General features: G+C 38.4%; 1 protein-coding gene and 2 non-coding genes across 7 annotated transcripts; 2 read left to right on the top strand and 1 right to left on the bottom strand.

Moving 5' to 3' along the window:
• Window positions 1–3,191: 3,191 nt before the first annotated feature.
• LOC132510534 (U5 spliceosomal RNA) lies at window positions 3,192–3,305 on the bottom strand. The gene has a single exon (XR_009537340.1). It is a non-coding gene; the product is annotated as a U5 spliceosomal RNA (small nuclear RNA).
• Window positions 3,306–15,768: 12,463 nt separating this feature from the next.
• Window positions 15,769–71,774, top strand: LSM14A (LSM14A mRNA processing body assembly factor). Of its 5 annotated transcripts, none has more exons than XM_060129703.1 (11): window positions 15,769–16,113; window positions 41,310–41,473; window positions 44,175–44,304; window positions 54,162–54,284; window positions 59,341–59,520; window positions 59,802–59,867; window positions 63,234–63,416; window positions 63,524–63,695; window positions 64,798–65,029; window positions 67,113–67,189; window positions 70,405–71,774. In XM_060129703.1, exons 1-11 carry the CDS (start codon window positions 15,993–15,995, stop codon window positions 70,445–70,447), a joined length of 1,491 nt encoding a protein of 496 aa, XP_059985686.1. In that variant the 5' UTR covers window positions 15,769–15,992; the 3' UTR covers window positions 70,448–71,774. The 5 variants fall into 5 exon arrangements, with proteins under 5 accessions (XP_059985686.1, XP_059985688.1, XP_059985689.1 ...); XM_060129705.1 differs by lacking the exon at window positions 67,113–67,189 and adding an exon at window positions 69,389–69,445 and having other exon boundaries at window positions 15,770–16,113; XM_060129706.1 differs by lacking the exon at window positions 59,341–59,520 and having other exon boundaries at window positions 15,770–16,113.
• LOC132510564 (U6 spliceosomal RNA) lies at window positions 61,549–61,655 on the top strand. Its single transcript, XR_009537366.1, has one exon. It is a non-coding gene; the product is annotated as a U6 spliceosomal RNA (small nuclear RNA).
• Window positions 71,775–72,089: the final 315 nt, after the last annotated feature.

Below are 72,089 nucleotides of genomic sequence, written 5' to 3'. Positions count from 1 at the left end.
GATAATCCTTAATCCTGGGCTTACTTGTAAGACATGGCTCTTTTGGATTTCAGTAAAAAGCTTTAGGAGTTCAGTGAGCCCCTCTTATTTGTCAAGACTTGAACTTCAAACTAGTACAGAAATTTCTGCCTGAAATTCTAGCTAAAACTTTCAGCTGGGTTCGCTGAGGTCTTGCCCTGCACATGTTCCTGTTAGAAGTCAGCCAGGGATTTGAGGGGAATTTACATGCAGATTTTGTAGTTTCTCTCTATGACTCTCTCCTTTCTGGGATGTCCTCTATCAATTTCCAGCTATTTTGGCAGCCCTAAAATCTAACCTCAGTCTCTTCAGCTAGTAAGACCACCACTTAAAAAAAAATTATTGAAATATAGTTGATTTACAATGTTGTGTTCGTTTCAGGTGTACAACAAAGTGATTCAGTTATTCTTTTTTTAGATTCTTTTCCATTATAGGTTATTACAAGATATTGAGTATAGTTCCCCACCACTTTCTATTTTAGCTCTATTCTACCATGTGTCATGTGTTGCTGAAAAATGGAAGTGCCCTTGGAGGAAAAGTCTGATAAACTGGAAGTAACCAGTTTCCTTCCCTTCTTACAAGACTCATGTTCTCTTCAATTCCTGCCTGATTTAGATTGCTCACTGGTGCCTTCAAGTAATAGCACTTAAAAGAATTTTTTGATCCAGGGTTAATAATTATTATCAACAGATAAGTCAGTTCAATACAAGATACTATCATTTCCAAAATTAAAACCTCACCTTCCATAGCATTTGTGTGTGTGTGTGTGTGGCCATGTTGTGTCTTCGTTGCTGCACGTGGGTTTTCTCTAGTTGCGGCGAGCAGGCGCTATTCTTGGTTGTGGTGTGCAGGCTTCTCATTGTGGTGGCTTCTCTTGTTGTGGAGCACAGGCTCTAGGCGTGCGTGCTTCAGTAGTTGTGGCACCTGGGCTCAGTAGTTGTGGTTTGTGGGCTCTAGAGTGCAGGCTCAGTAGCTGTGGTGCACAGGCTTACTTGTTCTGCAGCATGTGGGATCTTCCCAGACCAGGGCTTGAACCCGTGTCCCCTGCATTGGCAGGCAGATTCTTAAACACTGTGCCACCAGGGAAGCCCCTCCATAGCATTTTCGGCATGGAGCGTCACAAAAGGTGAGATGCTGGGAAGCTTGCCCTGGCATGCCGCCTGAGAGCCCTTAAAAACTCCTTAGGGAGGCCCCTTGGAAAAGATGGGAAGCAGGCTGAATACCAGTGTCCAATCAAGACAGGGTAAGAAAGAAAGCTGAATCCTCATTCTCCATAGTGGAGAGACAATGGACAACACTAAAACTGAAAATTCGCGAACAACATGTCACTTAAAATCATGGGGTAATTGTGGGGAAATAAAAAAAAGAAAGAAAGAAAAGAGAAGAAGGCTAAAAGGAGTGCCTCTGAGTATGATGTCCATTTAGGTTTTTTGTTTTGTAGAATTCTTGGTAGAAACTTTGTAGAATTATTTGCTTCTTAAATCTATGTTCTTCTATAATTTTAATAAAGATTTTAAAAATAAATAAATAAAGGAGCTACTTTTACTTAGACACTTAATTGTAACAAAATCATATACAGTGAAGATAAACCCTTTCTAGTTTTTCTTCTGGTAAAATAGACATAACTGAAAATGTACCATTTTCACCATTTTTAAGTGGCATTAAGTATATTCACATTGAGTTTCTTTGTTTTTTATTTATTTATTTTTGGCTGCGTTGGGTCTTCGTTGCTGTATGCAGGCTTTCTCTAGTTGCAGCGAGCAAGGGCTACTCTTCATTGCAGTGCACAGGCTTCTCATTGCGGTGGCTTCTCTTGTTGCAGAGCTCGGGCTCTAGGTGCACGGGCTTGGGTAGTTGTGGCGCACGGGTTTAGTTGCTCTGCGGCACGTGGGATCTTCCCAGACCAGGGCTCGAACCCATGTCCCCTGCATTGGTAGGTGAATTCTTAACCACTGTGCCACCAGGGAAGCCCGAAGTATATTCACATTGTTGTATCATCCACCTCCAGCACTTTTTCATTATCCCAAACTGAAATTCCATACCCATGAAACAAAACTCCCCACTACTCCTTGCCTGCCCCCACCCCTGGTAACCACCATTCAACTTTCTGTCTCTATGAATTTGAGTATGCTAGGTACCTCATGTAAATGGAATCCTACAGTATTTGTCCTTTTGTTAGAACACTCCCTTTTCAAAATGAGTGAACTACTGGTTAAAGATGGCTGTTTAACCCACATTTTTATCTCCATGCCTTCCCAATACCCCACTAAGATAATAGTAAAGGAGGTAGAAGGTGCAGCAAGAGATGGGAAACAACCAAGAGATAAGACATTTCAACAGATTTATTAAGGATGTAAAGTAAAGGGTGAACACGAAGAACAGATATTGTATGATTCCACTCATGTGAGATATCTAGAGTAGTCAAATTCATAGAGATAGAAAGTAGAATGGTAGTTGCCAGGGGCTGTGGGGAGAGGGCAATGAGAAGGTATTGTTTAATAGGTACAGAGTTTCAGTTTAAAGAACTGAAAAAGTTCTGCAGGTAGATAATAGTGATGGTTACAAACAATGTGAACGTAGTTAATGCCACTGAATTGTACTTAAAAATGGTGAAAATGGAAGTAAGTCAGACAGAGAAAGACAAATATGATATCACATATGTAAACTCTAAAAAAATGATACAAATGAACTTATTACAAAACAGAAATAGACTCACAGACAGAAAACAAACTTATGGTTACCAAAGGAGAAAGGTAGGGGGAGGAATAAATTAGGAATTTGGGATTAACATATACACACTACTATACATAAAATAGGTAAACAACAAGGACCTACTGTATAGCTCAGGGAACTATATTCAATATATTGTAATAACCCATAATGGAAAAGAATCTGAAAAAGCATACATATATATATATATATATATATATATATATATATATATATATATAGACTTCCCTGGCGGTCCAGTGGTTAAGACTCCGTGCTCCCAATTCAGGGAGCACAGGTTTGATCCGTGGTGGGGGAACTAAGATCCCGCATGCCGCACAGTGCGGGATAAATATATAGAGATAGGTAGATAGATAGCGATATATAGATAGATATAGATATATAAAACTGAATCACTTTGTTGTACACCTAAAACACTGTAAATCAACTATACTTCAATTTTTTTTTTATTTCCACAAGCCTTCAAATAATTGAAGCAACAGTCGTGCTTTTCCCTCCCCACGTGAATCCTTAGTAAAAGGCAAAAGATTCACTCGATTATGAAGGGAAGCATGAGTATAGATTATACTTCAATTTTTTTTTTTTTTTGCGGTACGCGGGCCTCTCACCGTTGTAGCCTCTCCCATCACGGAGTGCAGGCTCAGTGGCCATGGCTCACGCGCCCAGCCGCTCCGCGTCATGCGGGATCCTCCCGGACTGGGGCACGAACCTGCGTCCCCTGCATCGGCAGGCGGACTCTCAATCACTGCGCCACCAGGGAAGCCCTATACTTCAATTTTTTTAAAAAAGTAAATCAAAAAGCAAACACACCAATAAAAGGGAAAAAATGGTGGAAATGGTAAATTTTATGTATATTTCACCACAGATACACAAAAATAGAGAGTAGAGGTCACTGATGAAGCCAAGTACAGGAGGCCAAGGACTGAACGCATGTGGTGGACAGTAGGAAGGAGAACAGCAGCCCAGTGGGAGCAAATCATCCCTCAGACGCCCAAGTGGCTTGTGTGTTGTGCGCAGTACAGCAAAGGGCAGGAGCAAGACATGGGGCTGAATGCCACTCCTCTCCCCACCACTCTCACCTAGCTGCCTCGTGATGGCCTGACATGCATCCCCCAGAAAAACTACAGGAGTTCTCTAAAAAGGAATTGAATGCCTCAAAACTTCCATAACCTGTCATTTAGAGGTGTACCCATTAAACATCTAAACAGTGGCTTCTGAGACAAATAATGTATGATATCACTTACATGTGGACTCTAAAAAATACAACAAACTAACAAACAAAACCAAAAACAAGGGCTTCCCTGGTGGCGCAGTGGTTGAGAGTCCGCCTGCCGATGCAGGGACACGGGTTCATGCCCCGGTCCGGGAAGATCCCACATGCCGCGGAGCGGCTGGACCCGTGAGCCATGGCCGCTGAGCCTGCGCGTCCGGAGCCTGTGCTCCGCAACGGGAGAGGCCACAACAGTGAGAGGCCCGCGTACCACAAAAAAAAAAAAGATATAGAGGACAAACTAGTTTGTGGTTGCCAATGGGGGTGGGGAGGGGCAGTACAGGGATGCGGAATGGGAGGCAGAAACTATTGGGTGTAAGGTAGGCTCGAGGATACACTGTACCACGTGGGGAATATAGCCAGTATTTTATAATAACTGTAAATGGAAAGTAAGCTTTAAAAATTGTAGAAAAAAATAAAAATGTTTTAAATAAATAAATGAGTGGCTTCCCACCCAATCACCATAAGGGAAGTCCTTCAGTCAGCGAGTCCACTATAAACACAAAAGCCCCATCACAGAGATGATTTATGATCTCGTTCTTACATATGTTCCAGTGGTCACCATACTCTGATGAAAGCCTCCAACATGAAAGACTCACTCTAAGATAAGCAAACAAAATCATAGCCAAGAGGCAAGGGGCATCTTCATACTATAGAACTGACAGTACAGCAAGGGCTATACACAGTCAAACTAGGCACCACCAGGACATAGCAGGCCTACCTTACAATGGTAGGCCTGTAAAAGTCACAACAGGGACCTCCCTGGAGGTCCCATGCTGGACCTCCATCCTGCATGGAGGAAATAAAAGCAACTCAGGAAAAGAACTTTAAAATATCTCTAAGTACTTGCCCTGTGAGATAAATCTTCATTTATCATAGCTGGAAATTAATAGATAATGTCTACAACGGATGAATCAAGATTGATGATGTAAGCATATTATTTAGAGACAAAGATAACCACCAGGAGAAACAGCTAAAAAGAGTTACAAGTGGAGGCCTCCATAGGTCCATGGCTGGGGAGAGGTAGGCTAGGAATAACTGTTATGCATCATAAGCCCTTCTGCATGATTTGATGGTTTAAACTTATGCACGTATTAGTGGTACTTTGATTCTAAAAACACGGTTGTTTTTCAAAGAAAATGACTGGAAGGTTTTTTCTCACGTAGCATTGTTTCATTCTGGAATTTTCCGATTAAGCTTTTGGCTAAACACATATACATGATAATGATAATTATTCAGGAAATTGGGAGATTTGTAAAAACATTGTGTGCCATTAGAGTAACCAAGCTCAGCTCTAACACATCTTGGCTCTTCAGGATAATTAGACCACACTGGAGGCCCAGATGGGGTGAATGAGAAAGCCATGGGTGTCTGCCATATAGAACTACTCAACTGGCAACTGAAATTTGCATGTTAACTTAGTACACAAGCTTTCTCACTGCTGTCCTGAGATAGTTGCTCCTCCTAAACGATCCTATTCAACCTGTACTAAGTCCTTTGTGCTGTCACATTGTGGTGAAATTGCCTATTTACATATGCACATTTTACCCTAGTCTGTAAGTTGTGCTGAGAGCAGGGACTATATGTGCCTTTCCACCACTGCATTCTTAGCACCAACTCAGGACCTTGCACAGTGTAGACATACAAAACCTCTCTGTCAGATGAACTAATAGATTTTTTCTTTTTTTTGTATTTTGTGAATTTACAACAAAGATACAGTAGGAGGTGACTTTTTAAAAAACAGAAGCTATAGAAGGAACTACTTGTAGTTTTGAAGATTCTATTTTAATACATGAAGGCTTAAAATGAGTTGTGTAGGACATCAATTAACTGCACCTATGTTCTATGTTTGTTTTTATAAATTTATTTATTTAATTTATTTATTATTTTTGGTTGCGTTGGGTCTTTGTTGCTGCACGCAGGCTTTCTCTAGTTGCAGCAAGCAGGAGCTACTCTTTGTTGTGGTGCGCAGGCTTCTCATTGCAGTGGCTTCTCTTGTTGTGGATCATGGGCTCTAGGCCGGAGGGCTTCAGTAGTTGTGGCGCGCGGGCTTCAGTAGTTATGGCACGCGGGCTTCAGAAGTTGTGGCGCGCGGGCTTCAGAAGTGTGGCTCACGGGCTCTAGAGCACAGGCTCAGTAGTTGTGGCACACGGGCTTAGTTGCTCCATGGCATGTGAGATCTTCCCAGACCAGGGTTTGAACCCGTGTCCCCTGCATTGGCAGGCGGATTCCTAAGCACTGAGCCACCAGGGAAGCCCCTATGTTTGGCTTTTTTTTTTTTTTTTACATCTTTATTAGAGTATAATTGCTTTACAATGGTGTGTTAGTTTCTGCTTTATAACAAAGTGAATGAGTTATACATATACATATGTTCCCATATCTCTTCCCTCTTGCATCTCCGACATGCCACAGAGCAACTAAACCCATGTGCCCCAACTACTGAGCCTGTGCTCTAGAGCCCGCGAGCCATAACTACTGAGCCCACATGCCACAACTACTGAAGCCCACGTGCCTAGAGTCCGTGCCTAGAGTCCCAAATGTAATGTAAGGAGTAGCCACCACTTTCTGCAACTAGAGAAAGCCTGCACGCAGCAACGAAGACCCAACGCAGCCAAAAATAAATAAATAAAATGAACAAATTTATTTTTTAAAAAATTATGAGATGCAAAGAAGCAGAGAAATGTGATCCATAGTCAAGAGAAAGAAAAATCAATACATACAGATCCTCATATGACCCAGATGCTGGAATAAGCAGGAAAGAACTTTCAAATAACTATCACAATTATGTTAAAGAAATCAGAGCATAAGTTGGACAGAGTGGCTAAGAAGATGCAAATTTTCAACAGAAAAATACACTTTCGTTTTTTTTAATTTTTTTTTTTTGGCTGCGTTGGTTCTTCATTGCTGCATGTGGGCTTCCTCTAGTTGTGGTGAGAAGGGGGTACTCTTTGTTGCAGTGCGCAGGCTTCTCACTGCGGTGGCTTTTCTTTTTTTTTTTTTTTTTTTTTTTTGCGGTATGCGGGCCTCTGACTGTCGTGGCCCCTCCCGTTGCGGAGCACAGGCTCCGGACGCGCAGGCCCAGCGGCCATGGCTCACGGGCCCAGCCGCTCCGCAGCATGTGGGATCTTCCCAGACCGGGGCACGAACCCGTGTCCCCTGCATCGGCAGGCGGACTCTCAACCACTGCGCCACCAGGGAAGCCCGCGGTGGCTTTTCTTGTTGCAGAGCATGGGCTCTAGGCACGTGGGCTTCAGTAGTTGCAGCATGTGGTGTTCAGTAGTTGTGGCTCATGGGCTCTAGAGCACAGGCTCAGTAGTTGTGGTGCATGGGCTTAGTTGCTCCACAGCATGTGGGATCTTCCCAGACCAGGGCTTGAACCCATGTTCCCTGCGTTGGCAGGTGGATTCTTAACCACTGCAACACCAGGGAAGCCCAGAAAAATACACTTTCTTAAGAAGATCCAAATGGACATTCTAGAACTGAAGAAATATAATACTGGATGGGATGAATAATTGATTGGGACCAGCAGAAGAAAGGATCTGTGAGCCAAAAAACAGGCCAATAGAAATTACCCAAAATGAAACAAAGAGGAAAAAAAAAAAGGAAATAGAACAGACCATGAGAGACATGTAGTAAAAAGCTAATTCAGTCTAGACTACAGTAAGTTTTGGATGTATTTTATAATTTCTAGGGCAACCACTAGTATAAATGCAAAAAGGTAGAACTAAATTTCCAATAGAGGAGGAAAAAATGGAATAATAAAAATTATTTGATTAATACAAAAGAAAGCGGAAAAGAAAAAACAAACAAAAAGTAGAACAAAGGAAAACACATAGCAAAATGGTAAACTTAAACATAATCATATCAATAATTATATTAATTATAAACGGACTGAATGTTCCAAGTAAAAGTTAGGACTTGTCAAACTGAATGTAAACAGAACATTGTTATATGCTATTACAAAGTACACATTATAAATAAAAGGATACAGATAGGTGAAAGTAAAAGGACTAAAAATATATGCCAAGCAACACTAGTCATGAGAAAGCAGTTATAGCTTTATTAGTATCAGGTAAAGCACCTTACAGAAAGACATTTCATAGTGATAAAAGGGTTGCTTCATCAGGAGAGAGTAACAGTCCAAAGTACATGCACTTCATAACATAAATGAAGCAAAAACTGATAGATATAAAAAGAAAAATAGATCTCTATGATTAATCTATAATCATAGAGACTTTTAACATACTCCTCTCAGTAACTGACAGATCAAACAGACCAAAAAAATCAAAATATTTGAAGAACATTATCAACCAACTTGACTTAGCATTTATAGAATACTAAACCCAGTAACTGCAGAATACACATTCTTTTCAATTGCATATGGAACATTCATGAAGATGTCGGGCTGTAAAACAAGTCTCAGGAAATTCAAAGCATTGCATGCAGAGCATAATCTCTGACCATGATGGAAATAAATGAAAAATTATTAACGAAAGACATCTAGAATATTCTCCAAAGTCTGGAATTATGCCACATACTTGGAAATAATTTATGGGTCAAAGAAGAAGTCACAGCAGGAAATTAGAAAATGTTTCTAACAGAATAATAATAAAAACAATACATATTAAATTGTGTGGGATGCAGCTAAAGTAGTTGTTAGAAGGAAATTTACAGGTTTAAATGCTTATACAAAAAAGAATAGTTTAACATCTATAATTTAAGCTTCTACCTTAAGAAGCTGAGAAAAGAAGAGCAAATTAAACCCAAAATAAGTGGAAGAAATAGTGAAGATAACAGCAGAAGTCAATGAAATGGAAAACAAACAATAGATAAAATTAACGAAACCAAATCTAGTTCTTTGAAAAGATTAATAAAACTGATAAACCCTAGCAAGATTGATCAAGGGAAAACAGAAAGAAGACTCAAATTATAGGGGAAATATCACTACAGAGCCTACAAACATTAAATGCATATTAACAGGGTATTATGAATAAGTTTATGCCAATACAATTTCACAACTCAGATCAAATTCCTTAAAAAAATAACTTAGTGAAGTTGACATAAGAAGAAATAGGAAATCTCAAAGGTTCTACTCTAGTCTATGAATGTAAAGTTTTATAGAAGAGAAACTTATTAAATCGGGGATCAAATTCACTAACACTTGCTAAAGTGAGATGTGATCACATAAAAAGACTTTAGGGAATTGTTGACTCTACCTAATTTTTACTTGACTCACCTAATTTTTACTTGCAATCTACTGCAAGGAGTGAAGTTAGTGGACAGCTTTCAATCCAAGTCCTTGCTCTTCCTGGGTAGCCCAGGCCAATGACAGAGCACAGCAAGGGTCCTAGGGCCTGATAGTTTCTGCCTGATGTGGGTCTATTCTAAAGAGCAATCTTTGCTCAAGGACCCCCTGTTAGGTTGCCTGAGACTTTGTCAGATCTGCAAACTCTACCTGCTGAATCCTGCTTCCTCTCCCTTTTATCTTTCACAGGCATTACCTCCAATAAACCTCTTTCACTTACGTCTCAGAATCTACTTCTAAGGAGAACCAGCTGACACACATGCTGAGTTTAGAACTCAACCCTGTTTAAGATGTGGCTCCTCCAATGTATATAAAATGACTGACCCAATCATTTGCCTTTCTTTTTGCATCACTTAGGAAATGTATTTGACTGCTAGTTAAGAGAGACAAAATAACACGGACATGGGACTTCCCAGGTGGTCCAGTGGTTAAGACTCTGCTTCCACTGCAGGGGGCATGGGTTCAACCCCTGCTGGGAACTAAAATGCCGCATGCTGTGCGGCATATATATATATATATATATATATATATATATATATATAAAACACTGACACAAGTAAGATAGTTGACAGTCCAAGCTGGTAAGGTAACTTCACAGTGTCATAAAAGTCCCAGCCTTCTATCCTGCCAGACATGTGAATGAAGCCATCTTGGACCCGCTAGACCAGGCAAGTGGCCACCCAATGATCCTAGATGATGCTACATGAAATAGAATTACTTAGTCATGCCTTGCTCTAAATATTATGAAATATAACAAAATGGTAATTGTTTTAAATTATTGAATTTTAGGGGCTTCCCTGGTAGCGCAGTAATTGAGAGTCCACCTTCCAATGCAGGGGACGCAGGTTCGATCCCTTGTCAGGGAACTAGATCCCACATGCACACCACAACTAAGAGTTCACATGCCACAACTAAGGAGCACACATGCTGCAACTAAAAGAGCCAGCGAGCCGCAACTAAGGAGCCTGCCTGCTGCAACTAAGACAGGGCACAACCAAAATAAATAAATAAAATAAATAAATAAAGATATTAATAATAAATAAATAAATAATTGAATTTTAGGGTGGTTTGTTATACAGCAATAGATAACCAGAGCACGTCTCCTAACTAATACAGAAAGAAAAAATTAACATAAAATCTTATATCTAATACCTTGATACAATAGCATTTTGAAGTTATTACTTTCCTGCTTTATTTTCATATGCTGCCTGTTTTTTTCTTTTAAAAAAGTCTTTATACTCATACAATTTTGTATTTAGCTTTTTAACTTAAATATTCTCTTATGTATAACTGATTCACTTTACTGTACACCTAAAACTAACACAATATTGTAAATCAACTATACTGCAATAAAAAAAATTATTCTCTTTTAAGCATGTGTCCATTCCGCTATGTAACCTTAGTGTAATAGAATCATAATATGAGGAGACTTTTTTTTTTTTTTTTTTTTGCGGTATGTGGGCCTCTTACTGTTGTGGCCTCTCCCGTTGCAGAGCACAGGCTCCGGACGCGCAGGCTCAACGGCCATGGCTCACGGGCCTAGCCCCTCCGCGGCATGTGGCATCTTCCCGGACTGGGTCACGAACCTGTGTCTCCTGCATTGGCAGGCGGACTCTCAACCACTGCGCCACCAGGGAAGCCCTTGTTTTTCTTTTTCAATAAATTTGTTTATTTATTTATTTTGGCTGCGTTGGGTCTTTGTTTCTGCGCGAGGGCTTTCTCTGGTTGCGCGAGCGGGGGCTACTCTTTGTTGTGGTGCGAAGGCTCTAGGCGTGCAGCCTTCAGTAGCTGTGGCGCACGGGCTTAGTCGCTCCGCGGCATGTGGGATCTTCCCAGACCAGGGCTCGAACCCGTGTCTCCTGCACTGGCAGGCAGATTCTTAACCACTGCGCCGCTAGGGAAGCCCAATTTACTGGTTTTTAGAATCTTCATAATGTAGTGTAACAATCACCACTATCTAATTCCAGACATTTTCATCACCTGAAAGAGAAATCCTGCACCCATTAGCAGTCACTCCCCATTCCTAACTCCCCAGCCATACCCCTCACCCCTGGTAACCACTAATCTACTAATCTATTCTGAACATTTCATATCAATGGAATCATACAGTATGTGTCTTTCCTGCTGATTTCTTTCACTTAGCGTAACATTTTTAAGGTTCATCCATGTTGTAGCATGTACCAGTACTTCATTTCTTTTTATGGCTAAATAATATCCCATTCCATAGATATACTATATTTTGTTTATCCATTCATCAGTTAATGGATATTTGGGTTGTTTCCACTATATTATAAATAATGCTGCTATAAACATCTATGCACAAGTTTTTTGTGGGGACATTATTTTCAATTATTGTGGGTATATACCTAGGAATGGAACAGTTGTGTAACATGGTAACTCTATGTTTGACTTTTTGAGGAACTGTCAAACTATTTTCCAAACAGCCTGCACTATTTTACACTTTACATTCCCATCAGCAATGTATGAGTGTTCCAATTTTTCCACATCCTTACTAACACGTGTTCTTGACCATCTTTTTCATCACTAGCCATCCTAGTAGGTATGAAATGGCATCTCATTGTGGTTTTGATTTGCATTTCCCTAATGATTAATGATGTTAAGCATCTTTTTTGGTGCTTCTTTGGCCATTTGTATATCTTCTTTGGAGAAAAGTCTATACAAATCCCTCACACATTTTTTTAAATTTATTTTTTTAATTGAAGTATAGCAGATTTACAATGTTGTGTTAATTTCTGCTGTACAGCAAAGTGGTTCAGCTATACATATATATATACATTCTTTTTTATATTCTTTTCCATTATGGTTTATACATTTTTTAATTGGGCAACTTAATTTGTGTTTTTTAATTTAATGTTTTAATTTCTTTTAGTTTTAAGAATTCTTTATATCAATATATTCTTTATATATTCTGAATCTCTTATCAGATCTATGATTTGCAAATAGTCTCTCCCATTCTGTGAGTTGTCTCTTCACTTTCTTGATAATGTCCTTTGAAGCACAGAAGTTTTTAATTTTTACGAAATCTAAGTTAACTATTTTTTCTTTGGTTGTTTGAGCTTTTTGTGGCATAGCCAAGAAACTACTGCCTAATCCAGGTCAAGAAGATTTACCCCAATGTTTTCTTCTAAGAGCTTTATAATTTTAGCTCTCACATTTAGGTCTTTGATCTATTCTGAGCTAATTTTTATCTATACCGTGAGGGTGACTTTGAATCTTGCCTGTCAAGAGGAGATGGAATAGTCTTTCATATCAAACAGGAGATGAAAGAATGGTTAGAAGTGGGAGAGTGATACATATGTTCTGATAAGCAATGAATTCAGTGTGGCCAGAGCCTAAGGCATGCAGAGAGTATGTTGGGAGTTACAGTGAATAACTGTGGCCACACCGAAAGACGGTGAGTGGCAGGAGTCTATTTCCCCCATATTCTCCATCAGCCACTCCCCAGCCTCACCAAGCAAAAACAGTGTACCAGCTAGAAACATAGCTTTGGACAAGCCTCCCATCCTTTTCATTTCCTCTTCCAACTTGATTGCCTCTCCTTAAGCCCTCCAATGTATAAATTCTAGAGTTTCTATTGCTGAAAACATTCAATGGAGAAGGAGTTTTGTTTGTTTGTTTCTGTAGGCTACCAGAAATCACTGATGGTCTTAAGCAGGGGAGCAACATGAGATTTCGGTTTTCAGAAGCAATGGTAGTGAAAGTTGTCACCTTCTCAACCTTTTTCTAGCACCTAAGTTAGAGATTCACATGCATAATACACTATGGACTACCACACTGATCAGCTGCATTTATGCACAGTTCCTGGTGCCCTAGGGTGCAGGAAACTATGAATTGAAAAACATAAACTGGAATCACCAAGATTGGTGATTGATTACATGTAGCCAGATAAGGACTCTGGTTTCAAGACTGGACACCTGAGTGAGTCCTGGGGCCAGTGATAGGGCCAGGGAGCATGGATAAAGGGCAGGTTTATTTTTGGGATGGAGGGGAGTAGATGCAGATAATTTTGAACATGTTGAATTGGAAGTGCCTGAGGGACACCCAAGCAACTGCATCTAGTAAGTACGTAGTTAGTGCGACCCTGGAAATCAGGAGATCTGGCGTGAAGATGTAAATTTGGGAATCAGCTTATATATGGAACAGCATGAGCTCACTGAAGAAGCATGAGAAGATAAGCTGGGTTCCAGGCCTGGAAGGGGGAGGAAAGAACAGAAATAAGAGTTCAACTCCCTGGCAGGGACTTTGTACTGAAGCAGGTATTTCACAGCCTTCCTTTGAAGCTATTGTGCACCAGACCCAACACAGCCTCTAGTCTTCTCTCCTGCTTCCCTCTCTTTATTGCCAGGCTTCTCACCATTTGTTCGCTCAGCTCACCAGACATCCTGCCTGTGCTCTGCCTTTATCCAACTTCATCCAATTTACTGAAAAGCTCCTCTGTTCCAGGCTCTGTACTAGGTTCTGATCATATAGCAGTGACCAAAGTCACATCCCTGTCTCAAAACGTTTACATTCTAGTGAAGGAGAAAGACACAAATAATTAGAGATATTGGAGGGAGATATGAAGAAAAAGCAAGCAGAGTAAGGGTATGTAAAGTGATGACGGTGGTATTATTTTATCTTTTTTTTTTTTTTTTTGGCCACACCATGCGGCATATGGGATCATGCAGGATCTTAGTTCCACAGCCAGGGATCAAACCCGTGCCCCCTGCAGTGGAAGTGCAGAGTCTTAACCACTGGACCGCCACGGAAGTCCTAGGTGGTATTATTTTAAACAAAACAGTAGGGAAAGTCATCTCTAGAGGTGACACTTGAGTAGAGATCTGAATAAAGTGGGAAAGTTCTGGGTGAAAAAGGAGTGGCTAGAACAGAATGGTGAAGTGAGGTAACAAGGGACTAAATCATGTACGTCCTTATAGGCCAAAGTAAGGAGTCTGGCTTTCATTTTGTGTGATATGAGATCACTGGGGAGAGGAGTATTGAATAGAGGAGGGATATGATCTGACTTAGATTTTTTAACAAGATCCCTCTGGCTGCTGTGTTGAGAATAAACTATTGGGGACACGGGCAAAGGTAGAAGGACCTTTTAGGAGGCTACTGCAATAATTCTGGCCAGAGTAAGGGTGGCTTATTGTAGGGTAGGGGTGAAGATGGTGAGAAGTGCTCAGATTCAGGATATATTCTGTATGTGAAATGAACATGATTTTGCAGTCAGAACAGATGTGGGCGTGAACAGTTGAGTGGAAAGGTTGGGTTTACAGGGGAAATCGGGATTATGGCTTCGGACACACAAAGTTGCCAATTAGCGACATTCAACTGGAGATGCTGATGCTGAAGAGGCTGTGGACGTCCCCTGCCGTATAAGTAAACATAAGGATTTTACAGCTATCAAGCCGTCAGTCACAGTAGCCACCCCCAACTGTGCACCCTGAGGGGGTTCAGGACGGAGAAAAAACAGTTTACTAACCCTAGATAGTTAAGGTGCATATCAAAAGAATGATTTCAATGAGCCCAGACTCTTACATCTTCCCGTACATAGAAAAGTGGTAAATTCATTAACTTGAGATGTCTGGTTTTTCTTCAGTTAAGAGTAATCTTTTGATGTTAGGCTACCTGGGTTGTTATTTTGTTTTCGTTTTTTCAAAAACTCCTATATATCCTGGCTCCTCCCTTACCTCTTCCCAGTAGGCCCTCAGAGCTATCTCAGAGGCTGTCTCCAGGCTTAAATCCTCAGCAAAATCCCGAAATAAAACACAATTCTCAACCTTTAGGTTGTGCTTTTTTTTTTTTTTAGTTAACAAGGCTATGGCTTATATGAATCCAGAGTTCACAGGACTGAACAAAACTGCAGACAAACACTTGGGATTGGTCTGTGTGCAATGGCATTGAAAGGAATGAGCCTGGATGAGGCAATCTGAAAGTGCTGGACAGAATCCCACCTCCAGGAGCAGCGAAGGGGAGAAGAGGGGAGACTCGCTGGGTCACATGCTGTAATGGGGCCATGAGGGTTCCATGAGGGGCGCAGCTGCCTCAAAGACGAAGTGCCTGGGTCTTAAAGAGGCTCACCAGGAGCTTAGGGGCGGGTTGGAAAATTTCCAGGTAGAGGGATCCTCTTTTGCAATGACACCGGCCTCAGGACAAGATACAATGGGTCTGGAAATGGCGGAGGCCGCAGCTGAGGTCAAAAGGATCGCGCGCGCCGCCACCCCAGCCTACAGTGTCCTCGCGTCCCGAGGAACTTGGCCTCTCCGTGAATCTCCTCTCAGGCCGCGCGGGCACGGTAGCGACAGATCAGATCAAGCGGCGAAGCTAGAATTACTGAGGCTGCCAAGGCGTCCGAAGCCGCCTACAGCCGGCCGATTCTCGCGAGAGCGCGGCCTCCCCGGCCCAGCATGCCTCGCGCCGCCGCCACTGGTGCTGCCGCCGCAGCCGCCGCCGCCGCAGCCGCCGCTGCAGCCGCCGCGCCGCGGCTTGAGGGCGGGAGGCTGGGGGAGGGTAGCGGAGCCGGCGCTGCCGCCATGTTGGGTCTGAGGCGGCTGCTGTAGGCGGCTGCTGTAGGCGCCTACGGAGCAAGCGGGCGTGCTGAGCGGCCACAGCGGCGCGGGATCTGCCTCTCTGCGAGCGGCCGGGAGCGGCGGCGGCGGCGGCGCCATGAGCGGGGGCACCCCTTACATCGGCAGCAAGATTAGCCTTATCTCCAAGGCGGAGATCCGCTACGAGGGCATCCTCTACACTATCGACACCGAGAACTCTACCGTAGCTCTCGCCAAAGGTACGCCGGGGCGGGCCTCTGGGTGTGGAGCCGGGCCGGGCGCTCGGGGTTGCGCCCGGCTCTCGGCCCGCTACCTCCTCGCTCCCTCCCTACTCCCTCCGCCGTCCTCCCGAGCGGGGCCGCCCCCTTCCCTCCTTCCGGGCCCAGGCGTCGCGGGCTGGGCCGGGCCGCGGCCTTCCCCGGGCTCCCAGGCTTCTGCCCCAAGGTCCGCGCCTTCAATCCGGGGACTAAGGACCGGGAGCTGGGCGGGCACGGCGGCCCTGAAGTCCGAGAACGGGCCGAAGAACACGGAGATACGCGTCTTCCAACTCCGAAATTCGGTCTTAGCATCAAACAAAGCCTGAGTAGTCAAAGAATTTTTCCTCCTAGTCTTAGTTTAAAGTGCTGATTTGTTGATTCTCCGGCACCCATTTTCTCGCGTTCTTAATTTCAATTCGCTGCATATCCCTCAGGTGAACTGTAAGTGATGTGCCCAAACTTTGGATTTCCTCTGCGACGCAGACGGTCTCGAAATGCCATTGGTACCATGGAGCAGATCACATCCCACTTGTCTCCTGTGTGGTATTTACCTGTTAGACTGGAATCCTTCTCCAAACCTGTTGTGCAACCATCTCTTTAAAAATGTTTGCCGCTCTCGTTTCGGCCTTGTTTCTGGAAGCTCGGGGGGAAGAACTGTTCAAGCTTTTTCCGGGACCCTTGTTCACAAGGCAGATCTGAGTGGTCAGTGGGCGCTGACCGACCCCCGTGCAGGCTCCCTGGGACAGAGTTCTGGGGTCGGGGAGGAAGCTGTTCTCCCGCAAATATTTAGCATCGCCACAGTCTTCTGGGTTTTGTTTCCGTTTACACGTCTGGGCTTTAGCTCCGCCGGGAAACCAGGAAGAAAATAAACTTTAGCTCCTGATCTTGAAAGAAACCTCACAAGTTTTTAGAACACTTAGGAGACGGAAGCAAGATAACTAAGGTATTGATAATTTTCGCAGCACATGGTAGAGTTATAGAATGAATAGCATGGTAAGGAGAGAGGTACGGCGATAGGAAAAAAATTTTCTAAATCTATTTTTTTTAAAAAAGATTAATTTTTGACCAAGGAGAGTCATTTCGCGGTATCACGCAAGTATTTAGTGACATTTTTTTTGGATTCTCTGGTACATCCTTTTTAATAGCACTCGTGTTGGGACAAATCTTATATCTGGGTAGGGAGCCTTAAATTATTTTATCTTAATTTTCTTTCCTCTCCCCTCCCACCGACCCCCCCGCGTGCATATTTAGCTGTATAATGTTTTAATTTTTATGATTCTGTGAAATTGTGGAAGAGGTCCTCTACAGTTCTTGGTGAGAGCCACATACAAGCTGAAAACAGTATTTCTCTTTAAAGTGGTTTAATAGCTTTTTAAAAAGGCATTGTTTTACCTAATCTGAATTTTAAGGTGTCTTGCCAGTTCCTTCACTCCTCACAAAGAAAAAAATCTGTACATTGTAAAGATTGCTAATGTATTCATTTCAGTCTTTAAAAAAAATCTGTATACTCTTTTATGCAAGAACCTAAAAAGTCTATTTTAATAACGATCCACATTTTTACAAATTATCCTTTCAACAGCTTCTAGGGTCAGTGAACATTTTGTTAGTCTGTAATAGTTAAAATCATATGCAAAACATAATTTGTCTTTTTTATCATGACTTGATAAATATGTTATATAAGTACAGCAATGAAAATATTTTTTTAATCATTGAATTTATGTCTCTACTTATGGCTTTGATATTTAACCCCACATACATAATATATTCTTTTTTCTTAAGAAATATGAGTTATTTAATGTGTAACAGAGGTTTGGGAATTTGTGTTTGCAAAAAATTGGAGTTATCAAATCTTGATATTATTCTACCTAGCGGTATCTAATCTAAAACTACTTTATAACTGTCCAGTCAACAACCGGGCACTTATTTCAAATTTCAAAATTAGAAGTGGGGTGTTTGGTCTTAAAATTTTAGAATTCACATGACTTATTGAGTAATTTGATATCTGAAATTCCACCTTTTTCAAAATTTGGATGAAGAGTGGCAGTATAACAGATTGAAGCCAGAAGTTTATTCATGGATTTTAGAATACTGTATGTTTAGAATACAGTGTGTATTTGGATTTAGAGATCCTTGTTAACTCTTTTTAAGCTATGGAGTGAGTTAATCTCTTTAACATTCTTAGAATTCTTTTTAGGATGTTAATTTTTTTCCTCTCTAGGGAGCTGTTTTTGTTTTTTTTTTTAATTGTGAAATATAACCACACATGTTGAAAAGATAAGTAGATAAACAAAGATCTTTAAACAAAGATCCTTGTAACTACCATCCAGGGTAAGACAGGCATTGTCAACATCCCACAAGCCTTCCACCCCCTGCATCTTCCCATCAAACTACTGCCCTCTTAAGCTAGATATAAATGTTATTCTGACATTCATAGTTTTATCACTTAAGTTTACATCTCTGAATGATAGAGTTTTGTCCGTGTTTGAACTTTATATAAATGGAATCATCTTGTATATATTTATTTTGGCTTTTGTTGGGAGATAGTATTCCATCATGCATATGATATGTTTATTTCTGCAGTTGTTTTGGATATTCTGCAGTTGTTTAAATTGTTTACAGTTTTTGGCAATTATGAACAATGCCTTTGTGAACATTTGTGTTTGAGTTTACTGATGCATGTTTACGTAATTTTCTTTATGGTGTATACTTTGAATTGCAGGATCATGGGGATTGTGTGTCTTTATTAGATAATGACAAACAGTTTTCCAAAGTAGTTGTTTACTAGTTTTTATTTCAATTATTAGTACAGTATATGAAAGTTATAGTTGTTCCACATCCTTCAACAATAATATTTAGTATAAGGTATTTTATGTTTTAGTTCTATCCAATCTGGTGGGTATGTATTTGTACCTGGTTTTAATCTCCCTGATTACTAATGAGGTGAACACCTTTTCATATCTTGGTCACTTGGATTTCATCTTTTCGTGAAGTGCCTTTGAAATCTTTTGCCCATTTTCCTATTGAATTGCATGTTTTTTTCTAGAGTTCAATATTTAGAATATGAATCCTTTGCTGGATGTATCTGTTACAAGTATCTTTTCCCATTTAATGGTTTCTTTTGGTGAATAGAAGTTCTTTTAATGTAGACATGTTTATCACTCTTTTCCATTATGGCTAGTGTTTCTTTTCCTTTTTTTTTAAGGAGTTTTTCCCTATCCCAAGTCGTGGAGTTACTTTGATTATCTTTTCAAAACTTTTTTATTTTGCCTTTTCGCATTTAGGTCTATAATACGCCTGTAATTAATTTTGTATATGTTGTGAGGTATTTAAATCTTTAAATTTAGTAAGGGCATCACTTGGCTTATGTGATCCAGATTATAATTTAGATTCTTTACTTGGATGTTACTTACAATTTAAATCCATCTGGAACTATAAAATAGTCCTGAAATTTTGGACTATTTCTGCTTGATGTAGTATGTAATTAGGGTGACCATATGGCCTGGTTTGCCCTCGTGGAAAGTCCTTGTTTGTGCCTGTTATTCTGGCATAATGGTTAAAACATCCCTTTTCTCTCTTGAAAATGTTGCAGTTTGGATAATAAATTGTATGGTCACACTGTATATAATCAAAAGTCCAATCCCAGAGGTACTGCTGAATGGGTGATGTCTTTTATTTTCTGCTAGAGATTTCACAGACTAGCTCTAGTTCTATAAAGTGAAATTGAGGTAAATTTGATGAACTTTAATACTCAGTCTTCTAAATCAATGTCAGGAAGTTTTAAAGGCAACCTAGAAAGACTTTAATGTAGGTCTAAGTATGTTAGTAGATAACCTGGGCTGTAGTTTGTTTCTTATAGTCTTTGTCATAGCTCTGCGTTTTTCTTCTTCCTAATACTGATCATGACCTACACGTAATCATCTTTGTTTATTTGCATGTGTTTATTGTCTCCACCTTCGCTCCCCACGTAGAGTCTGAGCTCCTGGGATGAACGAATATTTATTAAATGAATGAATAAATGGAAGTTAATTAGCATTTTAGTTTATTAATCTTATAGAAGTCCCTTGGGGATATCTCCAAATTCCATGTTCACAATTGTATCTCTCTTTAAAATTAAAATACATAGGTATGTTCCCTCCCCCAACAGTAAGAAATTTTGGAGAATAGGGATATAAGAGGAAAAAATCTTATGACATGATTCAAATGACATTGTTGGGGAGACAGAGTTTCACCTTATGACTCAAGCTCAATTATTTTCATTTAAAATTTAAGAGAAGAATCAGTTCAGGACATTTGAGGGAATTGCAAAGTGATGACATGCATCAATAGTTTGTGGGATACTTCCAATTGTATTTGCACCTGTGTTTGTGAATATGACGCCCAGACACATACTAGATCCTGGATACTAAGAGATTTCGCACAGCATGGAAGCTTCGTGAAGGCAGAGAGTTTTGTCTCATTCATTGCTCTATCCTCAGTACCTGGAATAGTGCCTGGCACATAGCAGACCCTTGGTAAATATTTGAATAAATGAAAAGGATACTTGTAGTTATTGAAGGTTTCTAATTATGGGAATCTCAAAGTTGGAGGAAGTTTACATTTCCTATAAGCATTATATACGTAGATTTTTAAAGTATTTAAATAAAATTAAATGAAATTCTTATGTAACATATATTTAGTTAGCTGTACCTGGATAATATACCCCTCAAGTGAAAACCAGGTTGCCACTGAATTAGGAAAAGAGACTTTGTGAAGAAGAATGATTATATAAGCCAGCTGCTTTTAAAATGATTTGTTTTTAAAATCAAGTGACTGGTGGAGGAATATAAAAGTGGGTAAATTGGCAATGGATTATTTCCTTACTCATCTGCTAAGTCTTGCCCATTGGCATAGCTTACCTACTTCTTGACTGTTGATTAGCCACATAGTCATAAACTTCAGAGAGTGGGAGAGTTTTGTATGATGGATGAAATGCCTGTGAAGTGCTTTATTGATTTCTTGCATTCTCGCATGAGTTGGAGATCCAAATCTAGCAATTCACAAAATCACTACCTAGAACAGCAAAGATCCAGTGAAACTTAATGCTGCGATTTCTTTTGGTCGCCCTATTTAGTGAGGTTGCCAGAACTTGGAGCCTGGGAAACAGTTTGTTGTTGTTGCATACATAGTCCGCAGAATTTCTTGGTAATTCTGGGAGTCTCGTGTCAAGTGCCAAAAACTAACTGTACATTTTCCAGTGGAGTAAAATAAGCCATGACTTTCTGAATCAGAAGTAAAGAAAACAGCGTAAAGCCTGAAGAAAATAATAGTAGAAGGAAGGAAATATTAAGAGTAAAGAGATCTTACCTGTGCATGACACATAGCAAGAATTTTATATTTAACTCAGTGCCAAAGTAATAATAGCAGTAACTGTAGATAGTTTAACTTGAATTTATTACTCCATGATAGAAGGTGTTTTCTGTAGAAACAATTTACCTTTTATTTTCTCTATGATGCTTTAAAGTAATACTTCAGTTAGCCATTTTAAAAACTGGATATCCTTGAAGTACGTTTTTTTAATGGATAAAGTGTGAGTTAGTCTGTAAAATATTTTATTCACAAGGATTTTATTCTAGTTTTGTGAGGTGTTCGTTTCTGAAAGAAAATGTGACCCAAAAGGCCAGTTGGAATACTTAGTAGCTCTTTGACCTTGGACAAGTAATTTAACATTAGCTTTAACTTCATCTTTTAAATAAGGATAATAACGCCCATCTTTCAGAGTCATTCTCAGAATTAAATGAGATAATATCAAAAGTTAACTGTTGGGTTTCCCTGGTGGCGCAGTGGTTGAGAGTCCGCCTGCTGATGCAGGGGACACGGGTTCGTGCCCCGGTCCGGGAAGATCCCACATGCCGCGGAGCAGCTGGGCCCGTGAGCCATGGCCGCTGAGCCTGCGCGTCCGGAGCCTGTGAGGCCACAGCAGTGAGAGGCCCGCATACGGCAAAAAAAAAAAAAAAAAAGTTAACTGTTTTATTGTAGGTGCTTAACAGAGAGTAGCTATCTCAGTGTTATTTCCAACCACTGTCTCCATCTTTGTCTAGGTACCCCAACTCCATCAGTCATTCAGATCTATTGTAGTCTATAGTCTGTTGATCTTACTACCTTTCACTGCCCCACACTCCCCTCATAACTTTACTTCCTGCTTTAATTCCACGAGGAGTTGTTACAGTCAGTACAGAGCATATACTGTCAATCCCCCTTTCCCTCTCCCACTTTCTTGTACAAGTGTCAACACAGACATGCTGGCCAATTTCACTGTACGTTTATGTTCACTAAGCCCAGCGGTCATGGCTACTTCCCATATATATATACTGTATTTCCATAGTCCATTCGTCCCATTTTTCTGCATGACTATTCCATTCCTTGTTTTCCTCAGACTTCCACCACCTCTTCCCCCATCTTCACTTTCAGCCTGTGAACCTTGCTTCCTATTTAATTGAGAAGAGAACAGCAAACAGAAGAGAATTTTTATCAACTCATCCCACATGTACCTAGTTACCTGCATCTGCCCCAAACCTCTCCTTTTCTCTGGTCAATATAGATAAACTGTTCTCTCTAAGGCCACCCTTCCACTTGTGCAAGATTTCATCCCTTCTTGATGATTCAAGGACATTGCTCTAGCAGTTCTCTACTCTCTCTCTCCTATGTATTCAGTTTTTCTTTCTCTACCAGATCCTTCCTGTCTACTCACAGATATGCTGTTATTTCACCCATCTTAAAAACAGCAACAACAAAAAAGCACTACTCTTAATGCAGTTCTTCTTTGTTATCTACTGCCCCATTTCTCCCCTTCCCTTTGCACCAGAACTCCTTGAAGGAGTTGTCTACATTAAGGTTACCAAAGACTTCCATGTTGCTAAATTCAGTGGTTGGTTCCTATTCTCAGTCTACTTGACTGATCAGCAATATATGGCACAATTGATCTCTTCTTGTAACAGATTTTTCACTTGATGTTATCCTAGTTTTCTCTAATACCTCACTGGTTGCATCTCAGTCTCCTTTGCTGATTCTTCAACTCCTAAACCTCCAAATGTTGGAGCATGCCAGGGCTTAGTTCGTAACTTCACTCTCTCGTTCTCTCTCTCCTCTCTCTTTTTTCTTTTCTGTTGTTTACAAGTTATTTCCTTATTTTATCATCTGCACTCTTCTCTTGATGACTCTTCTCTTCATGACTTCAAATACTATCTATAGATTGCTGTTATTTCCAACCTGTACCCCTCCTCTGAACTCCTGACTTGTGTATCCATCTGCCTCCTTAACATCTCCACCTGGAAGGATGTCTACTAGGCATCTCCCATTCAGCATGTCCCAAACCTGTTTCTCCATCTAATCGAATGACAACTTATTCTTTTAGTTGGTAAGATCAGAAACCTTTGAGTCATCCTTAATTTCTCTGCCTCTCACAGCTCATACGTGTTTCTGATCCTGTCAGCTCTAATTTCAAAATATATGCAGAATTTTACTTCTTACGACCTCTACTGCTTTACTCTGTTCCATTATCTCTCACCAGTCTATTCAGAGACATTCAGGGATTCCTGTTTCTTGTTTACAAGTTGACCTCTTAGTTGACTCTCTTTTTCCCCTAGTATTGCAGGGCAGGGGTGGGGGGATGTGTGGGTGGAAAATTTTCTTAGTGAACCTATCTTTTTGTTGATTACTTGACTGGCTGGCTATATTGTTACAAATTCAGAATTTTTTTTCTATGGAACTTTGAAGTTATTGGAATGTTGAGTTCTCACATGCTGGTGTTGCTGATGCCAGTCTGATTCTCAGTCACTTTTCTCTCTGGAAGCTTTATTCTTGAGTTAAGAAATGTTGCCACACTGGCATGTTTTTTTCCTGAGTAGTTCTCTGTGGATCTTGTAAATCTTGAAAAAACAATCTTTTTTTTTTTTAATTGGGGTGTAGTTGTTTTACAATGCTGTGTTAGTTTCTACTGTACAGTGAAGTGGAGTTCCCTGTGCTATACAGCAGGTTCTTATTAGTTATCTGTTTTATACATATTAGTGTATGTATGTCAATCCCAATCTCCCAATTCATCCCACCCCTCCAACTGCCGCTTTTCCCCCTTGGTGTCCATACATTTGTTCTCTACATCTGTGTCTCTATTTCTGCCTTGCAAACCGGTTCATCTGTACCATAATAAATTTACTGTAACCTAATAAATTTACTCTCTCTGTCTGACTCTCAGATTAGTTTCTCTTCCACCCTGGTGTTTTTTGTTTTGTTTTTTAGTTCCTATTGGATACATTTAATTAATTAATTTGCTCTTAGAAATATTTTTATATCTCTGTCTGTGGGTTATATGTTTGGAAGATTAAAATAGAAAAACCAAACACAAGGAAGAATGCCCAACAAAGCAAGCTTAGAGAGTCAAGATTAAATTTAGACTGCAGATTGGACATGCTTCCACTTTTGCTTCCTGTTTATAAGTCCTACTAAAACTACATGAGAAGGCCTTTTTTTAAAGACATAAACCCATAAAGGACAAAGTAGATTTGGAAAGGAGACAACAGCCACAAAATTTTGGAGGCTGAAAACAAATGGATGAGTTTAAATGTCTTCTTAGCAGTATTTAGAAAGCTGCAGCCTAAGTAGGCAGTGGGTAAAGCCACGAAGTAAACCTGATTTGCACCCAAACTCCTAAAAGTCTCAGGAATTGGCATCATTATGTGCAATGGAAACAAGGACTATAGTAATTAGGTAAGATAGAGGTAAAAACTGGAAGATTAACTTGAAATTTGTTTCAACAGTGGTCAGATTTCCAAAGCCCCTTTTGCATTTTACACAACTGGATAACCATTCCTTTCCAACCCTGGTGCTCTCTGGTGAGGGTAAACTAGAGGTTCTGGAGAAACCTTAGCACATATGGGAGCAGAGATACCTACCACACTAAAGACAGCATGGAGCACATGGGGCATAAGGGAAGCTTGTATCTGCCTGATGCTTATTATATCCATCCAAGAGAATTACTGAGCGCCTACTATGACTATATGTTAAACACTTTGCTAGGTGCTAGTAAACAAAAGAGAGCAACAGAGACAAGGTTCTTGAGGACCCAGCAGCTAAGTTAGGGCCTGACAGATAGTCACAATTAGCCACATGAAGAGGATATCTAGGAAGAAGTGTCCAATCCTTGGTCACAGGGTGTTTGCAGTCTGTCAGGGAAGTGAACAGAGACAACTACAACACAAAGTCCAAGACCTATCCTTACCCACAACACTTTGCAACTCACCTAAGGTAGGACCACACTAGTTGTCATTTAGGTCTTCAGATCAGTCAGGTTCCTTCAGATTTGTGGCCTTTTCACAAGGTTCTCTTGACTGGAATGTTCTTCCTTCTTACATGGCTGTTGAAATGGAACAAAGCAACAGATTGATAATGAAATCACAAACGAAAGAGAAGGACTAACCGCTCTGGAAGGCTCAAGTCCCAAGGAAAATGTGTCAGATGACAGATTCAAGCACTCCGTCCCCTTTTATTTTGCTTCCACTGCTACATTTATCTTTGTTTATTCCGTTTGTCATTTGAATGACATGCGAACAAGTCTGAGTTTTCTTGGTGGATTGTAAGGAGCCACAGAAAGTTTTTGGCCAATAAAGTGATGTGTCAGAGTCCAGGTTTAGGAAGTTTATGCTGACAGCATTGTGCAAAAATTGGGGGTGAGGGACAATATGAGCGGACAATATTGAGTTCGGTTGGAATATTTTAAGAGTTTGGGAAAGAAGAAATACAGACCTAAACTAGTTAAAATAGAGAAGAAAGAGCAGATACATGAGAAATTAGGAGAGTGGGTTGGCCTTTAAAGAATTGAACAAGGAACAGGGAGGAATCGAATGATGGTACCTATAATGGTTCCTATTGACCAAAATTGGGAATGGATCAGGAGGGAATCAGGTTTATACTCCTAGATTCTGCTTCAGTATCACCACCCCTGCAAAGCCTTCCTTGATTACCCTAGTCAGGAAGTGTTCATTGCATCTTCTGTGTTCGTGTTTTACCTTCTATTTTCTTTTTGTGCTCATCAAGCTTTTCTTATCTTTCATTACTAGACCTCAGCATCTTTCCCCCCCTTGTGTCCCTTGTGCATAGCAAATTAACTGTTGATCACATAAAGAATTATTATTTCTGAAAATTCTCCTCGGTCAGAAAATGTGTGGTTGAACTTGACATTTAATAGGAAAAGACAGTATGATAAATTAAGACAGTATTGAGAATATTTTATTCTCTCAGATTAGTAATAATAAGTATAAACAAAATTTCTTTTGCCATCCTGTGCTTTATAGAAATGTTTCAGGATCTACAATTTCAAAGAGGTCCTTATTTATGTGTTTTGCATTATTACTGTTGTTTTGCATCACCATCTAAATTTTCAAATTGCTTTCTGGTTTTACAATTCTCTCTTCATGGCACTCTTTCTAAATTCTTATTCTCACTAGTCGTTATTCCCTTAAGCTCAGTCTGAAATTCTCATGGTTGAGCAAAGATACGTCTGAGTAAATCTGCATGTATTAGTAATCCAACAGGAGGAAGCAAGTGAAGTTGCAAGTAAGACTGAGCAAGGTCTCAAACCTATAATCGTGGAAGATGACATTGGGTTAAAAGAAATGTATGGGTCTTACTTCCCCCAAGACTGCAAGGAAGAGGGGAGAAGATGAGTGAAGATAATGAAATGTATTAATGAAAAAGACAAGACCATTTGGAGTCCTTTTAGTCAAACAAGAGTTTACTTTTAGAATTAAGTGATAAGGAGTTGGTTTTAAGAATATGTTTGAAAAGGTGAGAGGAAAGTCATCTGGGCTGTGAACTCTGTTATCTTAGAGTCACCAGTGACTGGCATGTGACAGCGCTGAGGAGATTGAGAATATTGCGGAGAGGTCAGTAGTAATGTCTCTATTAGGGATGACAAGTATATAGTGGGTACAGGAAGAGATTACAGAGGCTGGGGACAGATGTTTTTATTCAGCGCAGTAATATTCCCTAATAGAAGGAAAGTAGTGTGAAGAATGGACCAAAGGAGAAAGTGCAGGTGTGCAGAAGGCAGAGGTTTGTGGTGACAGGCTGTGGTATGATTCAAAGTCCAGGCCTGTGGAATCTTATTTTTTAAAGCTCCCCGCCCAAGTAAAAAAAATCCAGAGCCTGCTTACTACTGTCCTGCTGTCAGGGTCTGTGCAGGGTAGTACGTTTTGGAGAGATAGCTTAATGAGTGAAGATCTTTTAATATTTAAATAATTAAACCTTGTATTAAACCCTTATATAACAGCTATTCCAAATATATAGTATCTCAAATAGTTTCAGCAAAAGTTTATATATGATATTGGATTTGCACCAAGCACTGTACTTAAGGATAAATATTGGATATTGGATTTGCACCAAGAACTGTACTTAAGGATAAATATCAGGAGAAAAAAAAAATACCAAGTGCAGCTTTTAAATCCATGTGCTGTTTTTTCTGTTTGCCCATCCTATTGATGTCCAGCTATTTCTTTTTGCTGTAAATAGTCATTTTCCCATTTTATTCTAAGTAGGTTTATTGTGTAACTTAATTCAATTCCTTTGGTATTAAACAATGCTCAGCAATTTTGGAAATAGCTTACTTAGTAGCTTTTTCCACTGTAGAATTTATTCAAGAAATATTCAAAATCAAAACTACCATGAGGTATCACCTCACACCAGTCAGAACGGCCATCATCAAAAAATCTACAAACAATAAATGCTGGAGAGGGTGTGGAGAACAGGGAACCCTCCTGCACTGTTGGTGGGAATGTAAATTGATACAGCCACTATGGAGAACAGTATGGAGGTTCCTTAAACTAATAATAGAACTACCATACAAACCAGCAATCCCAGTACTGGGCATATACCCTGAGAAAACCATAATTCAAAAAGAGTCATGTACAACAAAGTTCATTGCATCTCTATTTACAATAGCCAGGACATGGAAGCAACCTAAGTGTTCATCGACAGATGAATGGCTAAAGAAGATGTGGCACATATATACAATGGAATATTACTCAGCCACAAAAAGAAACAAAATTGAGTTATTTGTAGTGAGGTGGATGGACCTAGAGTCTGTCCTACAGAGTGAAGTAAGTCAGAAAGAGAAAAACAAATACCGTATGCTAACACATATATATGGAATCTAAAAAAAAAAAAAAAGTTATGAAGAACCTAGGGGCAGGATGGGAATAAAGACGGCAGACATAGAGAATGGACTTGAGGACACAGGGAGGGGGAAGGGTAAGCTGGGAGGAAGTGAGAGAGTGTCATTGACATATATACACTACCAAATGTAAAATAGATAGCTAGTGGGAAGCAGCTGCATAGCACAGGGAGATCAGCTAGGTGCTTTGTGTCCACCTAGAGGGGTGGGATAGGGAGGGTGGGAGGGAGACGCAAGAGGGAGATTTGGGAATATATGTACACATATAGCCGATTCACTTTGTTATGCTGCAGAAACTAACACACCATTGTAAAGCAATTATACTCCAATAAAGATGTTTAAAAAAAAAAAAGAAATATTCAGATGTCAGCAATATGTAGGGCACTGTGTTAGATACTGTGGTAGTTAACAAAGATACAGATCTTTGTCCTGAAGATCTTTCACTTTTAGAAGAGGTAGGTATATCCAATGGTAGAATACTGTGTGATTTTTAGAGGAAGAATGTGTTACTTCCATCTGGGAATATCACTGGTGGAGTTGTGTGATGGCTAGTGTTGTGTCAATTTGGCTGGGCCACAGTGCCCAGATATTTGGTCAAATATTCTGGACCTTTCTGAAGGTGTTTTTTTAACCAGATTAATTTTTAAATTAAAGCATATTTACTCTCCATGATGTGGGACGTGGGTGGGCCTCATCCAGTCAAGTTGAAGGCCCTAATAGAACAAAGACTGACCTCCTCTGAGCAAGAAGGAATTCTGCCAGCAGACCACCTTTGGACTCAAACACAACTCTTCTCTAGGTCTCCAGCCTGCTGGCCTACTCTGCACATTTGGGATTTTCACATGAGCCCAATTTCTTAAAATAAATCTCTGTGTGTGTGTGTGTGTGTATACGTGCATCCTGTTGGTTCTGTTTCTCTGGAGAACCATGAGGAATACAAGTAGTATCCAAGCTGAAATTTAGGATAGGTCAGATGTGGGGAGGAGTTTTGGTAGAGGACGGAAAACCTGCTCCGTGTGTGGAGAATAATGAGCTTGGTTGGAACTTAAGTTTGGGTAAGTGTCTGGGACCAGGTCTTACAACTGATACTTGACAGGAGTTTTAACTTTAAGACTACATCAGGGGGATTCCCTGGTGGTGCAGTGGTTAAGAATCCGCGTGCCAATGCAGGGAACACGGGTTTGAGCCCTGATCTGGGGAGATCGCACATGCCGCGGAGCAACTAAGCCCATGTGCCACAGCTGCTGAGCGTGCGCTCTAGAGCCCGTGAGCCACAACTACTGAAGCCCATGTGCCTAGAACCCGTGCTCTGCAACAAGAGAAGCCACCACAGTGAGAAGCCCATGCACTGCAACAAAGAGTAGCCCCTGCTCACCGCAACTAGAGAAAGCCTGCACGCAACAATGAAGACCTAACGCAGCCAAAAATAAATAAATTAATTAAAAAATAATATATATTTTTAAAAACGACACTATAAATGTTATTCTAGATTTCCATTTGAACTTAGCCTTAGTTTCACAACTAACTTTTGGACATTTCTTGAATGATTCAACCTTTTGTTTATTGCTCTCCCATTTTAGTATTCAACAGACTTATTTTTCTTCTTCATCAGTCAGTATTAGAGCCTAATTTATAATTTTTAGTTTGTGTCCAAAAGTTAAGCCTTGGGACTTCCCTGGTGGTCCAGTGGTTAAGACTGCGCCTTCCATTGCAGGGGGTGCAGGTTCAGTCCCTGGTCAGGGAGCTAAGATCCCACATGCCTCAGGGGGACTGAAAATCCAAAACATAAAGCAGAAGCAATATTGTAACAAATTCAGTAAAGACTTAAAAAAAAAGAAAAAGTTAAGGCTTTTGGAAAATATTAATGTTATTTTGAGGATGGTAACCATACTTGACTATGGACATATTTATCATTTAAACTTAGAAAGCTTTGGTATTTTATAATGGACGTATTGTATTGGGAATTTGGTCACTATAGCTCTTCCCTGTAGTCATGTACTATGACTATGGGTATGGGTGTTAATATACTGTTAACCAGGTTTGACAGTGTGATATTTGAGCTTGCCTTGATTTAGAGATAGAGATATTTTAGATAAATGATTTTGCCAGAACTTTGACCCTATCTCTTTTTTTAAAAAAGAGTATCATGGTATACATTTTTATTAATAAATCTTTGCTATTTGTAGCCAGAGTGGGGAATTGATTATATTCTTTTAAGACTAATAGAAAAAAGAAGTATTTTCCCTACTTCCCCCTCTTTTGAACACTGGCCTAAAATTTGGGCTTTCCTAGTTTGGGGAATAAGAAAAACTAGAATACTTATTAAAGCAAGGTAACAACATGATGAAGTTGAGAATATAGAGGGCAACCACGCCTAGTTTTAACATTCTCATCCAACTATTATTATTTTGTGTATTCTCTTACCAGCTATATTTGTAGGGATGTGTGTGTGTGTGGTTTTTTGTTTTTGTTTTTGTTTTGTCTCACCGTGCGGCACGTGGGATCTTAGTTTCCGTACCAGGAAGACCAGGGCTTGAACCCGTGCCCCCTGCAGTGGAAGTGCAGAGTCTTAACCACTGGACTGCCAGTGAAGTCCCTGTGTATGTTATTGATGTGAAATTCATATAACATACAATTAACCATTATAAAGTGTATGATTCAGTGGCATTTAGTTTAGTCACAGTGTTGTGTAACCACTACCTCTCCTTAATTTCAAAACTTTTTCATCACCTTGGGAAAATACCCCTTACCCATTAAGTAATTCCCTCCTCATTTCCCCGCCTTTCCTCAATAACCACTAATCTGCTTTCTGTCTCTCTGGCTTTTCCTATTCTGGATATATTATATAAAAGGGATTGTATAATAGGTGACTTTTGTGTCTGTCTTCTTTCACTTAGCATAATGCTTTGGAGCTTCTTTCTAGCTGTAACATGTATCAGCATTTTGGTTTTTGGTTTTTTTTTTTTTTGCGGTACACGGGCCTCTCACTGTTGTGGCCTCTCCCGCTGCGGAGCACAGGCTCCGAACGCGCAGGCTCAGCGGCCATGGCTCACGGGCCCAGCCGCCCCGCGGCATGTGGGATCCTCCCAGACCGGGGCACAAGCCCGTGTCCCTGTGTCCCCTGCATCAGCAGGCGTACTCCCAACCACTGCGCCACCAGGGAAGCCCTGTATCAGCATTTTGTTCCTTTTTATGGCTGGATAATACTCGTGTGTGTGTGTGTGTGTGTGTGTGTGTGTGTGTGTGTGTGTGTGTGTGTGTGTAAAAAACACAGTTTGTTCATCTGTTGATGGGCATTTGGGTAGTTTCCAACTTTTGACTATTATGAATAATACTACTTGAAACATTCATTTCTGTGTGGACATAGGTTTTTTATATATGAGTGAAATTGCTGAGTCATTTGGTTATTATATGTTTAGTTTTTTGAGGAACCACCAAGCTATTTTCCACAGCAGCTGCACCATTTCACATTTCTACCAGCAGTGTGCAAGGGTTCCTATTTCTCCACATCCTCGTCAATATTTGTTATTTTCTGATTTTATTACTAAAGCCATCCTGGTAGTTGTGAAGTGGTATTTCATGTTGGTTTTGATTTGCATTTCCGTAATGACTTATGATATTAAACATCTTTTCATGATCTTGTTGGCTATTTGTATATCTTCTTTTGAGAAGTGTCTCCAAGTTTTTGCTCATTTTTAATTGGATTGTTTGTCTTTAACAATTTGTTGAGTTCTTTATATATTCTACATATTAAACGCTTATATATGACTTACAAACATTTCTCTTATTTCATAGCTTGTCTTTTAATATTCTTAATACTGTTTAAGAAGGGGTTTAATTTTTATGAAGGGTTTAATTTTTTTTTTAACATCTTTATTGGGGTATAATTGCTTTACAATGGTGTGTTAGTTTCTGCTTTATAACAAAGTGAATCAGTCATACATAAACATATGTTCCCATTAAAGGGTTTAATTTTTATGAAGTCCAATTCATCTCTTTCTTCTGTCGCTGTTGCTTTTAGTGTCAAATCTAAGAATCCGTTGTCAAATTCAGGGTCATAAAGATTACTCCTATGTTCTCTTAATATTTTTATAGTTTTGGCTCTTATATTTAGGTCACTGACCCACTGAAAGAAAAATTCTGTGTTTCTCTTCCATTCTAGCTTCCAAATTGTGGGTGGGGGGGGGTTTCCCACATCAATCAATTCTCCAACTCCTTGGGCACCAACTGGGTGTCCTACAATTTAACTCAATTCTGACACTGTCTATCTGAAGTTAGTGTCAGTTACCACAGGTTAAGGGCTCAGTTCCATAAGACTTCCCCCCACCCACTCCCCACAGCAGTCTCAAGGCCCAGCTTGTGACCTGTATTTTTAACCAACTGGTTATAAATTGGGGGTTGCCACAACCCCTTCCTTGGTTTGATCATTTGCTAGAACAGCACACAGAACTCAGGAAAACAGTTTACTTGTTAGATTACTGGTTTATTATAAAAGGATACAACTCAGGAACAGTCGGATGAAAGAGATGTAGAGGGCAAAATGTGGGAAGTGGTGCCGAGCTCCCGTGCCTTCTGTAGGCACATCACCCTCCCAGCACCTCCACATCTTTACCAGCCAGGGAGCTCTCCAAAACCCATAGTTTACAGATTTTTATGGAGGCTTCATCACATAGGCGTGATCAATTATTAACTCAATCTCAAGTCCCTCTCCCTCCTTAGAGGGTGGGAGGTGAGGCTGAAAGTTTCAAGCTCCTTATCATAGCTTCGTCTTTCTGATGTCCAGCCCCCTTCCTGAAGCTATCCAGGACTTCACCAAGAGTCTCCTCATTAGAGCAAAAGATGCTCTGATATCACCCAGGAAATTCCAAGAGATTTAGGAGCTCTATGTCAGAAGCCAGGGTCAAAGACCAAACATTAGAGCAAAAGATGCTCTTAGTACCTTTATCTCTTAGGAAATTACAGAAGTTTTAGGCACTCTGGCCAGGAGCTAGAGATAAAGACATATATATATATATATATATATATATATATATATATATATATGTATTTCTTATGATATCTTAATATCACACCCACTTAGGGATAATTTTTGTATATGGAGTAAGGTACGATTTCACCCTCATTCTTTCACATTTATCTAGTTGTCCCAGAACTTTTTTATTATTTTTTTATTATTATTATTATTTTTTTTGCTGTACACGGGCCTCTCACTGTTGTGGCCTCTCCCGTTGAGGAGCATAGGCTCCGGACGCACAGGCTCAACAGCCATGGCTCACGGGCCCAGCCGCTCCGCGGCATGTGGGATCTTCCCGGACCAGGGCACGAACCCATGTCCTCTGCATCGGCAGGCGGACTCTCAACCACTGTGCCACCAGGGAAGCCCAGAACATTTTTTGAAGAGACTGTTCTATTATCCCTGTTTAACAGTCTTGGACCCTTGTCTAAAATTAATTGGTCATAGATGTTTGGGTTTATTTCTGGACTCTGTATTCCATCCCATAAATCTATATGTCATTATGCCAGTACCACACTATTTTGACTACTGTAGCTTTGTAGTAGATTTTGAAATCAGGAAGTATGAGTCCTCCAATGTTTTCAAAATTCTTTTGTCTATTCAGGCTCCCTTGAAGTTCCATATAAATTTGAGAGCTAGCTTTTCCATTTCTGGGGGAAGGGGGAAGGCCATTGTAATTTTGATAGAGACTGCACTGAATCTGTAGATCACTTTGGGGAGCATTGTAATCTTAAGTCTTCCAATCCATGAACCTGGGATGACTTTCCATTTATTTAGGTCTTCAGTTTCTTTCAGCAACATTTTGTAATTGTTAGTGTACAAGTTTTTTACCTCCTTGGTTAAATTTATTCTTAGATATTTTATTCCTTTGGATGCTGTTGTAAGTGGGATTGTTTTCTTAGTTTCCTTTTTGGATTGGTCATTGTTGGTAGGTAGAAACACGGCTGATTTTTGTGCTGATGTTGTACCTGTAACTTTGCTGACTTCATTTATTAGCTCTAGTAGTTTTTTAAAAAATAGGTTTTATGGACTTTTCTATATATGGAATCGTGTCATCTGCAAGAAGAGTTTCACTTCTTTCTTATTTGGATACCTTTTATTTCTTTTTCTTGCCTAATTGTGCTGGCTAAGACTTCTAGTACATTGTTGAATAGCAGTGGTGAAAGTGGACATCCTTGTCTTGTTTCTGTTCTTAGGGGAATATTTTCTGTCTTTCACCATTGAATGTGATGTTAACTGTGGGTTTTTCATATATGCCCTTTATCATGTAAAGTAAGTTTTCTTCCTTTCCTAGTTTGCTAAGTATTTTTACCATGAAAGGGTGTTAAATTTAACAACCACTTTTCCTGCATCTATTGCAGGAAACCTGTGGCGTTCCCCCCTACCTTGGTCTATTAATATGGCATATTACATTGAATTTTTTTGTGTGTTAAACCACCCTTGCATTCTTAGAATAAAATCCCAGTTGGTCATGGTTTATAGTCCTTTTAATGTACTGTTGAATTCAGTCTGCCAGTATTTTGTTGAGGGTGTTTGTGTCTGTATTCATAAGAGATATTGGTCTGTAGTTTTCTTACAGTATCTTTGTCTGTCCTTGGTGTCAGGGTAATGCTGGCCTAATAGAATGTGTTAGGAAGTGTTCCCTTTTCTTCTGTTTTTTTGGAGAGGTTTGAGTAGGATTGATGTTAAAATGTTTAGTAAAATTCACCAGTGAAACTGGACCTGGTTCTTTGGAGGTTTTTGATTACTGGTCCAGTCTCTTGTTGGACCTGTTAAAGATCTGTTGAGATTTTCTATTTCTTCTTGAGTCAGTTTTGGTAATTTGTATGTTTCTGGGAATTTTTCTTTTTTGTCTAGTTTATCTATTTTGTTGGCATACGTTGTCTGTAGTATTCTGAGTCTTTTAATCTCTGTAAAGTTGGTAGTAATGTCCTTGCTTTCATCTGACTTTAGTTATTTACATCTGCTCATCTTTTTCTTTAGTCAGTCTAGTCTAGCTAAAGGTTTGTCTATTTTGTTGATCTTTTCAAAGAACCAATTTTTGGCTTTGATGATTCTGTTTTTCTGTTCTCTATGTTGTTCATCTCATCCCTAATCCAGTATAAATTCCTTCCTTCCTTCTGCTGGATTTGGGTTTAGTTTGTTCTTTTTCTAGTTTCTTAATAAAGATCATTTGAGATTCTTTTAGTGTAGCATTTATAAATTTCCTGCTTGAGTATGGCATTCTCTACATCCCCTGATTTTGGCAGGGGGTATTTTCTTTTCCAATTGTCTTCAGATTTTTCTTAATTTCCCTAGTGATTTCTTCTTTGACTTATTGGTTCTTTAAGAGTCAGTTTAATTTACACGTACTTGTGAATTTTCCAGTTTCCCTTCTATTATTAATTTCTAGCTTCATTCCACTGTGGTCAGAGAATATTTCATAAAATTCAATCCTTTTCAATTTATTGAGAGTTGGTTTTGGCCTAAAATTTGGTCTGTCCTGAAAAATGTTCCATGTGCAATTTAGAATAATGTACATTCTGCTGTTGTTGAGGGGGGAAGGATATGCTAACTCTTCTAAATGCCTTCACCAGCACTACTAGGGAAGCCACTTGTGCCCTGCCCTTGAGGGTTGAAACAATGGCCAGCCTCTGTGCTGGGCCCTCAGTGAATTTTCAGGCAGATCATGTCATACAACCCTAATTTTTTGGAGGACAGGATCCCTGTTGCCCACCTGGCATCAGCAAGCTGCACCAGAAACATGGGCCACTGTCCCCACAGCTGCCCTTGACAGAGATGGGAGATGATGAATGGTAATAGCCAGCCACTCTGCAAAATGCCAGAATTCACCAAAGGTTACTGGCCTCTTTCTTCATTGGTGCTCCCTTGGATGCTACAGGCATTTGACTAGATTCCATAGTTCCACAAAGGTTAATTCAGACTGTTTGCCAGCCCAATAGTTGTTTGGGTGGAGGGACCAATTCCTGGATCTTCCTACTCTACCATCTTCCATGATGTCACTGACATATATGTTTTAATTTCAGATAGTTGTAATCTTTTGAAAATAATAGTTTTATAATCTGCCTCATACATAGAATGTTTAATGTTACTGTATATTTACCTAATACACAATATATTATTGTATATCAAATATATTATTTGATGTAACGAATAATATAGCAGTCTATTTTGAAAAAAAGTGGACAGAGTTGTAGAACTCTAAGTAAGAAATTACATTTCATAAATAATGTTATGTTTTGACCTCCTTCTTTAGGTACCTTTTCACCAGCACTTGCCCAGTAATTTCCAAACTGGCCCTCTGCTTCCTTTTTGATTTTATTTTCCAAGTCACAGAAGAAAATATACTGGAGGATAGTGGTTGCCAGGGGCTACGGGTAGGAGGAAATGATACACTGTGGTTCAATGGGTATAAAGTTTCCATTAAGCAAGGTGGTAAAGTTGTAGAGCTCTGTTTATAATTAACAATACTGTGATGTACACTTAAAATTTTGTTAAGAGGGTAGATCTCATGTTATGTATTCTTACCACAATTAAGAAAAATAGGGAATTCCCTGGCAGTCCAGTGGTTAGGTAGGACTTGGCACTTTCACTGCTGGGGCCCAGGTTCAATCCCTGGTCCGGGACCTAAGATCCTGCAAGCCAAGTGGTGTGGCCAAAAAAAAAAGAAAAGAAGAAAAAGAAAATGAATGGAAATGATAGAGTTAACAAAAATGCTGGTGAAGTATACCTAACAATGAAGTCGTCTACCAGCTTGAAAGAAAAAAATGTAAGGTAGCCTGATGGAAGAAAGTATAAAAAAGAGTTGAATCTGCTGTTGGAGACAATGAAAGAGTGCATCAGGATCAGGGAGAACCATGCAATAAGCACTTATAAGACTGATTACATAGCCAAATTGAGCCAAGAGGAAACTTGGGGTGATTGGGCATCATATACTGTTACTCTGTGGCTTTCTGTGTTTAGCTGCTGCCCCCTAAAGTGCAATAAATAAATAAAAATAACAGGTTAAAAAACTTAGGGATGAAACAATGTGATTTTTGACTGTACTGACATAATTCCCTTACTAACCAGTTGCACATGAGCTAATTCATGTATTGAAATGTTTTGTAGCAGAATAGTACTAGTAATTTTCTACCTTTTCTGTGTTTGTCCGGCCTTCTCTCTTTCTACTCTCAATGTCCAGGTTTCAACCTTCACCACCTCTCATTTGTTCTGTTATCTTCCAGACATGTGTTCCCTTCTGATTGCTCTTCTAATTAACTTATTCTTTATAATGCTACAAGAACTGTCTGTTGAAAACATTAAATCTGATCAAATCGGTTTCCATCATTAGAGCCTGTTTCTCAAACTCATGGTCTCTGTTTTCATACTGTTTCATTTTCCCTCTTTTGCTGTATGGTAGCTTTTTTTTTTTTAAGGGAACTTTTATTTTTATTTATTTATTTTTGGCTGCATTGATCTTTGTTGCTGCGCTGGCTTTCTCTAGTTGCGGTGAGCGAGGGCTACTCTTCATTGCGGTGCGTGGGCTTCTCATAGCAGTGGATTTTCTTGTTGAGGACCACGGACTCTAGGCACGCGGGCTGCAGTTGTTGTGGCACGAGGGCTCAGTAGTTGTGGCTTGCGGGCTCTAGAGCTCAGGCTCAGTAGTTGTGGCGCATGGGTTTAGTTGTTCCGCGGCATGTGGGATCTTCCTGGACCAGGGCTCGAACCCGTGTCCCCTGCATTGGCGGCAGATTCTTAACCACTGCACCACCAGGGAAGCCCGGTAACAGTTTTCTTCATACCATATTTTGGAAAGTATGCCTTTAGTTTTCAACTCTATTGTTGGTTACCTTTAGGACTGCAAATAACAAATTTTTAAGCCTACATATGTTAATTTATCAACTTCCCCCCAAATTTTATGAGGTGACTCCTACTATAAAAGATGAGTATTAATTTATAAATTTCCTTTTGTGTTTCCTCTGCTTCTTGTCATTTTCATCTCCCAATTTTTGTTAGAATACTGTGTGAAATAGGTACCATCCTAATTTTTGCAACACTTTGTAACTTTGTAGTCTTTTTCAGAACTATTAAATTTACATTCTATTCTAGCACCTTAGTAAATTGTCACATATATTTATGTGCTTAAATGGATTTGTTGTCCATCTCTTATTTTTTGATGGCACTGTTTCTGTGAGTTCTTTATTTTGATGTAGCAAAGGATAAGTCTGTATGGCTTATAGTGCACTAATTTTTTTTTTCCTGGAAGTACAGTGAAACCTGATCAAATTTAGGTCTTTATGTCAGGATGCTTGTTATATCTTTAGTTATATTTTCTCTTATTTGTTCTGTTGTCTTTCTCAGAGACTGTTCTGCTTATTGTTGATATGTTTTATTAGTTCTGTTATATTTGCCTTGTCTATTTTTTCTTTCCTTAACTATGCTACCTTTTCTTTTCAGTATCATTTTGATCATAAGAGTTTTATTTTTCTTGAGAATGTAAAGCAGTTCTTTCTGAAATTTTCTTCTGTTTCCTGTGATAAATATTAATCCTGAATGGATTTTTCATCTTTCTTTTGACTACATGGGTATAGTTTGAATGGTTTTGTTATGCCTTAGAAAGCCTAGTAGAGCTTCTCTTTGGTTTTGTAAATAGATGGAAGACCTTTAACCCCACCCCACCTGCCTGCAGCTTCAGGATGAGCTAATCTGTTACTTTGGAGGTCTGGGACTTTATAAAGCATTGTATGGTGGCGATAGTGGTGGTGCTAAGTTTAGGAGTGAGATTGGCCTACTTGTAATTTTATTAGTCTTGCTTTTTCTAATTCTTTTTGGCCTTCCTTTTGGTTAAAGGACAAGATGTAGGACCTTGTCACTTGCTCCCGCCCTGATAAAGTATTGTTCGGCCACCAGAGGAAGGGATGCTTCAGCTAGGACGTCCTACATCTTTTCCTTTATCACATCTGTGTCCCCGTCCACCAGGTTGGAGGGTGCCTGGGAAAATTTCTCAGCATGCTACGTGTGGATTCTGGACTTGGTCTTCTGGTTTGTACTAACTTATTCAGTATCTGAATGATAGTTTTTAATAAAGCTTTATGGTATAGGTTTGAGGTATTTTCCTGGTTTAAGGATATTTAAACTTTTTAATTTTCTTTAGTTTTTAGGGAGGCATATTCTGCAAACCTACAACCATGCCATCATCTTTCCTGGAAGTCTCATAAGTACTAGAAAGAATTTTTAGGATTTAAAAAAAGGCATTATTTAAACTGAAATCTTTATTTTCTATCTAGCTATGGATCAATTCTGCAGAAAAATGCATACATTCAAAACTTTCCACAATGTTAAGGTGTTTACTTCCTCTAGGGCACTCTTTAAATGAATAATATCTGATATTGAAAACTTTCTTATTTGGAGTTTCTATAGGGATATCAACATCAGAAGTCTCCTAAGATAGTGAACCTGAAACTTTAGTATTCATAAGAAACTCTTGAGGAATTGGTTTAAAATGCAGATTTCTATACCCTCTTCCCAGAAGATTTGAGTCAGTGGATTTGAGAATCTTTCTAGCTTACCCTGATGCAGGTGGTCCACAGTTCACCTTTGAGTAATGCTATCTTAAGTGTTAAAATAATCAGATTTAATTATGAGATAGATATTTTAGGTAACTAGGGCATTTCAGGCTATCCCATGGAACTGAATAGTTTGACAGCTGCTTTCCTTGGCTTCTAGAGGACGTACTATTCACCAAGATGGATATTCTTTCCATTTTCTTCTCTTAAACCCAAAGCTCAGTTTCCAAAACTTTGGGATTTTTGTAGATTGGGAAAGTCTTCACATCTTCACTTACTACACACACACACACACACACACACACACACACACACACACACACACACAGACACACACACACACACACACACACACACACACACACACACACAAAATGCTGCCAGTTTTTTATTTTGCTGAATGAGGGCATTAAAAATAAATAACAATGAAGGACATTTTTAACACCTCCTCTTATCACAACCACCAAAGATATAAGTAAATAAAAATGTAGGAAGAACACAACCTCATAATACCGATAGTCTTGTTTGTTTTTTTAAAGATAACTTTTTTTTTTTTTTTTGCAGTGTTGGGTCTTTGTCGCTGCGCGCGGGCTCCCTCTAGTTGCAGTGAGCGGGGGCTACTCTTCGTTGCCGTGCGTGGGCTTCTCATTGCAGTGGCTTCTCTTGTGGAGCACGGGCTCTAGGCACGCGGGCTTCAGTAGTTGTGGCTCACGGGCTGTAGAGCACAGGCTCGGTAGTTGTGGTGCACGGGCTTAGTTGCTGAGCAGCATGTGGGATCTTCCCGGACCAGGGCTCGAACCCGTGTCCCCTGCATTGGCAGGCAGATTCTTTTTTTTTTTAATATATAAATTTATTTATTTTATTTATTTGTTTTTGGCCGCATTAGGTCTTCATTGCTCTGTGCAGACTTTCTAGTTGCGGCGAGCGGGGGCTACTCTTTGTTGCGGTGCGCAGGCTTCTCATTGCAGTGGCTTCTCTTGTGGAGCATGGGCTCTAGACGTGCAGGCTTCAGTAGTTGTGGCATGTGGGCTCAGTAGTTGTGACTCGCAGGCTCTAGAGCGCAGGCTCAGTAGTTATGACGCACGGACTTAGTTGCTCTGCAGCATGTGGGATCTTCCCGGACCAGGGCTCAAACCCGTGTCCCTTGCATTGGCAGGCGGATTCTTAACCACTGCGCCACCAGGGAAGCCCCGCTGCCCTGCCAATAGTCTTTTAAATTGAACACATTTAACTCTATGCAAAACCCACTCTGTTTTCCACTTAAGAAAAAAAATTTACTTAGCTACAAATTAATGAATACTTTCTTATGGATGGCATTTAAGAACTGCTCTTTAGTACTTGAAACAGTGCATTGTAAGAGGCACTAGCTGAATACAGTGAGTAGACATGTACCTCATATCCTCTGTTTTCTCACCAGTTCGGTCCTTTGGTACAGAAGACAGACCAACAGATCGTCCAATACCACCTCGAGATGAAGTCTTTGAATACATTATATTCCGTGGGAGTGATATTAAAGACCTCACTGTTTGTGAGCCACCAAAACCACAATGTTCTTTGCCTCAGGACCCAGCTATCGTTCAGGTAACATAGTAAATTTGTCTTGGAGTTCAAGTAAATTTCATGCACATAACTAGCCTTGGATTTTGCCTCTCCTTGTTTTTGTTTTTTAAATTTTCTCGATTAAATGTTCATATAAGCTTATTACCGTTTTCTAGTTACCTGGATACCCAAAATAACTGGATAATGTTCTCACCCAGGTTTTTCTCTTTAGATAATAAGTTGGGACTAAATAGATTAAGAAATAGCTGAGGAATTAATTTTTATCATAAGGTACTTTCTGATTTCAACAATGGTTAAAATAGCTAACATTTATTGAGATCTGACTTTATAAGAAGCACTATTCAAAGCACTGCACATATAATAGGACAATCCTCACAACACCCTCTCAGCTTGGTACTATAGTTATTCTCATTTTTATAATCCTCATTTTTATAAGTGAGGAAATTGAAGTAGACCCATAATTTGAACAGACCCAGGAATTCTGGCTCTAGAATCCAGGATCCATGCCACTATACTATTCACATGTGGATCATATTACAAACCAGGGTGGTGATGGCTACTCTTAGGTAAGATGACTAAGTTTAATGAAAAAAATGCTAAATCACATTATATATGATATGTTTGTTACATAGTATACATGCAATGCAAAAATATAAAAGGATTTTAACACGTACAGATACGTTGTTCAATTCCCAAATGAAGTATTAAAGAAGACGATCCTAAGTATTCTCATTAAGAGAAGGTTTTTTTTAATGAGCGAATTTATTTATTTGGTTTTATTCTTGTCTGTGTTGGGTCTTCGTTGCTGTGCGCGGGCTTTCTCTAGTTGTGGCACGCAGGCTTTCTCTAGTTGCGGCGAGCGGGGGCTACTCTTCGTTACGGTGCACGGGCTTCTCATTGTTGTGGCTTCTCTTGTTGCAGAGCACGGGCTGTAGGTGCACAGGCTTCAGTAGTTGTGGCGCATGAGCTTAGTTGCTCCATGGCATGTGGGATCTTCCCGGACCAGGGATTGAACCCATGTCCCCTGCATTGGCAGGCGGATTCTTAACGACTGTGCCACCAGGGAAGCCCGAGGAATTATAAAATTTGTATATTTTATTTAAAACAGAAACACATGATGTCTAAAAGATTGTAAATTATGAATTAAAGAAGATGTTCATTATAGTACCTGTTTATATGTTAATTGGAAGCACATAGAAGCTCTGAATTTCTACTATAGCAGCAGAGGAAGCAGGTTAACATGAGTGTTTTTAGTTCCTGGCATAGATGATTAAAAACTTTGTGGCCCCCATATGGTTTTTCTGCTGAATCCATTTTCTTCTCAGGTTTTTTTCTTGTCAAAAGTCTTTGGTCATTTGCAGTAAAATATGCTTGTTGGGTTTTTTTAACTTCCTCTTTTTTATGCTGTGAGTGATAAAAATCTTAGGTTTTCACAAAACTGACTATTAAAATATATATTATCTTGCATAGAATGTGCCTTCCAGCTATTAAAAGGAAATACCTAATGAACTCTTCTAAAGAAAATATTAAGTACTATATAAAATTAAAATGGGGAAAAAAAGAGAAAGTACCTTTTAACATTTACTTACTATTTTTCTGAGTATAAGATAAGCTTTTTAAGAAATAAAAAATTTGGTTCTTGCAACATAAACTGAAGAAATTCTCTACTCTTACCTATCCCCTGCTTTTTAAGTCTTACTTTTGAGGAATTAAGTCTGAAAGAATTCTGAGAAAGTGCGAACTTCTTAAATGGAGGGAGAGGAGACACATTCTCATAGAAATAGCTGCCTACACCGAAGAGCAATGTTATCGGACTCTCATATCTTTTGATAACTCTCCAGAGAACAACTTATTTCATCAGTCAGTTTTATGGAATGACAATAACCTAGAGAGCACAATTCAAAATGATTTTTAAAAACTTCTTCCAACCACTGTAAATTTTGGCTTTTGATCTTTTGATTCATTCGTTCAGTAGTATTTATTGAATACCTGCCATGTGTCTGATACTAGCAGCAAACATACAGACAGGGTTCTGCCATCAGTGAACTTGTATCCTGGTGGCTGTTAATACACTTCATATTTATATTATCAAACTTTATGTTAAGATAAATTAATGTATATATATACATATTAATATATTTATATATATGTATTTTAGGTTTAGTAAGAAGCTTTTTATAAAGTGCTCTTTAACGTAATAATAACTATTTAAAAGTGTAAGTAGTAAGTGGTTTTGTACAGGATAGTTTGTTTCTGCATTTCTTTCCCATAAATTTAATAGTATACCTCAAGTGATTGAAAATAAGAGTAAAATCAAAAGTGAGATGTCTTACTTATGTCACCACCAGACTGAAACTTAGTACTATAACGAAATTTGATTTTTCTCATATTTTTTCTTTAAGCAAAGTTAGTTTACTTATTCGGGTAACTTTTCTTCGGTTCTTTCCTAAATCTGTTGTAAAACTGAACTCAGAGGAGCAGTTCATTGTAGAAAAAAGCATTTATAAATCACATTGCGTACAATTGACACATGTATATAAATTCTGCAATCAGGTTATTCAGCTGTTTTAACATTAAATGCATGTTGCAAGTTGTTATAATTGCTTTTGTGTCTAGTAGTTGTAATTTAATAGTTTTCTTTAAAATGTAAATATCTGAATTTCTTTCCATTATGTACATATTGCTTAGAGCCTGGAAAATTAACCCATGATCTCTTCTTCAGTCTTCACTAGGCTCATCTACTTCTTCATTCCAGTCAGTGGGCTCCTATGGACCTTTCGGCAGGATGCCAACGTACAGTCAATTCAGTCCAAGTTCATTAGTCGGGCAGCAGTTTGGGGCTGTTGGTGTTGGTATGTTGTGCTTTTTTCCTTTTTTTTCTTTCTTTTTTGTATATTTCCCTGTCTTTACCACAAAGATATATAAAACCACAAATTTTCAGACATATTGTTTGGTGTTCCTTTTGTAGCCTATTATTTTAAAGACTTTATTTTAATGCCCTTAATGATTAGTGGTTCTATAAAGGCCATCTCTTAGAATGCTAACATTAAAAAAAAATCTAGATATATCCAATTACCAAATTTTATTGAATGTTATTTTAAATTTACATAAGATATATCCATTTAAAATAAGCATTTTTTCCAACATTGTGGGTTTTCAAAAAGGGAAGTAGAGATAATGCCATTATTAGGGAGCAATATCAATATATAACACTATAAGGAGAAAGTATAGGAGGGCTAGGCTAGTAACAGTCCTGTTTATGATTGGAGGACAAAGGTTATCATGTACAAAAGCTAGGTATAATCAGATCAGATTTTTTTGTGTTTATTTTTATAGTTGTGCATTTTAGCTCTTAAGTACACCTTTATTGAAATTTCCACAATAAAGAAGAGTTTTAAATCTCAAACTCTAGCCCTTAATCTTTTTTAATTCCATTGAAATAATCACTTATCAGTTTATTTCACTGATCACAAATCCAGTTTCAGGTTTATCTTGAAACTCATTAGTATGTTAACAGGTTTTGTTAAAATTAATTCCTTTCTATGAATATTTTTTATATAGTTGTGACTTTCCAAGTATGTAAATGTTTTACTTATTCACAAAATAAAAAGCAATGGGAAAAAAGTAAATCCAAAAATTGAATGAATACAAACAGAAACAACTATATCAGATAACATAACCACACAGAAATAAGAATTCAAGTAAATTTTTACACTCTTAGTAAGATATATTGTAGGAATAAATACAACTATTAAAAAAAACTTGACTTAGGGTTTATTATTGGTAGTGGTATTGGTGGTGTTAATTTTGAAACTATTTTGTATGTATTATAGGATAGGGCAAATGAGTAATATATTGATGTTGTTGAGAAATGGTATTCTTACCTTGGAGAAGGGAGATATAAATATGGAATGGGGAAAGGTAAAGAAGAACGCTATGGTGGTGAATGTGAATTGGAGGTATAGGTGTGAACTCATTTTTTAAAAACTGGTTGTTTCCTGACTCTGTTCATAGAAAGGGCCTGGAAGCAGTGATACCCAGTAGCAAAGAACGTGTATAAACCCAGTTCTTGCTTTCTAGATACCTCTCCCCACTAAAAGGGATCTAGGCCCCTTTTAAAAAGAAGAGGAAAAAGAGGAAACAATGCTTTTAGAATAACACTAGCTAATAAATAGAAAGAGTGGTGGACATAGAAAATCACCATTTTGTAATCTCTAGTGAAATAATTAACAAGGATTATCAGTGGATGCTAAAATCATTGGGTGAATGGTGTTGGAACAGGATATTTAAATGATCTTAAAAGTATCATCCCACAGTTTACTTATTAATTCCAAAGGGAGAAAATGTGCCTTTATAATGGAGAGATCTGATGGTCACCATCTTAATTAAGTCGTCAAGTTTGGCATTGCCATGATTAATGATTATATGTCTGCTGATGTGATGATATGGGGGAAGGGGGGTAAACAACTTCACTTCTGTGGTATTCTTGCTGAAAATGCAGACTCTAATCATGAAGAAATTGAGATATATATTCAGAATGCCAGGCTCTTCAAAGGATTCAATGTTGTAAAGAACAGAGGCAGCGGGACTGGTTTTTTTTTAATTGCATTCGATCTTTATTTTATTTTATTTTAATTAATTTATTATTTATTCTTGGCTGTGTTGGGTCTTTGTTGCTGTGCATGGGCTTTCTTTAGTTGCGGCGAGCGGGGGCTACTCTTCCGTTGTGTTGCGCGGGCTTCTCATTGTGGTAGCTTCTCTTGTTGAGGAGCACAGGCTCTAGGCAAGTGGGCTTTAGAGCGCAGGCTCAGTAGTTGTGGCGCACGGGCTTAGTTGCTCCGTGGTATGTGGGATCTTCCCGGACCAGGGCTCGAACCCATATTCCCTGTGTTGGCAGGCGGATTCTTAACCTCTGCGCCACCAGGGAAGTCCTGGGACTGTTTTAGACTTGGGAAGACTGAAGAGACATAGCATCCAAATATAATATGTGATTGGATCGCAAGTTTTAGGAGAAGTTGATAATAAAGAATGTTTTAGGACTACTGAGGAACTTTGAGTAAGGACTAAATGTTGGATGGTGTTATTGTTTATTTTCTTATATGTGGTAATGGTATTGTGGTTAACCATATAAGAGAATGTCTGTTTTGGGGAGATAATTTTGAAGTATTTAAGGGTGAAGAGGCAAACTGATTGTAGTCTATATAGGAAAAAGAGAATTGTGTATATCACAACATGAAGAAATGGAATAGGCGTGGCAAGATGTTAGTAGTTGGTGAGCTAGATGGAGGAATATATTGATATTCAGTGTACTCCTCTTTCAATTTTGACACAGGTTTGACATTTTTCAAATTTATTTATTTTTGTTGGGGGGTGGGTTGTAACCCAGACATTCATCCCTAATCAAAATTTAAATATTTAATTACTTTCAGATTTATTGTTGGATTGGTGAAATAGGGTAGCTTTGGTCCACGTACCTTCTAATCCTAGTCAAGTGAAGATCAATGTTGCTTATACATGTTAATCAAGATATACTCTTAAAAAAAAAAGATATACTCTACGTTAGTTATAACTGTTAGAATCCTATTCTGAGGATTCAGATAAGGGACAGTTGCAAATTATATTATCCTTTTGAGACTCCTTTCACTAAGTTGAATAGTTAGCTAACATTTGGATTATTGTACTTACCTTCTACATTACTGTGAAGTTTGCATAACTTAATATGTATAAAGCATTTGAACAGCATCTAGCACAAAGTATCTACATAATAAATACTGCTTCTGCTATTCTTCACATCCTGCTCCTCTAATCAAAGTATTTTGTGGTGGTGAAATATATATTCCTTATAAATGCTTTTATCTAATTTTGATATTGGAGGTTGCTGGTTTAGTGTTCTTTGGGTGTCAAAAAGGTAGAAGGTTTTGCTTGTGCTTTCCATGTGGGTAGACTTAATTTTTCCAGTGACAGATTTTTTTCGTTTGTTTTTTTGCGGTACGCGGGCCTCTCACTGTTGTGGCCTCTCCTGTCGCGGAGCACAGGCTCCGGACGCGCAGGCTCAGCGGCCATGGCTCACGGGCCCAGGCACTCCGCGGCATGTGGGATCTTCCCGGACCGGGGCACGAACCCGTGTCCCCTGCATCGGCAGGCGGACGCTCAACCACTGTGCCACCAGGGAAGCCCTGACAGATTATTTTTGATTGTTTGATTTTCATACTGGCAGAACAATTTTTGGAGTGGCTACTTAGAGAACTATATATAGTATTTAGAAGTAGTTAAACGAGGAGGAGGAAAACTGTAGCATTGATTAAGGTGGCAGATGTTTTTTAGAAACGGAATTAACTTAGATATAGTTTGTGTTGGTAAAATTAAGCCAGATTTTAATTTAAGCCTCTTGTTTTCATTTTCTGTGCCTAATATTCTGATGTAAAGAGAAAGTTTAAATAAATCAAGATTACACTATTGCTGTTTGGGAGGAATTTTTTCTATTTTAATTTTCGTAGTTTTATTTGCAATTTATATCATGAAGGGTTAATATCCTGAATATCTAAAGAGCTTCTAAAAATAAAGCTCTACAATCCAACAGAAAAATTTGTAAAGATTAGAAACTGACTTTGCCTTTTTCAGAAAAAAATAAATACAAATGGCGCTTAAACATGGAAAGATGCTTAAATCTTGCTCATGATAAGAGATATACAGCTTAAGTCATCACCAAGACACCATTTCTCACTATCAATTTGACAAAAACCCAAAAGTTTGAATATATTCTGTTTTGGCAAGATTGTGAAGAAAGAGATACTCTCATACTTTGTTTTTTTTAAGTTGATGCACAAATAATTTTTATGTGCAAAGATTAGGTCATTACTGATGTTAGTTAATTAGGAAAAATTAATTATCTCACAGTAAACTGAAGCATCAAAATAGCCATGACATGCTAAGTCTCATACTACTCTTGTGGGCAAGATGGAGGCATATTGGCTGAACATGGGTTCAGCCAGTGGGTACATTTTAGCTGCTTAAATAGCAGAACCATATTGGACAGTGATTCTCTTAGGTCTCTAGTGTTTTGTACACGTTAATTTTTAATCACTGAGTTTAATGAATACTTAACATGCTTATGAACTTTAAAGTTAGCATAGGGACTTCCCTGGTTGTCTAGTGGTTAAGAATCTGCCTTCCAATGCAGGGGATACGGGTTCGATCCCTGGTCGGGGACCTAAGATCTCACATGCCGCAGGACAACTAAGCCCACACACTGCAACTACTGAGCACACGGGCCACAGCAAGAGAGCCCGCATGCCACAACTACAGAGCCCACATGCTCTGGAGCCCACGCGCTGCAACAAGGAGCCCACGCTGCAGCAGAGGATCCCACATGCTGCAACGAAGATCCCATGTGTTGCACCTGAGACCTGACACAGCCAAAAATAAAATTAATAAATAAATAAAGTTAGCATAAACCAGGAGGGTGTTTCATGCATTAAGGATGACAAAGGATTGTTAAAGATCTGCATAGGGGCAATTCCCTGGCAGTCCATTGGTCAGGACTCCCTGCCTCCACTGCAGAGGGCACAGGTTTGATCCCTGGTCAGGGAACTAATCCCTCATGCCACGTGGTGTAGCCTAAATAAATAAATAAATATATCTACTTTGGTAATGTATAAAGGAATTAAACATTCTAGTTAAAAAGCAGAGATCATCAAACTGAATTTTTTTTAAAAAGACCCTGCTATGTGATGTTTATAAGAGATGAATTAAAAGACAGAAAGTTAAAGAACAGAAAAAGGCATGACATACCATACAAACACTGATAACAAGAAAACTGTGTTAGGAAAATTAACATCAGACAAAGCAGCTTAAAGATCAGGAGTACTGCCAAAGATAAAGAAGGATTCTTCATAACAGTACATCAGGAAACTGTAACAATCCTAGATGTGTGTGTAACTTTTATAAAATAGTACACCAACACCAACAATTGCAGAAAGTAGATTCTTTTAAGTAAATATTGATCAATCAATGGGATAGATCAAATCCTGGTCCATAAACTGAGTTACATTAAATTCAGAAGGATTGAAATCATACGTGGTATCTTCTCAAACCACAAAGAAATTAAATTTGGAATTAATAAAGATAACTTGAAAAATATACAAATAGTATATTTCTGTTTGCTCAATACAGAAATTGAGCAAATTTACAAAAATCACTAATGAATTAAAGAAGAAATCATAGGAGAAATAAGATATTTTTAAATATAATGATCATAAAGTACAACATATCAAAATTTGTGAGTGGAGCTTAAGCATTGCTTAGGGGAAATTTCATACCTTTAAATACATATATAAGAAAACAAGATTTTTTTTTTTTTTTTTTTGCGGTACGCAGGCCTCTCACTGTTGTGGCCTCTCCCGTTGCGGAGCACAGGCTCCGGACGCACAGGCTCAGCGGCCATGGCTCACGGGCCCAGCCGCTCTGCAGCATGTGGGATCTTCCCGGACCAGGGCACGAACCCATGTCCCCTGCATCGGCAGGTGGACTCTCAACCACTGTACCACCAGGGAAGCCCCCAAAACAAGAATATTTTAAAATCAGTGCTCTAAGCTGCCAGCTTATTAAGAAGCTAAAAAAAAGGAAAGAAAATTAGCCCAAAAGTACTAGAAGGAAGAAAAAATTTAAAGCAGAAATCAAGGAAATAGAAACAAGTCAAAAATATATATATAATATCATCAAAGCCAGGAGCTGGTTCTTGGAAAAATTTCATAAAATTAATGAGCCCCTAGCAAGACTAAACAAGGAAAAAAAGAAGACTCAAATACTGATATCAAGAATGAAAGTATAGGGCTTCCCTGGTGGCGCAGTAGTTGAGAATCTGCCTGCCAACATAGGGGACACGGGTTCGAGCCCTGGTCTGGAAGATCCCACATGCCGCGGAGCAACTAGGCCCGTGAGCCACAACTGCTGAGCCTGCACGTTTGGAGCCTGTGCTCCGCAACAAGAGAAGCCCACGCACCGTGATGAAAAGTGGCCCCCGCTCGCTGCAACTAGAGAAAGCCCTGGCACGGAAACGAAGACCCAATACAGCCAAAAATAAATTAATTAATTAAAAAAAAATCAAAAAGAAAAAATGAAAGTGTAGGCATCACTATAGATCCTAAAAGGATAATATGAAGATATTGTGAACAACTTTATGTCAACAGATTTGACATCTCAGATGAAATAGACAAGTTCCTTGAAAATACAACTTTCCTAAACCAACACAGGAGGAAGTACAGTCTCAGTATCACCCTGTTAAAGAAGTTGAAACTAATTTAAAATCTTCTGTAAAGAAAATTCTAGACTATTTGCTTTACTGATAAATTCTACCATTTAGGGAAGAAATAATTTTACCAATCTTACACAAACTCTTTGAGAGAATAAAAGAAGAACACTTCCTAACCAGATAACAAAGGGAAGCTGAGATACCAAAACCTAAATGGTATCTAAATGAAATCAATACAAGAAAATAAAATTACAGCTAATTTCCCTGAACATATATGTAAAAATCCTTAACATAGTATTAGCAGTGGAAGCCAGCAGTTCATAAAAAGGATATTACATAATGACATCTCAGGAATGCAAAGATGTTTTAACATTTGAAAATCATTAGTAATTTACCACATTAACAGAATAAAGGCGAAAAACTGCAATCCCAAGAGATACAGAACAGGCATTTGGTAAAATTCAATACCCATTTATCAACAACTAAGGAATAGGAGGGAGTTTCCTAATCTGAACAGTGAAATGAAAAGCTTACACACATAATGGTGGGATAATGAATGCTTTTCCCTTGAGGTAAGGAATAAAGCGAAAGAATTGTCTTATTTCATGTAGTGTTGTTCTAGAGGTCCTAGTCAGTCCAGTGAGGCAAGAAAATAAATAAATAAATAAAAGATTTAGAGATTGGAAAGGCAGAGCTAAAAATGTCATTATTTGAAGGTGACATGATTGTGTATGTAGAAAATGCAAAGGAATATTCAAGCTACTGGAATGAATAAGTGAATTTAGCATGGTAAGGGAATACATGGTAAATATACAAAAATCAACTGTATTTTTGTATTCAGAACAGACAGTTTGGCAAACTATGGCCTGTGGACCAAATCCCACCAGCCTCCTGTTTTACTGGAATACAGCCATACCCATTTATTTACATGTGGTCTGTGGCTACTTTTACACTACAAGGGCAGAGTTGTATAGTTATAACAGAGAGCATATGGCCTGAAAAGCCTAGAATATTTTATTTACCATCTGGCTACTTATAGATAAAGTTGCAGATCTAGAACAAATTATTGGTAAATGAAATATAAAGTGCAACACAGCTTACAATAGCACCAATAACATCAGATACCCAGGAATGAATGTAACAAAAGATAGTATTTGAAAATCTCTATGTGGTTCTCAGTGGAGGGGAGTTCATTTTACCCCCCTCCCTCAGGGGACATTTGGTAATGCCTGGAGACATTTTTGTTTGTCACAACTGGGTGATACTACTAGCATTTAATGGGTAGAGGCCAGGGATGCTACTTAACATCCTACAATGCATGGGACAACCCCTCTCAACAAAAAATTATCTGGCCCAACACGTCAGTAGTGCTGAAGTTGAGAAAACTCTGCTCTACAATAAAGATCACAGAGCACTGCTGAGAGAATTTAGAGATCTAAATAAATGGAGAGTTAATCCATGCTTATGAGTTAGAATATTCAATATTATTTTTATGATGACACTTTCCCCAGAATTGGTTTACAGGTTGAACACAATCCTGATCAAAATCCCATCACACTTTAAAAATAGAAATTGACATGCTGATTCTAATATTTGTATGGAAATACAAAATCTATAATAGCCAAACTACTCTTGAAGAAAGAGGAAGTTTGAGGTATACACCCGATTTCAAGATTCAGAACAGGGAATTATTGATATAAGAATACACAGATATACCAGGGTAAAGAATAGAGAGTACAGAAATAGACCTACTTAAATGCTGATTTAAGACAAAGATGCCAGTGCAGTTCAATGGAGAAGGGGAAATCTTTATTGTTTTGTTTTGTGAATGATGATTATAAATTTCACTTTTATTTTCCTGTGGATAGAAGGGGAAATCTTTTTAACAAATGATCTTGCAGCAGTTAGATATCTATTTGGAAAAAATTAACAATGACCCCTGCCTCACACTCTACATGAAAAATAATTTGAGATAAATCAATAGCAGCAATGGCACAAGGGAGGTGGGTGTAGTATGACTGGGAAGTCAGAAAAGAGACGGAGGATATAGAAGAGTTTGCTCATGGGGTTGGGTGGCGGTGGGGAGGCAGGCGCAAGCAGTGGGAGATTGAGTCAGAGCAGGATGGAGGTTGAATACGCATCATCAGAGTGGTTTATGTCTTGGTCGTTACCCAGAAATACTAGGGATAATGGGATAGATTCAGCATCCCACAGAATTATTGAGAGCAGTAGTCTCAACATTTCTGGGGATGTTGTGGGAGGTTATATTAGGCCTCTCCTTAGCTGGGACTGCAGCCTGAGTGGATTACACCTCTAAAGGAGTCCCATTCATTCTTATTGTCTGAGGTACTTTGCTGAGTTCTGATGCCCCGTTTTAAGAGAGATATGAACAACTAGAATTCATTAAATTAGGAGAAGTCAAAAGAGGCAAGGCTTAAAGAGCATGTGAAGATGAGAATTGTTGAAGGAACTAGAGTTGCTTAGCTTGGAAATTAGAAGATGTGAGGAATATGATCATAATCTTCAAGTAATTTAAAAGCAGGTAGTTAAACTTCTGTTGTGGAACAAAGAGGTGTAAATGAGTAATGAGAAAAGAGGTAGGCAGATAAGGGGGAGGGCCTTATAAACTAAGGTAAATAGTTTGAACTTTTTTCTTGAGGGCAGTGGAAAGCCATCAGAGAGTCCTAAGCACTGTAGTGATGTGATGATTTTTCTGTTTCATAAAAGATTATTCTCAGTACCACTTTCATATTGAATTTAGAGGTGGGGGAAGAGGGGCTATTGAAACAGTTCCTGCTAGAGAAAACCTATGTATATTAAATACTAAGAGAGCACAGCATATGGAAAGTGATTGATCCATAAATTCTGAAGAAATGTAGAAAAGAAGATTGACATAACCTAGTATAGCAAAGGTCCTTTCCTCATATTTTGTTCCTCATATTACCAGAACTTTTTGTGATTGCTTTAGGCAGAATGCAACCCCACAATACTGTACTGAGGGGAGGCATTAAAATGGACTGGAGTCCATTGTCCACTGCCTTGGAAATGCTGGGAAAGCTCTTCATAGACCTGTCTCCTGATTTGGCTATTTGTGCAGATACTTGGTGTTAAGATAATTGAACCGTAATGTTGGTATTGAATGTACCATTTCTGCTACTTCTCTATCTGATGTACATCCTTGCTGTCCCATCTGTATAACTGTCCAGGAGAGTATTGCATATGTTAAAAAAATTGTTTGCATTCAAAGATGCTGGAGTATATATGGGCTTGCTTTTTATATATTGTCAAAAATTTCTCAAATTATTTTTTGATTCAGTTTCACTAATTTCCAGTATTATTAATTTACACAGGTGCTACAGGGAGGGACAATTATCATTAAAATGCTGTGTTACTTTATATAATTGAAAGGTTTAAAATTTTTAAAAAAAATTTTTGTCATTCAAAAAAACTTTCTTAAAGCTGGAAGCTCCTTGACATCCTTTGGAACAGAACCATCAAACAGCGGTACCCTGTCCCAAAGTAGTGCAGTTGGTTCTGCCTTTACACAGGATACAAGATCTCTAAAAACACAGTTATCTCAAGGTAAGCTGTTTTTTCCTTCAAAATTTTCCATTCTAAATTTCTATAGATAGTAGTCTTTCTCTGAATGTAAGAGCTTTTGCAGCTTGTAACTCATATGTATAATTTCTACTTAGTTCTTTAAAAAAAATTTTAAATTGTTGTTCAATAAGTACATTATTGAATGACTTCCACTGTTCAGACTTTTTATAATTCTTAGATCATAAAACTGAAATGGTGAACATTGTCTAAGTTTGACCTTTTTTTTTTTACAAAGCAATTATATTACTTGTATATAATACTTAAATATTACTGGTCAATCTCAGACTCACCACTGAGGATGAACTATCCTTGATGAATTTGAAATAGTAGCTGAGGAAACAAACTATTCATTATGCTGTTGCATCTTTCCTAGCATCCTCATAGAATCTAGAGCAGTGGCTCTCAGTGTGGACCACTCACAATCAAATCATCTGATCTGGAATGCTTCTTAAAAATGTAGATCCTGAGAACTGCTACATCAGAATCCCTGGAGCTTGGAGATCTGCATTTTAATAAGCTTAAAGGATCCTGTTTCATTTCTTTTTAATTTTGTTTTTCCACCAGCCAGTCTCATAACCTTCAGTGGTCCCAGGATTCTTTATCTGCTGCTAAAGTGGGTGAAACTGGCCCATTGCTTTATATGGATGTTTACTTTTAAATAAAACAATGTAAAGTCATTTCAGAAAGATGCTATTATGATCAGGACAGTATTTTTTAAAGCACTTGAGGGTAAAATCAAGCCAATGCTAAACATAATCCTGTGTATCTCACTTTAGATATTTTGAAATAGTTATAGTTACTTTTATTCATATTGATTTAAAAAAAACTTAATTTTTTAACATTCTAAAGATTTTTGGTAGGTAAATTAGAAATACACTAAGCGCACTGTATAGCACGGGAAGCTATATTCAATATCCTGTGATAAACCATAATGGAAAAGAATATGAAAAAGAATGTATATATATATAAAATATATATGTGTATATATATATGTATAACTGAATCACTTTGCTGTACAGTAGAAATTAACACAACTTTGTAAATCAACTATACTTCAATAAATTTTTTAAAAAAGAAATACACTAAGCACAGGAAGAAAATAAAAATACCTATAATCTCACCACCCAGAAATAACAAATATTTACATCCAGACTTTCATCTAGGTTAACATAAGTGTATATTTGTGTGTGTATGTTATTGGTTTGTTAATTTTTTAAAGATTTCCTTCTTAGAGAAGATATTTAATCTTTTTAAGCTTTAGTGTTCCATACTATAAAACAGGACTTTACTGATAAAACAACAGACTTACTGTAAGGGTTAAATTTTTTTTTAATGTATCAGTGTCCTTAACATAATGCCTGACACATAGAACGTGCTCAGTAGATGTTAGCTATCTTAATTAATAACCAACATTAACCTTAATATTGAAGCACCAGAAGGATTCTTACTAAAATCGTAAGTAAGGATTCCCTTTCTCATTGCTACTCAGCATTGTTCTGGAATTTTTAGCTATGTCAGGAATACATGAAAAAGAAATAAGTATGAATATTAGAATAGCATTATTTGCCAATGCTGACTTCCTACTTGGAATTGAGAATTCACTGAAAAACTAGAACTAATATGAGACTTAAATTAGATAGAGGTAAAATGTAGAGAATAAGTATAAAAATCAGTAGATGTCCTAGGGCTTCCCCCGTGGCTCAGTGGTTTAAGAATCCGCCTGCCAGTGCAGGGGACACGGGTTCGAGCCCAGGTTGAGGAAGATCCCACATTGCCGCAGAGCAGCTAAGCCCATGAGCTACAACTACTGAGCCTGTGCTGTAGAGCCCGTGAACCACAACTGCTCAGCCCGCATGCTACAACTATTGAAGCCCATGTGCCTAGAGCCCATGCTCAGCAGTAAGAGAAGCCACAACAATGAGAAGCCTGTGCACCACAGCAAAGAGTAGCCCCTGCTCACTGCAACTAGGGAAAGCCTTTGCACAGCAGGAAGACCCAATGCAGCCAAAAATTAAATAAATTAAAAAAAAAATAGATGTCCTAAAACCTAACCCACTGATTATTAATGGGGATAAAAGAAGATGTTCACAATGATGAGAAATAGAAATTATATATAAAATACATAATAAGAAATATGGCCAGTCTCTATGATGAAAGATACAAAATATAATAGAGGGACATAAAAGAAGTTACATGTAATCAAAGAAAGATATCTTATTCCTAGATAAAAAGATTTAGTATTAGGAAGACTTTATTTCTCATAATAATTAAATTTACTGTACTTTCAATAAATCTACATGGAATAGTAAGAGAACCTAATAAAACAGATACACAGACTATCTTAAAAATAAGCATGCAAGTATACCTAGATATGTTTTAAAAATAAAAGTAATGAGGGCTTCCCTGGTGGCGCAGTGGTTGAGTGTCCGCCTGCCAATGCAGGGGACATGGGTTCATGCCCCGGTCCGGGAAGATCCCACATGCCGTGGAGTGGCTAGGCCCGTGAGCCATGGCCACTGAGCCTGCACGTCTGGAGCCTGTGCTCCGCAACCGGAGAGGCCACAACAGTGAGAGGCCCGCGTACCGCAAAAAAAAAAAAAAAAAAGTAATGTGATAGGGCTTACCTCCTTAATAAAGTATACATAAAATAAAGCAGTACAGGAATAAATTTAGAGATGAATAGAGCAAAAGTCAGAAATAGATCCAAGTATAAATAAGTAATTAGTATATGATAAAGATATTATTTTTAAATTAGTAGAGAAAGACTACTAAATATTCCATCCAATAAATGATGTTGTGAACAGACAACTGCCTGATCACTTGGAAAAGTAACTCTAGAATCCTTCCCTCATACTTAAGGCTAAAATAAGTTTTGAATAGATTAAAATGTTTTTTAAAAATTTAATTACATATTTATTATAAGAAAGAGGTATGTTTAAATAAAACAATGGGAGAGGCGGCCTGGGAATCTGCATTTTGATTTCACCAGCTAAAATTTTTGAAGTTTATAAAATTTTAACACCTAGAATTTTCTTGTAACTGTAAGAATAAGAATGTGAAGATAACTCGAGGGGGTGTGTTTATTATAAAAGAGCTTTTGAGTTTATTCCTAATATGTCCAGTATCACCTGTATTTCCCTGTTTATAACAAAATTGCCATCATGATGTAGTACCAGACTTTAATTACAAAGGTTTTCAAAATACAGGGACTTACCTGTGGCTAAGACTCCGTGCTCCCAATTCAGAGGGCCCAGGTTTGATCCCTGGTCAGGGAACTAGATCCCACATATTGCAACTAAAAGATCCCGCATACCATAACTAAGACCCAGTGCGGCCAAATAAATAAATATTAAAAAAAAAAACAGCAGTGAGTTATTACTTACTGTGATTGCCCTATCACTTGCAGTTCTGTAATATTGTGAGCCACAGGATCTTAAAGAAAAGCCTTAATGAAGTAAAGTTTTGTAAGTTTATAAGATCATTTAATGTACTATGATAAAATTACCTAAACAATAGGCTTTTCCAAAAACTTAACACTTATTTGACAAATAAATCTGTTTATAAGGTGATAAGTGATTACAAAATGTTTTCTCTTAGACCAAAACTTGTATAAACCACTATGATTTCCCATTATAATCAGTGGGAAAATTACAGTGTTTCTATTAATGGCAGAGTAAACTTTGTCATTAATGCTGGAAATGGTGACACACATTTGTAATTGCATACTTTAGTTAACCATATATTTGGGGAGTATTACTACTAAACAGTCCCTGAAGCACCTGGTGCACAACAACCAATGTGCTGTCAGTACTCACCAGTTCCCCAGTTTGGAGCCTGTGCAGGTAGCACAGGTGGGTAGTAACATTTGCAGCATATTTGGGAATATTTTTTTTTTACATAAAATGAGGACAATTTTTTAAAGCAAAACCTATTTTGGTGCAATATCATGGGATGTGAGAGCATCTTGAGTGGAGATTTATGGCAAACATTAGAGACAAAAAGCATGATGGGAGCACCCAGTGTTACATTCTTCTGTTCATACTGTGACCAGGCTCTGACCTCATGGAAGAAAAAATGGAATTTGTAAGTACAAAACCCATATTAAGCAAAAATTTGCCAAGTGATCATTCAAACAGCAGAGGGTGAGTATGGCTACTGTGTAATTATCTGAAGGGTTTATTTGTTGCTGGCCTTTTAGTATCGATGTTTAATTACCCAAGACTCTAAGGAATCGAAGAACTTCACCTGACTTTCTAGTTCTTTACTTCCTTTATAATAGAAATTTAATGCAGATAATACTTATAGATATAAGGGTATCACTTTAGATATATCTTCAGAAAGTACTAAAAAAGTTAGGACTTCCCTGGTGGCACAGTGGTTAAGAACCCGCCTGCCAAAGCAGGGGACACGGGTTCAATCCCTGGTCTGAGAAGATCCCACATGCCGCGGAGCAACTAAGCCCATGCGCCACAACTACAGAGCCTGCGCTCTAGAGCCCGGAGCCACAACTACTGAAGCCCGCGCGCCTAGAGCCTGTGCTCCACAGCAAGAGAAGCCACCGCAATGAGAAGACCGTGCATCACAAGGAAGAGTAGCCCCCGCTGTCCGCAACTAGAGAAAGCCCACATGCAGCAAGGAAGACCCAACGCAGCCAAAAATAAATTTTAAAAGAAGTTAAAGCCTCTAGAAATAATGGCTAAAGTCTCAGTGTAATCTGGTGGTTGTGGTTATTGGGGAAAGCCTACACCTGACCTGCCTAAATTATCTTTGATAATATTCCTGGGGGATTTTGTACCAGAGTTTTTTTGTTTGTTTGTTTTGGGGTTTATTTTATTTTATTTTATGTTTTTTACTGATCAAGTGACCAGCCCACTAAAGATAAACAGTTTTAAACTCTGGTCTAATGAGTAGATGGATTCAGATTGTGCTGAGGATTTGAATTGGTAGAAGTAAAACTCTAGACCTATTTTTAGGATCTAGGTTATTTTGAAACCCCCAGAGGATAGGGATAGTTTCTTATCTTTTGGTTACGTTTCAGGTCGTTCAAGCCCTCAGTTAGACCCTTTGAGAAAAAGCCCAACCATGGAACAAGCAGTGCAGACAGCCTCGGCCCACTTACCTGCTCCAGCACCTGTTGGGAGAAGGAGCCCTGTATCATCAACCAGGCCTTTACCATCAACCAACCAAAAAGCAATAGAGAATCAAGAGCACAGGCGAGGTAGAATTTTAGCTATTTACTATTTTTTAATTGACTGGTCAACATCTTCCATTCAACTTACTTTCATTAAAAACATTTACTCTATGTAAATGATCCTAGAAAGTTTAAACTGAACTTGATAGAATGTTCAGTCTTTCAAATTTGACTCAAAGTAGTGATGGTGGTGGGGATATATAGATTTTTGGTTTTGTTCTGGGTTTGTTTGTTTTTCCATTTCTAACTTTCCAGAAGTTTTTGATTATGTGTCCTAAGTTAACTGTCACTTTCTGTGTGTTCTATAGCTGAAGTACACAAGGTTTCAAGACCAGAAAATGAGCAACTCAGAAATGATAGCAAGAGACAAATCGGTAAGTTGTTACTTGGATCTGAAAGCTTTATCCTATGCTTTTCAATAGAGGGAACATTTGAAATGTATGATGCATAATTACTATAAAGAAAGAATAGCAAGGGTTGGTGACTATAAAGGAGTAGCACAGGGGAGTTTCATTGTGGTAACAGACGGTTCTTTATCTTATGGTGGGGGTACTGTGGATCTGTATACGTAGCAAAATGTCATAGAACTGTACATAAAGACATACGAAAAAATGAGAACATCCAAAACTGTTGAAATCTGAATATGAGATCTATAGTATAGTTAATTATATTGTGCCAGTGTCCTGGTTTTTCCCGGTTTTTGATAATGTACAATAGATAATCAAGATGTAACTGTTGGAGGGGAAGCTGGGTGATAGGCACATAGGACCACTCTACTTTTATTTCAATTTTTTTTAACCTAATTATTTCAAAAGATTTTTTTTTTTTTAATCACATGTCTGGAATAAACCCTACTTGATGGTAGGCAGTTTTCTATTGATATATTCTTGAATGTTATCTGCAAGTAGGACTTGTATATTTATATTTACATTGTTTTATGGCTTTCTCTTTTGTACTGTCTTTTGTATTTTTTTATGTTTTTGTGTCAGTTTCATGTTAGCATTATAAAATTGTTTTCTATGCTTTTAAGAATGGAATTGGGAGTTCCCTGGTGGCCTAATGGTTAGGACTCAGTGCTTTCACTGCCATGGCCTGGGTTCAATCCCTGATCAGGGAACTAAAATCCTGCAAGCCGCGTGGCATGGCCAAAAGAAAAAAAAGAATAGAATTATCGGGAACTATATTCAATATCCTGTAATATACCGTAATGGAAAAGAATATGAAAAAGAATATATATAACTGACTCACTTTGCTGTACAACAGAAGTTAACACAGCATTGTAAATCAACTATGCTTCAATAAAATAAATGTTTTAAAAAAGAATTGAATTATCTGTACCTTTAAAATTGAGAAGTTTTCTCATTAAAATTAAGCTCTGGGCTCCTTTTTTTTTTTTGAAGTAATTATTCAAGGACTTTAACTTTCTTTCGTTATTATTGATTTAATATGATTGTATACTTTCTTTATCTGTTTTGTAATCTATGACATTTACCCCAAATGCATCCATTTTATTCTTTTCAAATTTATTAGCAGAGAATAAATTATAATTATAAACTCTTCCAAATTAAAAAATAAAAGCAGTGTGTGATCTCTTTAATTACATAATAATTGGAAGATGCTCTTTCACTTAATTTTAGAAAGCTAGATACAATTTTAAGTGTATAAACACTTTATTTCTTCTGTACATTTTTATATGTTTATGTTTTTATTTGTTGTTGTTTTTTGATGTGGACCATTTTTTTTTAAGTCTTTATTGAATTTGTTACAATATTGCTTCTGAGTTATGTCTTGGTTTTTTTGGCTATGAGGCATGTGGGATCTTAGCTCCCCAACCAGGGATTGAACCCGAACCCCCTGCACTGGAAGGCAAAGTCTTAATCACTGGACCGCCAGGGAAGTCCCTATGTGTATTTTATTTGTGCTGTGTGCCATAGAATTACAGAGGTTTTGGTTTGGTGTACTATGTTTCACTTTTTTTAATTTGGAAAAAGAACCCCTCTCTTCTCAAGATAAAATAATTGCCATGCTTCCATCATTCAAAAATCGTGTAAAGTAGTGCACGCTTTGGCAGCACATATACTAAAATTGGAACGATACGGAGAAGGTTAGCATGGCTCCTGCACAAGGATAACATGCAAATTCGTGAAGCACTGCATATTTTAATATAAAAAGAATATGTGTATGTATATGTGTGTGTGTGTGTGTGCGTGTGTGTCTATCTGAATCACTTTGCTGTATACCAGAAACTAATACAACATTGTAAATCAACTATACTTCAATTTAAAAAATAAAATATAAATCATGTAAAGCAATAAATAAAATATCTCTCACTGCCCTTCAAAATTTAAGACAGAAATACTGTGCTGTAATTTCTGGCTTTTGGCCAAGACATTTTCAGTAGTAGAGCTGAATATTTAAACATCCTGCTTGTCTAGATTTAAGTGTCTGGATATACTGCTGTGGGTTTTTGAGGTTTGTTTTCTCAAACTTAGACAATTTGCCAAATTTTAGTGAACAGTGAGCACAAACCTGTCTATTACTCTGCAGTCACTTCTGATCTTTATCAGTATGTGTTAAACATTTCACATAATTATAATCATTGAATTCATAGTGCTTTGTGCTCTATATTTTTCTGTTAACCGACATCAAATACTATTCCATGTTTCTCTTTAATTTTTTTCTTCTTAACTGTTTCTCTTGTGTTGGATATTTGGGTTCTCAAGTTTTCACTATAATTTATGCTACTTTGGTATTGCTTTATCATACCTCATAAATCTTGTTATTGTATTAAATTGTAGAGAAAAATAGATACAGGAAGACTTGAAAAATATGGAGCCATTTAGAGGGAGACAGTAAAGGTGAAGCAGGAAGTGGTTGGAGTGGTTGAGACCATGTACGTCTTTTCTTTTTTAAAAAAAATATATATTTATTTATTTTTGGCTGCGTTGGGTCTTCATTGCTGCACGCGGGCTTTCTCTAGTTGCAGTGAGCGGGGGCTGCTCTTCATTGCTGTTCACGGGTTTCTTATTGCAGTGGCTTCTCTTGTTGTGGAGCACGGGCTCGAGGCGCGTGGGCTTCAGTAGTTGTGGCACACGGGCTCAGTAGTTGTGGCTCGTTGGCTCTAGAGCACAGGCTCAGTAGTTGTGGCTCACAGGCTTGGTTCTCCGCGGCATGTGGGATCTTCCCGGACCAGGGATAGAACCCGTGTCCCCTGCATTGGCAGGCAGATTCTTAACCACTGCGCCACCAGGGAAGTCCGAGACCATGTACTTATTGTCTTTTGTGTTACCTTGCAATTTGTGCTGCTAAATGTTCATCTGTTTTTCTCACTATAAATCTTGATTTCTATGATCCTTTCCATAAAAGTCTTCCTGAATTTTGAGAACCCAATATATATTTGACATTTTGTAGGTATTAGGGATATAAGAAAAACAAAGTAATTTAGTACAGAAGTCTCCCAAATTGTTTGGTTGTATACTGTATCAGTAGCATGTATGAGTGTAAACCCCATAGATATAAATTTCATGTGTGCCATTTATAAATTTCATGTTTATAAATTTTATATGTGCTCTTCTCAGTCTATTATGTATTAAATGTTTGTGAAACTTCATCTTTTTTATATTAAAAAATACAAATATCGTCATGTGCATAGAGACTTGTAAGCATTTCTCTTGTTGACCATAAAGACCACAATAATAGCTTCTGCTCTAAACCAGCTTGTTCTTTCTTTATTAATATAGTTCCAGGTGCTCCTTCAGCTCCAAGGAGAGGGCGTGGGGGTCATCGAGGTGGCAGGGGAAGATTTGGTATTCGACGAGATGGTCCAATGAAATTTGAGAAAGACTTTGACTTTGAAAGTGCAAATGCACAATTTAACAAGGAGGAAATCGACAGAGAGTTTCATAATAAACTTAAATTGAAAGGTGAGTTTTTATTTTTCTATTCAAAAAATACTCTTATTTGACTTGTGAATTATGGATGTTTAGTACAAGTCTTGACTTTTATGGTATGTGCTTTTGTTTTTCATTAGAAGATAAACTTGAGAAACAGGAGAAGCCTGTAAATGGTGAAGATAAAGGAGACTCAGGAGTTGACACCCAAAACAGTGAAGGAAATGCAGATGAAGAAGATCCACTTGGACCTAACTGCTATTATGACAAAACTAAATCTTTCTTTGATAATATTTCTTGTGATGATAACAGGTACAGTCTTTTAAGGTGCTCTTATGCTCTTAGGAGGTTGAAGTGTGAAATGAATTCTTATAAATTCACAAAGTTTAATGAATACTTAAAAATATCTAGGGACTGCCCTGGCAGTCCAGTGGTTAAAAATCCGCACTTCCAATGCACGGGTTCAATCCCTGGGTGGGGGGGCCACGGGTTCAATCCCTGGTCGGGGAACCAAGATCCCGTATGCTGCATTGTGTGGCCAAAAAAAAAAAAATCTAATGACTACAATTGTTTAATGATTTATTTTGCTAAAAGAAAATAATTTATACTAAAATTTTAAATGATATTACTCTTTGAGAAAAATAATCATATACTTTTGTTTGGGGATGCATTCACATTTGAAAATTAGTAAATAAAAATAGAGGCATTCATCTAACACCTAAACACCTTTTAATTTACCCCTCTACAATGTAGTTCAGATGAAGTTTGCTGATACAGTAAAGCTCTGCTATATTGCAGTAAATGTGGATCCAGAAAACTGGTTAATTAAAGGATCCAACATAACAAACTAAGAGTTCCAGGGTTTCTGCTCCCTGATCCTAATCGTCCTCCTGGCTGCAGTTTGGTGCCACCTGGTGGCAGTTTTCTACTTCACTTTAAACGTGGATGGGGATGATTCTGAATCCTCTGATTATCTGGGCTGTGGGCCAGCAGCAGCAATTCAGACGCTTCAGGCGTCAGGTTCAGAGCTTGGGCCAGGAGCATACTAGGAACTCAGGGATCTATCCTCCATCTCTTCACATCCTGAGACAGGGTTTCCTTTCCTGGCTTTGCCCTTTCTTCCTTTGGGGCTGATTGGAGGGTAGAGTCAATTGCCAATCCCATTTATTGGGGCTGTTGTCAGTTTCTTTGTATTATCAACTGCATTTGCAAGAAGCTTAATACCAGTCATATTTTCACATGAATTATAGGAACATATTGCCATGGACAGCTTGTGATGACTTAGATAAGGTGCTTATTTTTATTTGATTCTTAGGAATTACTTAGCCTTAATTTGGGAATCAGTGCTACATAGTTTTGCTGGAAAATGTTCTTTAAAACTTGATACACTAAAGATTATTTGTTCTCATAATAGAGAACGGAGACCAACCTGGGCTGAAGAAAGAAGATTAAATGCAGAAACATTTGGAATCCCACTTCGTCCAAACCGTGGCCGTGGAGGGTACAGAGGCAGGGGAGGTCTTGGTTTCCGTGGTGGCCGAGGACGTGGTAGCGGCCGAGGTGGTAACTTTGCCACTCCTCGAGGATTTCGTGGTGGATTCAGAGGAGGTCGTGGGGGCAGGGAGTTTGCAGATTTCGAATATAGGGTAAGTATTATTATGTGCTTTGGCGTTGGCTTGCAGCTGTATGAAATTCAAAATGTTTTAAACTCTTTATCTATTAGAGGTGAATGTTTTTAGGGCGTTTGTATAACTTCCATTTGACTTTTCAGTGGAGGATGTACCTGATTAGGATATTTATATAATTTTAAGGAGCAGTAACTTCTTGGTTAATGAATCTAATTCTTTTTTAACTATTTTCTTTTCAGTTGGAGGAAGTAAAGAGATAGAAATGTGATATTCTTTTTTATCTTTCTGTTATAAAACCATGGTTTCAGATTTAATGGACTGGTAAAATTTCTTCCAAAAACCTGTTAAGAGACTGACTTAAGATTAATTTCTTTTCCTTAAAAAAATTTTGTTGTTGTTGTTGGAGGCACAGGGGATCACTAAAAGATATACGGTACAGAAAAGAGCCATATTGTATCACCTTTATTTCATATTACAAAGTATGCTTCAATACCAAGAGAATCTAGGAAGAACATATTTAAAGGGGTCTTTAAGTCAGTGTTACTATCCTAGTCATCGATTTTAGGGATAGTGGAGAGGAAAGTATATAATCAAAGAAACGATCAAAGTCCTATCATAAAGAAGTCTACTAGGAATTACATAGGGCAGCTAGAGACAAAAAGACCGGGACTTCCCTGGTGGCGCAGTGGTTAAGAATCCGCCTGCCAGCGCAGGGGACATGGGTTCGAGCCCTGGTCTGGGAAGATCCCACATGCTGCGGAGCAACTAAGCCCGTGCGCCACAACTACTGAGCCTGCATACCACAACTACTGAAGCCCGCACACCCTAGAGCCCTGCTCTGCAGCAAGAGAAGCCACCGCAGTGAGAAACCCATGCACTGCAATAAAGAGTAGACCCCGCTCGCTGCAACTAGAGAAAGCCTGCGCACAGCAATAAAGACCCAAAGCAGCCAAAAATAAATTTTAAAAAAAATTAAAAAAAAAAAAGAAAAGGAAAAGAAACAAAAAGATCTACTAGCAGGAATTTCATTATTCAGTATTTAAAACTGGTCATTGTTGAGATCCCTCTTGAAGGGTCATTGTTAGTGGCTTTTGGATCTGTTCTGTTAATTTTGATGCCTTTAATATTGTGTCATCACAGCCAAGGCTGCTGAAAATTAGCCTCAGGTCGTTAGCTCAGGATACCCAGCCACAGTAGATGCAGCCTGATGTAGCTTCAGCACTTCTAACTTGGAAAATGGCCATTCCAGCTAGGGGACTGTGTCTTAGGAACTACAGAACTCCTCTTCCTTGCCACTATTACTCCTCTTGAGGTTGCCAGTGACCTTTGCTTATAGAATTCAGTAGCCTTTTCACAAATATTTGCCCTTAACTACTCTGCAATATTTGACACTGATAACTGCCTACCCAACGTGGAGTCTTTCTTCCTGCTTTTTGTTTTTTTAACACTTTTGATATTTTTCTCTTTATGAAAATAACGTATGTTCCTTAACACAGCCTATATATAAGGTGCTTCATGATCTGCCTGTTTCTCCAGATGAGAGGTCTAGTACTTGCTCTAGATCTTGTTGCCAGTGGGACTGCCCTTTTCTTCATTCATTCTGCTACACATATGTGGGTCTTCTTGCTCTTGTTTAGTGCCAAGCTTATTCCTATCTCACGACCTTTTTACCCATTCCTTCTGCCTGCAGTGTTCAGTTTGCTCCATTGTGTTCATGTTTGCACTCTAGCATAGGCTCGAGCTTTCCCTCTCTCCTCTCCTGCAGCAATTTCCCCCTCCCCTTTCTGAGCTTGTCTATTCATAGCTTCTAATCAGTTTTTCAACTTGGACCTTGTATGCTTTCACTTACATTTTTCTATATTTACTTGCATTGTGTCCTGTGATCAACTTAAACTTAACCTTCCTCAGAATGTCCTCATCATCTTCTCACTTTCCCATCATCTCAGTTTGGTATTCTTTTGTCTCCCAGGCTGTGGAGGTATCCATGATCATGGGCCATTTCCACATCACCACGTTCATTCCTTTGAGGCGTTTCTGCCAACTACCATAATAACCCACTGATTGGTGTTTAGACCTTCAGTTTCTCTTTACCTCACTTCAGGCATATCAGCTACCTGTTGAAGAACGTGTGGCAACTCCTGTTGAAGACCACATTGAGTCAGCTTGGTTTGAGAAAAAGTACGTTTAAATTAGACCTTGATCCTGATGAGAATTTTAGTAATTTTTGCTAGTATGACCTCAGTTGAGTTGTTAAACATTTCTGGCCCTCAGTTTTGCACAGTTTTATTTCAGACACACCATTAAAATCTCAGAGGTGGAAAGCATCTGAGAGTTGTGACCTCCTGGCCAAACCAAAAACCTCTTCTGTTGGTATCCTTTATGAGGGCTGGGAACTTATTACACTTTCTAAGAGCATCCATCCCACCCCAAGGGTGCTCTAATTATTAGGATTTCACAGACACACACATAATTTGAAAAAATCTTTTTCCCTCTACCTTCTAAACTTATTAGTTTAACTCTATCCTTGTCTATACACAGAATATATACTCTTCTTCGTAATGATTTTTCATATATTTGAAAAAATTAGCTGTCATGTTGTGTAAGACTGGATCATTAATTCCCTTTATCTGAGCAGTCATCAGTAAACCTTTGAGTAACCACTGTGTGCATAGAATATGCACTTATTAATGCAAACCTTCGTTTTGAGGCCGTGTCTCACTGTTCAGCCATTTTGAGCCTTTAGTTAAAACTCCTATCATATATATTGTAGAATTAGAATGCATTGCAGAGGTTGTCTGCATGAGTCTTTATCCGCACTAATGTATCCCTGACAGATAGTTCAACCTCTGCTTGGGTGTTTCAAGGAGTGATAGATTCACTAGACCTCAGGCTGATGGCTAGAAGGTTCTAATGTGACGTTGCACTGCCTGCTCATTTTACTCTGTAAGGGTCCCACTGGATATATCCAGCCCCATTTATTATTACCCTTTAACCTGTCCGATTCAAGCAGTTGACTCATGGTCATCTCTTGTACACACTGCTTGATTCCAACTCTGACTTCATTCATTGACCAAATATATTGAATTCTTCGCATATGCCAAGCTCTATGCTGGACATTGGTGGTAACAAAACACATGCAGTCCCAGCCTTCTTGATGTTTATGGTCCAGTGGGAAGACAGACCCAGCTGAAAGACAGGGGCTTCCTTTCAGTCTTGCCTAAGGTTTGCTCTATCCTTAGAAACTTCTCTTCCTTCCTCCACTGATTTCTTCCTTTTCTGACCTCCTGTGGTATCTGCTTTCATCACCACACATTTTACGTATACTTATGTTCCCTATTTCATGTGTTTTGTTTTGTTCTGCATCGCCAACTAGATGGGAGCCTCTTGGCATTAGTGGATATGTATTTTACTTTTCTTTCCACCAGAACACCTATCTCAGCATGGAGCCGTAGTGGGCTTGAAGTAAGTACTTAGCATGTTGATTAGGAATAAGTTACTTCAGTGAGGCTGAAGGTCCATCAGTGTGGCTAGCCATTGCTTGTCCATTCCAAAGTTGAATGATCCTTCTGTCTGCCACTAGATCCCGGACCTTCTCAGCAGCCTGTTCCTTCTAAATCATAGCATCTGGCACCTTTAAAGGTGGAAGTAGTGATTGACCACTATTACATAAAGGAAATTTACCTTCTAAGATTATACTTGTTTCTGAAGCATCTAATACTTCTCAGAGATGAAGTGCAGTGGCATTTGCAGCAGCCTTCATGTAATGGGTTAACTTTGTTCTTTATGCTCCACTGACATGAACATTATAAGCAGATCTGGTTGTTTAATGAAAACATGGGTAAAGATAGGATCATATATTTTTTTTTAGAACTCCTTAGAAATATCAGTCAAACTAGAACTTCTCTCCCACCCTACTGCAACAGATAGTTAGGAAACCAAGGACCCAGAGGAGTTAACTCTCTTGATCTAGGTATAAGCTTAGCCAAAATTTACTCTTCGGCTTCTGAGTTTTCCTTAGGATAATGGTAGAAACATAAACTTGTGGTGAGTTTGGTCCTATGGTGCTTTTTCTTTTCTTTCTTTTTTGGGGGCTGGGAGATCAGGCTGGGGCTAATGAGAGAGTGGCCCACTCCTATTTTATACGCTGCTGCTAAGGAGGTTAAGCTGCCATGGTGGGTGAGACAGGTTGCCTTTCATTTGAGTCTGTGTTTCTTCAGAGAGGGTCCAGAGACAACAAGGTATCTGAAATGACTCAGCATGGTACTCTCTCCCTTTCCCCTTTTATTTTCTCCTTTCCTTCCTGCTACTTCTCTGTTTCCTTCTCCCCTTTCCCTCCCTCTTTCCCTTTCTATCTCGCTTTCTTTTTTTACCTTTCAGAAAATCACAGCTTTTGAACCCTAAAAGGTCTGGATTGATCATACAGCTTTCTGAAAGGTAAAAAAAAACACAGGGCATGTGAAGGTTGGCATTGGTGGGGGACAGACATCAGGATCATCTTCAGCTTATTTCTTTCTGTATCAACTTACACCATGCCGTTTGTATTCTAATTTAATAACATTGTACAAATGGTTTGGTGTTGTATACACAGATAAAATTAAGTTTTTAACATAGGCAGTGTGTATTTCTAACAGTCAGGGTGAGAATCAGCAGTAAAAATCAGGTAGCAACTAGTAGCAGCTAGTTGGTAGCAACTAGTCCTGAGGAAAAGAGAAGCCCTTGGCTCTGTGTACAGGCATTTGGTTTAGGATTAATCTCACTGGAAAACTAGAGGCTCCTTGAGATTTTTATTGCTTTCTCCCTGGTTGCTTTTAAAAACATTTCCCAGGCAGCGCTCTGATTTTCAGAACTTATTTCAGATTTAAAAGTCATCCTTTTAAAATGAATTTCCAAATCATTGCTTTCTCCTGACATGAAACTGTGGAGAAGAGAAATGTTATTTTACCACCTGGATATTTTATTGCATAGTAAAGATATCAAAGACTCGGGAATTTTATTTATCTTCTTCCAAAAAATGTTGTCAGTTGTATTTGATGAGTTTGACTACTATGGTGAAGGCTTAATTTTTTTTTAAATTATTAGGACAGCACCAAAGGTAGTAGGGTGTGCCTATATCTTAGCAGGGGGCCTTCTTGCTAGGACAAGCCCACAGCACCACTGCTTTAACCTCTACTAACTGGAAAATACACTTAACAAATAATGAGCTACTGCTGGGTATGTAAGTTATAAAAAGTGTTTCCTGGAAATCAGTGAAACGAGTTTATACATGAAAGTAAGAGGAGGATATATTTAAAGGTTATGAAAAATATACTTAAAATAAAGCAAATTTAAAAGAAATACTTATTAATAAACCCCAGTAGTTTGAAACATGAGCTAATTTTTTTTTTCCTTTTTAGAAAGACAACAAAGTTGCTGCATAGTCTGCAAACAAGTCTTTGAAAATAGATGGATTTTTAGCTCTTCGTGGTCCTGAGAATTGGTTTCAGTCTTTGAGAAGAATGAAAAAGTGAATTTGCTGTATATTTGTCACCAGCACTGGGTTTTTGTTTGTTTGTTTGTTTGTTTTTCTGCTTAATTTCAAAGATACAATACAGTTAATTTTGGGGGTGGGAGGGAAGGCTCATCTTAATAAATGAGCATTAAATATATTTGGAATAGCAGAAGGTTAAGTAATTTCTTATGTATAGTTAAACTAAAGCAGTACTCCAGTGGAACTTATAAGTATTTTTTCATCACTGAAAGGATTTTTCTTATCACTAAATTGTATTTGGCAATTATTGTGAGTTGCCTGCAGATAGGGCCGTGTTACTGTTTTGAGCCACAGAAGGAAGGGTCTGTGTGTCTATGTGTCTGTGTGTCTGTCTATATCTTTCTTTTTCTTTCTTTCTTTCTTTCTTTTTTTGGAAATCCTGTAATAACCCTTCTGAGGTAGCTTATTTCGTCAATTAATTAGGGTGCTGGATGGTAGAGAATTTTGTCAGTCAACTATGTACACACAGTAAATACTGTTTCTTAGGCAAAGGTAACTTTTTTATATAGTTGTAAAATTCCATTATATTCCATTGCCAAAGAAACATTAAGAACTTTGTATAGCTGTATAAAAAGCAACTAATTTTTTAAAGAATAAACATTTTAAAGTCAGCAAACATACTGTGTCCTTGCAGAAGTTGATGTGCTGAGGAGCAGAAGTATGGGTGGGTCTTTTTTTCATAGCTTTTCAGGCTTAAGATTGTTGATTTTGATTTTTTTTTTTAAATGTTTGGAACGTAAATGAAGATTTGATACATTCTTTCATTATCTAAAAAGGGTAAATTACTTATGCTCATTGTAAGAACTTTATTTTGTAGCAAATGGCATATCACAGGATTTATCCACATAATAGATATTTTCAGTATACAAATGTAAATAATCATAGATAAGAATGTACTTAGCTGTATTTTCAAATAAGTAACCCCCCCCCTTTTTTAAGACAATAAAACTAGGTGTCAATTAACCTGTTCTTCCTGATATGCCTGGAGTTTTGTTGTGATACCTTGACTCTTTCCATTATATTTCAAGATGATTCAGAGTGTTAGAAATTATTTTGGCAACCTATAAGATATCATAACACTGGTCCTTAGGCCTGTGACCCACAAATGACTCAGTATAGAGTTAATTGCTAAAATTATTAGTAAATCTTTTTGATATTTTAAGCTATAGTGGAAAAAAAATCTGGCCACTTTGTGTTTTTATGAAGGCCGTGGAATAAAGGGATCCAAAGATTAAATATTTTCATCTATTTTGATTTTTGTTAACTTTCTCCTTAAAATATTCAGTAGTGATAAAGATATGGAAAATTGCACTGTAGGAGAATTGGAGTATATAAAGGTGGTTGATAATTTTAATTTTATATCTTTTGTGTAGCTCTACAAGAAAATGTTTTGTAATTTGGTTTCATTATTAAGGTCCAGTACTTGGCAGCCATAGTTTAGATAATATTGTTTAATACTGTTTGCTCGCATGTTAACAACAAAATCTTTTGGAGGACCCATAAATCATGGCATTGAACACATTTCTGAGGCATTCTGAACATCAAAGCAAG

Source organism: Lagenorhynchus albirostris, chromosome 19, assembly GCF_949774975.1.
Source record: "Lagenorhynchus albirostris chromosome 19, mLagAlb1.1, whole genome shotgun sequence".
NCBI lineage: Eukaryota > Metazoa > Chordata > Mammalia > Artiodactyla > Delphinidae > Lagenorhynchus > Lagenorhynchus albirostris.
This window is presented reverse-complemented; position numbering and strand designations above follow the sequence as displayed.

What these genes read in the sequence shown, in the direction of transcription:
- LSM14A (XM_060129703.1), top strand. Translation starts at nt 15,993, where the DNA reads ATGAGCGGGGGCACCCCTTACATCGGCAGCAAGATTAGCCTTATCTCC. An exon ending in TACCGTAGCTCTCGCCAAAG is followed by an intron (nt 16,114 to 41,309) that starts GTACGCCGGGGC and finishes TTTTCTCACCAG; the next exon opens with TTCGGTCCTTTGGTACAGAA. An exon ending in GAATCAAGAGCACAGGCGAG is followed by an intron (nt 59,521 to 59,801) that starts GTAGAATTTTAG and finishes TGTGTTCTATAG; the next exon opens with CTGAAGTACACAAGGTTTCA.